At 47.4% G+C, this 72,089-nt stretch overlaps 2 pseudogenes; one reads left to right on the plus strand and one right to left on the minus strand.

Annotated features, from left to right (window-relative positions):
* Window positions 1-4,660: 4,660 nt before the first annotated feature.
* Window positions 4,661-32,282, plus strand: LOC125507026 (uncharacterized; annotated as a pseudogene).
* Window positions 32,283-48,094: 15,812 nt separating this feature from the next.
* LOC147971354 (uncharacterized) lies at window positions 48,095-48,863 on the minus strand (annotated as a pseudogene).
* Window positions 48,864-72,089: the final 23,226 nt, after the last annotated feature.

Raw genomic sequence — 72,089 nt, forward strand, 5'->3', positions numbered from 1 at the left:
GAGAGGATGATGCAGCAAAGTAGCATAAGTATTTCCCTCAGTTTTTGAGAACCAAGGTATCAATCCAGTAGGAGGCTACGCGCGAGTCCCTCGTACCTACACAAAAACAATAGCTCAACGCAACCAACGCGCTTAGGGGTTGTCAATCCCTTCACGGTCACTTACGAAAGTGAGATCTGATAGAGATGATAAATAATATTTTTGGTATTTTTGGTATAAAGATGCAAAGTGAAAAGTAAAAGGCAAAGTAAAAAAGCAAAGCGATAATAAAGTAATGGAGATTGATATGATGAGAAAGAGACCCGAAGGCCATAGGTTTCACTAGTGGCTTCTCTCAAGAGCATAAGTATTCTACGGTGGGTGAACAAATTACTGTTGAGCAATTGACAGAATTGAGCATAGTTATGAGAATATCTAGGTATGATCATGTATATAGGCATCACGTCCAAGACAAGTAGACCAACTCCTGCCTGCATCTACTACTATTACTCCACTCTTCGACCGCTATCCAGCATGCATCTAGAGTATTAAGTTAAAAACAGAGGAATGCCTTAAGCAAGATGACATGATGTAGAGGGATAGTTTCATGGAATATGATAAATACCCCATCTTGTTATCCTCGATGGCAACAATACAATACGTGCCTTGCTGCCCCTTCTGTCACTGGGAAAGGACACCGCAAGATCGAACCCAAAGCTAAGCACTTCTCCCATGGCAAGAACAACCAATCTAGTAGGCCAAACCAAACTGATAATTCGAAGAGACTTGCAAACAAGGTTGTCAGAATCGCGATTTTGAATCGGATCGGAGCTCCGATGGCAGGATCGCAAATCGTAGAATCTTCACTATCAGGATCGTAAAAACGTAGATTCTATGAACTAAAATCATAGAATCGTAGGGGTTAGTTTGGATCGTAAAGTCGTAGAATCGTATAACAGGATCGCGATTCTGACAACCTTGCTTGCAAAGATAACCAATCATACATAAAAGAATTCAGAGAAGATTCAAATATTATTCATAGATAGACTGGATCATAAACCCACAATTCATCGGTCTCAACAAACACACCGCAAAAAGAAGCATCGAATAGATCTTGACAAGAGAGGGGGAGAACATTGTATTGAGATCCAAAAAGAGAGAAGAAGCCATCTAGATACTAACTACGGACCCGTAGGTCGGAAGTAAACTACTCACACTTCATCTGAGGGGCTTGGATGATGATGTAGAAGCCCTCCGTGATCGATGCCCCCCTCCGGCGGAGCTCTGAAACAGGCCCCAAGTTGGGATCTCGTGGATACAGAAAGTTGCGGCGATGGAATTAGGTTTTTGGCTCCCGTTCTGATCGTTTGGGGGTACATGGATATATGTGGGGGGAAGAAGTGCGTCGGTGGAGCTTCGAGGGGCCCACGAGGCAGGGGGCGCCCTAGGGGGGGGGGGCGCCCTCCACCCTCATGACAGCCTCGTGGCTTTCTTAACGAAGGGTCCAAGTCTCCTGGGTCTTATCTGATGAGAAAATCACGTTTCCGAAGGTTTCATTCCGTTTGGACTCCGTTTGATATTCTGTTTCTCCGAAACACTGAAATAGGCAAAAAACAGCAATTCTGGGCTGGGCCTCCGGTTAATAGGTTAGTCCCAAAAATAATATAAAAGTGGATAATAAAGCCCAATAATGTCCAAAACAGTAGATAATATAGCATGGAGCAATCAAAAATTATAGATACATTGGAGATGTATCACAAACCAAAACTCAAATCAAATGATACAATACAAACACAAAGCATAACTTATTTAGAATGACCTAGGTTACATAATGTTCTCACCGGTTCAAATGACATAGGTTACATAAATGATAAGGGTACATGCCATTACAAGTCCAAATGACACTACAACATGATGTGTTTCAACCCCATCTACTTGTCCATCAACAAGACATCTTTGTCATACGGCCCCGGGTTGCAACAAATGACATCATTTCTTTCACGGACCCAAGCCCAACAAGTTGCCCGACTAAGTATCGCCGATGATGGTTGTTAAAAGTCCATCTCATTCACTTCATCTCTTGTTCCACATAATGCAATTTGCCTTGCAAGAGCGCGTCTATGAATTTTTTCTTCCTTCTTCAGATTGCTTATGTTTTTCTCTTTAGCTTGGTATAACTTAACTCTGTCATCATCGCACTTCAACACATAATCCTTTGAAAAATCTCTACAAGCCGCATTCAATGCATCGACGGCTTTGACCCACAAGTCCATCTTTTCCTCAATGACTGCATGTTCACGCTTCGCCGCCGCCTCCACGGAAGTCTCAACAAAGATGATCGATCCCATCCTGCAAGTCAAGGGATTACAATAACGGTCATCCAAGGCAAAAATCCTAACCGTCTCTTGACAAAAACTATAACCCTAGGAGTAGATCGAGCTACAATTCGAGAGGTAACTACTATAACGTTCGTGATATAGGCATTTACTTAAGCATAACCTTAACCCTAACCATAACCTTAACCCTAACCATGTAATTAAACCTAACCCTAACCAAACCCTAAATGATATTTCTTACTACCCAAACAATGCTAATGACACAAAGACATTGTCAAAGCACAAACATTACCCTAAATGCATCATATACATTGATTTCACCACAACAAAACCATGAACTAGTGATTCCAACAAAATGAACAAAATGCATGATTTGAACCAACCAAATGAAGGGGGGATGGGGGAGGTACCTTGAGTGATGCAAATGCCCTCGGTCCACCGGACAAATCTCAAGCAATGGAGGGGGGGGTCTAGTGGGTGATTTAGTGCGGGAGAAGAGGGGAGAGAGCTTGAGCTCGAAAGAGGAGTGGGGGAATGAGTGGGTGGGGGAGCAGCACAGCCCCCTCCCCTCACAACCTTATCTAGGATCCTACCGCCAGACAACCCGACGGTAGGTTGAAAGAGCCTACCGCCAGGGTCAGCGGCGGTAGGTCCCGTCACCACGTGCCCACGACCATTAACGACTAGATAGTGTGAGGGAGCCTACCGCCAGGAGGGCCGGCAGTAGGCTGTACATAGCTACTGCCAGGGCCTCTGGCGGTAGCAAAAGGGTCAAATGTCGAAATCTTTTCATACCGAGGTCAGATCCCGATTTTATACGCCAAAAGGGTCAAAACATGAAATTTTGCCGCTCTGTGTTGCTGCCTTCTTCTCGTCCCACTGTCCCACACGAGGAGAGCATTTATGTGTACACCAACACTGCTATGTAAACCAGCTTTTGCCGGTGCTGGTCTGTTTGTCTGCTGGAAATGGAAGAGCAGTCCGCACAGAGGGGCTTTCTCTCAACTGCTTGCCTATTACGGTTTGTTTGTTTGCTGGAAGCGGAAAGTAGTTCGCATCACATAGAGGAGCTTTCTTTTTTTAAGCCTAAACCATAGAACAATTGTTCTACATTGTTCCACGGTATATTTTCCATTAATAAATTCATTCCCTGTCGCTGATACGCGACGGTGAGTAGCTAGGACAGCTCTCCTCCCCCTGCCCCGAATCACAGGCCGCTCCGATCGCGGCGGCCACCAGATCCTACCATTATGGACACCTGCTCCGCCTCCAACCTCCTGCCCCTCCCTGCCGGTGCTCCACACCACCCGCTGGGGCCTCGATTTGATCCGGCGGCTTCTCGCAGCCCTCCTCCCCGCGGTTAGCGGCCTTGACGACCACGGCGTCAGATCCAGCCTCGACGTCGCGAATCCTGCAGCGCGATGGCTCTTCCAAGACCGGAGCCCGGCTCGGTCCACCGGATCTGTGCGCGTCTCCCTGCGGGGGGCCGGTGCGTCTTAAATCCATGGTTGTTCGCCCTCCCTCCCCGGTCAATATTTCCTCTTTGAGCCAGGCCAGATCAATGGAGGACGGATGGACAGAGGTCCATTCCCAGAAGAAAGGGAGGGCTGGCTCCCACTCAATGGATCAAGGCTAGTGTGCCTCGCTCCCGCGTTCGGACTGGCGCAGATCCTTCAATGCAGCTGCAGGTAGGGACGCCTTCTTAAGCCAGTTCAAGGGAAAATGCTTCCGTTGTCTTAGTAAGCGCCACCGCCGCGTCGACTGCCGGGATCCCCTTCGCTGCATCATTTGCAAGCGCGCTGGGCATTTTAGCAAGGAGTGCCCACAAAACCCAAGAAACGGTGGCCTGGGAGGGGCTTCCCATGCTCGCCTGAAGTTTCCTGCCGCAGCGAAAGCTCCAGTCCAGGACCGCGTCATCTTCCCGCCTCTGCCTCCTCCCTGCGCCCATGGCAAGCCTTGCTCTTTGCGACCCGGCCAGGCGGCCGTGGGAGAGCAACAAGGTGGTTGTGTCCACCCCGTCACTGGAGATTGAGGAGCACATCCTTCGCCAGCACGCGGTCACCCTGACCGCTGCGGACCGCTCGCACTCCACCACCCCTGTAGCTGTGGGCAGGGTCATCTTTGAGCAGCTCTCCACCCCACTGCACCTGCTCCACGTCACCGCCCACTAGCCTGAAGCCTTCCTCATCCACTTCGTACTCCCCGCGCACCGGGACAACGCCGTGCGCCCCGGCATCATCAAGGTCGAGGATTGCAAGTACTTCATTAGGGCTTGGAATGAAGACAACCACGTCGCGCTCCTCAAGTTCAATCACCATGTGCGTGTTGTGGTGGAAGACTTGCCCATGCAGTTCTGGTCGCTGCCGGGCACCGAGGAGGCCCTCGGCGACATCGGCCATGTCGACCGGCTGGACTCGCGCACTCTGGAAAGGGGGCACACCAAGACTTTTGCCTTCTGGCTCTGGGTATGGGATGTTGCTCACATCCCCACCAAGCGCTCTCTCTGGGTGCTCAAGCGGGGCGCGGCTCAGGCTGACGAGATCATTGACCTTGCCCCCGCTGATCGTCGCATCCCTCTGCCGCCCGGGGTTTGGTGCCACGACCTGCTGATCCACGTGGACCTGTTGCAAGACTGTACACCCCTCTCGCCACGCTCCTCCCACTCCGGGTAGAGTGGGCTGCCCTCCTCGGATCAAGATGATGACTGCCCCTTCCCGCGCATCGAGCCTGGCACCTGGATGTCCCACGTCAAAGACGGACAGGGCAGGGCCCGCAACAGGGCGCCGCATGTTCGGGCTATGGGCTGTGGCCCTGTGCTTGGAGGGGGAGGCCGCGACCATGATGAGGACGGCGGAAGCGGCGGCTCCGGACGATCATGGAGGGACCGTCTGCTCGGCCGTGGCTGCCATGCCAAGAACAGTGGCGAGGATGTCATCAAGAAGGCACACCGCCATCGCAGCAGAACGCCACTCGGCCATCGCCACGCGGCTGGTCGACTGATAACCCGCAAGTATAGGGGATCACAACAGTTTTCGATGGTAGAGTATTCAACCCGAATTTATTGATTCGAACAAGCGGAGCCAAAGAATATTCTCAAGTATTAGCAGCTGAGTTGTCAATTGAACCACACCTGGAAACTTAATATCTGCAACAAGGTATTTAGTAGCAAAGTAATATGATAGTAGTGGTAACGGTAGCAAAAGTAATGTTTTTGGAATTTTGTAGTGATTGTAACAATTGCAACGGAAAAGTAAATAAGCGAAGAACAATATATGGAAAGCTCGTAGGCAATGGATCGGTGATAGAGAATTATGCCGATGTGGTTCATCATGTAATAGTCATAACCTAGGGTGACACGGAACTAGATCCAATTCATCAATGTATTGTAGGCATGTATTCCGAATATAGTCATACGTGCTTATGGAAAAGAACTTGCATGACATCTTTTGTCCTACCCTCCCGTGGCAGCGGGGTCCTAGCGGAAACTAAGGGATATTAAGGCCTCCTTTTAATAGAGTACCGGACCAAAGCATTAACACATAGTGAATACATGAACTCCTCAAACTATGGTCATCACTAGAAGTGGTCCCAATTATTGTCACTTCGGGGTTGCCGGATCATAACAGATAGTAGGTGACTATAGACTTGCAAGATAGGATCAAGAACACTCATATATTGATGAAAACATAATAGGTTCAAATATGAAATCATGGCACTCGGGCCCTAGTTACAAGCAATAAGCATAGCAAAGTCATAGCAACATCAATCTCAGAACATAGTGGATACTAGGGATCAAACCCTAACAAAACTAACTCGATTACATGATAAATCTCATCCAACCCATCAGCATCCAGCAAGCCTACGATGGAATTACTCACGCACGGCGGTAAGCATCATGAAATTGGTGATGGAGGATGGTTGATGATGACGATGGCGACGGATTCCCCTCTCCGGAGCCCCGAACGGACTCCAGATCAGCCTCCCGAGAGAGTTTAGGGCTTGGCGGCGGCTCCGTATTGTAAAACGCGATGAATCTTTCTCTCTGATTTTTCTCTCTCCGAACACGAATATATAGAGTTGGAGTTGAGGTCGAAGGAGCTCCAGGGGGCCCACGAGGTAGGGGGGCGTGCCCAGGGGGGCAGGCGCGCCCCCACCCTCGTGGCTAGGGTGTTCCCCCTGGTCTTGATCTTTTGACAGTATTTTTTATTATTTCCAAAAATAATCTCCGTGATGTTTCAGGTCATTCTGAGAACTTTTGTTTCTCCACATAAATAACACCATGGCAATTCTGCTGAAAACAGCGTCAGTCCGGGTTAGTTCCATTCAAATCATGCAAGTTAGAGTCCAAAACAAGGGCAAAAGTGTTTGGAAAAGTAGATACGATGGAATCGTATCAACTCCCCCAAGCTTAAACCTTTGCTTGTCCTCAAGCAATTCAGTTGACAAACTGAAAGTGATAAAGAAAAACTTTTACAAACTCTGTTTGCTCTTGTTGTTGTAAATATGTAAATCCAGCATTCAAGTTTTCAGCAAAGATTATAAGCTAACCATATTCACAATAACGCTTAGGTCTCATGTTTACTCATATCAATGGCATAATCAACTAGCGAGCAATAATAATAAATCTCAGGTGACAACACTATCTCAAAACAATCATAATATGATATAACAAGATGGTATCTCGCTAGCCCTTTCTGAGACCACAAAACATAAATGCAGAGCACCTTTAAAGATCAAGGACTGACTAGACATTGTAATTCATGGTAAAAGAGATCCAGTCAAGTCATACTCGATGTAAACTAATCAGTAATGAATGCAAATGACAGAGGTGCTCTCCAGCGGGTGCTTTTTTTAATAAGGGGAGGATGACTCAGCATAAAAGTAAATAGATAGGCCCTTCAAAGAGGGAAGCAGGGATTTGTAGAGGTTCCAGAGCTCGGTTTTGAAATAGAGATGAATAATATTTTGAGCTGTATACTTTCATTGTCAACATAACAACCAAGAGATGGCGATATGTTCCATGCTACACACATTATAGGCGGTTCCCAAACAGAATGGTAAAGTTTATACTCCCCCTCCACCAACAAGCATCAATCCATGGCTTGCTCGAAACAACGAGTGCCTCCAACTAACAAGAGTCCCACGGGGAGTTTTGTTTGCAATTATTTTGATTTGATTTGCATAAAGCATGGGACTGGGCATCCCGGAGACCAGCCATTTTGTCGTGAGTGAGGAGCGGAGTCCACTCCTCTTAAGAATAACCCGCCTAACATGGAAGATACGGACAACCCTAATTGATACATGAGCTATTCGAGCATACAAAACAGGATACTTATTTGAAGGTTTAGAGTTTGGCACATACAAATTTACTTGGAACGACAAGTAGATACCGTATATAGGAAGGTATAGTGGACTCATATGGAACGAATTTGGGGTTTATGGAATTGGATGTACAAGCAGTATTCCCGCTTAGTACAAGTGAAGGCTACCAAAAGACTGGGAAGCGACCAAGTAGAGAGCGACAACAGCCATGAACATGCATTAAAGTTAATGAACATTGAGTGCAAGCATGAGTAGGATATAATCCACCATGAACATGAATATCGTGAAGGCTATGTTGATTTTGTTTCAACTACATGCGTGAACATGTGCCAAGTCAAGTCACTTAAATCATTCAGAGGAGGATACCCCCTATCATACCACATCACAACCATTGAGGGAGTCCTGGATTAGGGGGTATCCGGACAGCCGAACTATATCCTTTGGCCGGACTGTTGGACTATGAAGATACAAGATTGAAGACTTCGTCCCGTGTCTGGATGGGACTCTCCTTGGCGTGGAAGGCAAGCTTAGCAGTACGGATATGTAGATCTCATTCCTTGTAACCGACTATGTGTAACCCTAGCCCCCTCCGGTGTCTATATAAACCGGAGGGTTTAGTCCGTAGGACCAACAACAACAATCATACCGTAGGCTAGCTTCTAGGGTTTAGCCTCTTCGATCTCGTGGTAGATCAATTCTTGTACTACTCATATTATCAAGATCAATCAAGCAGGACGTAGGGTATTGCCTCCATCAAGAGGGCCCGAACCTGGGTAAACATCGTGTCCCCCGTCTCCTGTTACCATCCGCCTAGACGCACAGTTCGGGACTCCCTACCCGAGATCCGTCGGTTTTGACACCGACTTTGGTGCTTTCATTGAGAGTTCCTCTGTGTCATCATCATTAGGCTGGATGGCTCCTTCAATCATCGATAGCGATGCAGTCCGGGGTGAGACTTTTCTCCTCGGACAGATCTTTGTATCTGGCGGCTCCACACTGCGGGCCAACTCGCTTGGCCATCTGGAGCAGATCGAGAGTTACGCCCCGGGCCACCAGGTTAGGTTTGGAAGCTTAAACTACACGGCCGACATCCGTGGAGACTTGATCTTCGACGGATTCGAGCCCCTGCCGAGTGCGCCGCACGGTCATGATGAGCATGATTTAGCTCTACCATCGGACAGTGTTCAGGAGACCGCACCGGGAACCGCTCCGACCCTCAATTTGGAGCCAATTGCGCCATCCATGGCGGGTGGATAGACCCCACCACGGAGGCCGCATTCTCAGCGGTGATCGAGCCGAGTTCGACCTTACCCTTCACAGGAGCCGTGATGCCGAACTGTCGGATTCTTCCCCGGCCACGGACTCCGAACCGCCTGCGCCCGTGCCTATCGAATCCAACTGGGTGCCAATCATGGAGTTCACCTCCACGGATATCCTTCAGCACTTGCCCTTTGGCGACTTACTGAACTCATTAAGGTCTCTCTCCTTGTCAGAAGAGTCCTGGCCGAACTATGGCCGGCCAGATCGGGATGCGGACGACGAAGAAATTTGCCGCCCACCCACCACCCACTTAGTAGCCACTATCGACGATTTGACCGACATGCTCGCCTTTGACTCTGAAGACATCGACGGTATGGACGACGATGCAGGAGACGAACAGGAGCCACTGCCCATAGGGCACTGGACGCCCACTTCATCATATCATGTATACATGGTGGGCACACCTAAAGAAAACAACGACGAGGAACAGAAGGACGCAGCGAAGGATCGTTCCCTCGAGAAGCAGTCAAAGCGGCGGCGTAAGCGCCGCTCCAAATCCCACCTCGGCAGAAACAACGATCATATAGACCCAGCGATAGAGCAGGGTGAGCCAGCGGACGACAAACACGGCATTGAACCACCGTCCGACCACGGCAACACGGAGAATCAAACCGAACAACCGACTCCGGCGAAGATAATAGTCCAGATGACATCACATCGGACAGGCACCCGGAGCAACAGAATACCCATCAAAGGCTTGTTGCCACTACGAGGAGTCTGAAAAAGCAGAAGCAAAGGCTCAGGGCTGCACAAGACACACTTAGAATTAGATGGAGTGAAGTACTCAACACTGCAGCAAAGTACGGCGGTAGTCGCCACACAAAGAGCTACCCGAAGCGAAAGCTGATACCTGAATTCGATGAGAAGGCCTTAGATCCCCCGCAATCAAAAAACAAAACAGCCATCCGGTCGGATAGACGACCTGGTGGCCAACATAGAGCGGTAAACGACGCCGCACACAAGCCAGTACGCGATCCACGTGAGGGCTCACATCAAAAGGACGGCGAAACCAGATCCATCTACGGGCCAAGCAAGCGCGCTCCAGCAGGCAATGCAACACAACAAAAATCCGAACACAATGGTACACCCAAATACAGGGGTGCCGCACACCCCCTATGTTTCACCGATGAGGTGCTGGACCATGAATTTCCAGAGGGATTCAAACCTGTAAACATAGAGGCATACGACGGAACGACAGACCCTGGGGTCTGGATTGAGGACTACATCCTCCATATCCACATGGCTCGAGGAGATGATCTCCACACCATCAAGTACTTACCCCTCAAGCTCAAAGGGCCAGCTCGGCACTGGCTTAAAAGCCTCCCCGAAAACTCCATTGGAAGCTGGGAAGAGCTCGAAGACGCTTTTTGGGCAAATTTTCAAGGGACCTATGTCCGACCACCGGATGCAGACGATTTAAGCATATAACTCAACAGCCTAGAGAGTCAGCCCGAAAGCTTTGGAACAGGTTTCTCACTAAAAAGAACCAAATAGTCGACTGTCCGGACACCGAAGCCTTAGCAACTTTCAAGCACAATGTTCGAGACGAATGGCTTGCCAGACACCTCGGCCAAGAAAAGCCGAGAACAATAGCAGCATTAACAAGCCTCATGACCCGCTTTTGCGCGGGCAAGGACAGCTGGTTAGCCCGATGCAGCACCAGCGACCCAGGTACATCCGAAGTCAGGGACGGAAACGGGAAGCCACGACGCAGCAAAAACAAGCACCGAAATAAAGAAGACAGCCCAAAGAGCACGGCGGTAAACGCCGGATTCAGAAGCTCTTGGCCAGGTCAGCAAAAGCTGCCCTCCAAAAGCAACAGAGACGAACTGTCCAGCCTGAACAAGATTCTGGACAAACTATGTCAGATCCACAACACCCTCGATAAACCTGCAAATCATACCCATAGAGAATGTTGGGTCTTCAAGCAGTCCGGCAAACTCAACGCCGAACACAAGGGGCATGATACACCAAGCAAAGACAAGGAAGAGCCTCGCAAGAAAAGCAATGGGGAACAGAAGAAATTCCCACCAGAAGTCAAAACAGTAAACGTGTTACACGTGATGAAGGGGAGAAACAAAGCGGCACTCCTAGAGACACATGCCACAGGGCCTATCACCACGGAGTTCTGCCAGTGGTCGTCCAAACCGATCACCTTTGACCATCGGGATTACTCGGCAAGTATCCGGCATGCAGGATGGGCTGCCTTGGTGTTAGACCCGATAATTGACGGATACCACTTCACACAAGTCCTGATGGACGGCGGCAGTAGTTTAAACCTGATATATCAGGACACAGTCAGCAAAATGGGGATAGACCCAACAAAAATCAGCCATAACAATACTACCTTTAAAGGAGTAATGCCAGGCCCAGAAGCCCATTGTACGGGCTCCCTTCTACAAGAGGTTATATTCGGCTTTCCCAATAACTTCCGCAGCGAAAAGTTAACCTTCCACATCGCTCCGTCCCAAAGTGGCTATCAAGCACTGCTCGGACGCGAAGCTTTCGCTCGCTTTAACGCAATACCGCATTACGCTTCTCTCATGCTTAAGATGCCCGGTCCACGTGGCATCATTACAGTAAATGGAAATATTGAGTGCTCCTTGCGCGCGGAAGACCGTGTGGCTGCCTTGGTAGCCGCACACTAGACGGCCTCACCAACTAGAGCATCTGACAGGTCGTTAAGACCACGGACACGGTTAGACGAGTCTGGTGTAGCTATATATAATTGATACAGGTTTGATGGCTATACCCCTACAACAATACAAGGGGCTCAACGCGTGTGAACAAGTGACAATTAGGCTCAACTTTACTCATCTGGAACTATACATGGTTTATTTAGTATAACCTACCTTTTGCATGACAACTTTTCAACTAAGTTCCTCTCTTTTTCAGATGACCATCGTGCTACACCCGTCCAGGATATGGCACAATGGAGACACAGGCGCAAACGCGCAGCAGGGACCCGTTCCAAGGATTCTTTTTAGATTAAGACCCTGCGTAAACCTTTTTTACTGTCTCTTGTTGATACACATCCCCCGGATTCTCAGTACAACTGAGAAGGATTCTGACGTATTGGCATGTGGCCACGTCAGAATATTGCACGTACCTGGACACCAGGGGCTTATTACAAAGGGCACCGTTTAGCCCGGTTTACTTCATAAAGACCGAATACCTTAGGGAGTGTTCGGCATCGCGAGTTTGGCCTTATATGCATCAGCTCCGAATCATGTCTTTGGTCAAATGTTGGGTTTGCCCGGCTCCTGTGTTTTGCTGCCTTACGTTCCGCTCTATCGGCTAGGGCGGCACCAGGAGAACTACTGCGATTGTGCCCTGGTTCATCCGGACGAGCACCTCGGTAGAGAAAGCCGAAAACTGACTGCCATGATATAGCGTGATACTGGTCAACCACTCGATGACCTAGCGGAATCTTCGGGATTCCTTCGCCTTAACGAAGGGCCATTTCCCGACCAGGCATGTACGCGCCCCGAATTCGGATGAGCGCGGAGCCACCAGGGGCTATATAGTAGCCCCACTGTCAAACTCCTCTGGCTAAGTGGAAGTGTTAAAGCATTATAGTCCGATTGCCTAGTTCGCTGCGCTATCACCTCCTTAATGGACCAAGACGTTGGATCAAGTGTGAACATGCGTCTTCTGCGAGCACCCCCGCATTATATGCGTGGGGGCTGAAGCCGACGACTGCCATCTTTCAGGTTATATACATATATACATAAACGGCCACACAGGAGGCATCATAGTACTTTTGGGCAAAAGTATAAAAACAGCCTTGATAAACTCAATAAAACATTGTTTTTCAATGGGAATACATGTCATTAGAACATAATATTCTTCGAGCATTGCGCTTCTATCGAACGAGCGCCCTCAAGATCTTCTCGAAAGTAGTGCTCGGCAGGTACTCGGCTCTTGTCCGAATCTTGGGATGCAATGGCGGTGGCCTCCATCTCCGCCCAGTATGTCTTCACACGGGCAAGGGCCATCCGCGCACCCTCTACGCACGCCGACCTCTTCATCGCGTTGATGTGCGGCACCACACCAAGGAACTGCTACACCAAACTAAAATAACTGTTCGGCTTTGGCCTTTCCGGCCACAGATGATCCACAATAGACCTCATGGCGAGTCCGGACAATCTATTCAGCTCGGCCCATTCGGCCAACCGACCAGTCAATGGAAGCGGACGCTCTGGAACGTTAAATTGTGACCAGAACAGCTTTTCCACTTCGCGATCTTTTTGATCTCGGAAGTATTCGGCCGCATCGGCAGCACTCGCCGCTAAGTCCAGATATGCGTCCGCAGAACTCCACAGCCGGTCCAAAGGGGCGTACCGAGGATCTCCAAACTTCATCCGCAGCATAAAGGGCTTCCCAGCTGCGATATCCCCAGCTTGACGCAGCTCCTCCTTCATCGCTCTCATTGCAGAGCGGGTGTCTTAGGTCACCATCGTGGCCTTCTCCAGGTCTGTCCTGTTCGCTCGATCTTCCTTTTCAAGAATCTCGTAACGGTCAGTGGCGTTCTTCAATTCCACAGCCATCCTGGCTATTTCCTCCTTGCTTTGGCAGTGAGCAGCCTGTTCGGCTTTCAGCTCCTCGATTGCCTTTAGGGCAACCACATCGCTTTTCCTGGCTTGTTCTTTGGCTTGGGCAAGTTCCGCCTGAAGGTTCTCCACGGCTGCAGCTTCATCTGCATTCACACACATGTTATAGATACTGGCATCATGCTCCTCTTCCCATGTGTCACCGAAGGAATCACATACCCTGTGCCTCGTCAAGCCGCTTGTTGACAAGTACGATGTCGGCGTCTGCCACGTCAAGCTGCCGCTTTAGCTCGGCAAACTCATCAGTCCGGCTGGCCACCGGACCCTCCGCCACCTGCATATTAAGGCGGCACGATTATTCCTGGGACTATGATCCTCTGTGCGCTGTCGTCTTCTACAACACCCAGAGTCTCAGAGGCTACTATCTACACAGGGCACATCTAAAAATGTGCGGTACTGTCAAAAATGTACATCATTTCGCGTACCTCAAAACCCGTCAGTAGACTCATAAAGGCTTCATGCAACCCGCTTTCGGCGGACGAAATCCTTTCAATCATCGTACCCGTCAACGTGCGGTGCTCTTCTGAGATAGCCGCTTGCTCTAGCAGATCCCTCAGTACGTCCGACCGTACACCAGACGGTGCCGGACTCTTTCGATTGCCCTCTACAAGAGCCGGATACTGTGGACTTCGGGTGGCCATAGGATTACCTTCTGGCCTTGCCGGATCAGGAGAAACCCTCCGCGACGACACCTCGGGGTTGCCCGCCCCATGAGGCGGTATGGCAGGGGAGGCGTTTCGCTCTCCATCATCTCTGGAAGAAGATCCCCTAAAGACGAGCTCTGCTGAGAAGGGCTAAGATCCAAACTGCAAGATAAATGCTTCGGTTATTTTCCTCAGAAGTAAGGCGAGATATTTTCATTATTAAGTACCCTTTTACTTACAGCTCGGTGGAGGGCAGATCCCCTTGAGGGCATAGTGCGGCCGGGGTTTCCCCCAGGGCAGGACCCTCCGGCGAAGATTTCTTCCCCCGTTTGGAGACCGTGGTCTCCGGGTCCTCAGAGGCGTTCCTCTTCCTTCCCTGGGGATAGGAAGTTTCAGTTCCTCCTCCCCGGTTAACCTCCTTCGCTGAGGCGCTAGCCTCCTTGTCCCCCCCTTTATCTTCTCCTGAGGGCGCTTGATAAGGCGCGATCTCCAGCATCCTAGTTAGCACGGGATTTGGTGATGTCTTAGGGAGGGGGCCGGACACCTGATCAACTTTGCCTTTGCTATCCATTCCTGGTCAAAGAGCGGCTTTTTTAGGGCGACGTTGTGATAAACAAACGGACAGTGTGTTCGGATGCGGGGCTACTTACTTGGGTATCCGGGCGATTGCAACTCAGACCTGCATCCTTAGTGATGTCCAGACACATTATTTGTGGTCCGAAGAACAATTTGTACATCTCCTCGGGCGTCATGCCAACGAAGTGTTGAATAGCTCGCGGTCCTTCCGGGTTGAATTCCCACATGCGAAGGGGCCGGTGTTTGCAAGGCTGGACTCGACGAACTAGCATAACTTGCAATACCATAACCAGACTGAAATCTCTCTCAAAGAGATCTCGGATACGGCTTTGCAGTATTGGCACGTCCTTGGCTGGAACCCAGCTCAGCCCCCTGCTGATCCATGATGTCAGTTGTGGTGGGGGCCTGAGCGAAAGGTGGGGGCAGCTACCCACTTGGCACTTCGGGGAGCTGTGATGTAGAACCACCCCGCTGCCACAATTGGGACACCTCTGGGAAGCTACCCTCAGGCCATGGAGCGTCAGCAATTTTGCTTATTAAAGTGCCTCCGCACGCTGCGTGCTGCCCCTCGATCATCTTCGGCTTCACATCGAAGGTCTTGAGCCACAGGCCGAAGTGAGGGGTAATGCGGAGGAAGGCCTCACGTATGACAATAAATGACGAAATGTGAATAAGGGAATCCGGGGCCAGATCGTGAAAATCTAGCCCATAATAGAACATAAGACCCCTAACAAAGGGATCCAGAGCGAGGCCTAGTCCCCGGAGGAAGTGGGAGACGAACACGATGCTCTTGTTGGGTTCAGGAGTAGGGACGACCTGCCCTCGGGCAGGCAGCCGATGCAAAATTTCGGCGGTTAGATATCTGGCCTCTCTCAACCTCTTGATGTCCTCCTCCGTGACGGAGGAAGGCATCCACCGACCTTGAAGGTTGGATTCAGACATAGTTGAAGGTCCGAAGCACCTGACCTGAGTTTTGGGTGTTAGAACTCTAGGCGGGGGAAGGATTTGATTGAGCATGAGAGGGAAAAAAGAAAAAGCCTTGTCCCCTTTATAAAGATGGTGAATATCAAGCGTCCTCCTCGTGGCCTTTTGGGACTTGCCTAAGATCTAGGAGTCCTACCAATAGGCACGGTTGGGTTACCCACGTCTGTATTGATGAGAATCCCGTAATAAAGGGGACACGATCTCTGCTTCGACAAGATGTGCCAAGGAAACCGCCTCGCGAAACACGAAGAGATTGGTTATGAAAAACGATTTGAATAAAGACCTGGCTGTGGTGTGATGTCACACTACGGGGTACGTCAGCAGATTAGATTTATGGAAATATTATTCTCTCTACGGTGGTATGTGGAACTTGTTTTGCAGAGCCGAACACGATCCTCGTGTTCAAAATCTTCTATGAAGTATTCGGAGGAGGAACCCGCCTTGCAATGCCGAAGACAATCTGCGTGCCGGACTCATCGTCATTGAAGCCTGGTTTAGGGGCTACTGAGGGAGTCCTGGATTAGGGGGTATCCGGACAGCCGGACTATATCCTTTGGCCGGACTATTGGACTATGAAGATACAAGATTGAAGACTTCGTCCCGTGTCCGGATGGGACTCTCCTTGGCGTGGAAGGCAAGCTTGGCAGTACGGATATGTAGATCTCCTTCCTTGTAACCGACTCTATGTAACCCTAGCCCCTTCGGTGTCTATATAAACCGGAGGGTTTAGTCCGTAGGACCAACAACAACAATCATACCGTAGGCTAGCTTCTAGGGTTTAGCCTCTTCGATATCGTGGTAGATCAACTCTTGTACTACTCGTATTATCAGGATCAATCAAGCAGGACGTAGGGTATTACCTCCATCAAGAGGGCCCGAACCTGGGTAAACATCATGTCCCCCGTCTCCTGTTACCATCCGCCTAGACGCACAGTTCGGGACCCCCTACCCGAGATCCGCCGGTGTTGACACCGACAACCATTTTAATAGCATGTTAGCATGCAAGGTAAACCATTATAAGCTCCTAGCTAATTAAGCATGGCGTAAGAAACTATGATCTCTAATTGTCATCGCAAACATGTTTATTCATAATAGGCTGAATCAGGAACGATGAACTAATCATATTTACAAAAAGAAGAGAGGACGAGTTCATACCAGCTTCTCCCATCTCAATCAGTTCATCATCTATCGACATAATTGCCTTTCACTTGCACGACCGAACGACGTGGATAATAATAATAGTGCACGTGCATTGGACTAAGCTGGAATCTGCAAGCATTCAATAAATAGGAGAAGACAAGGCAATATGGACTCCTGGTTAAATCAACAATAATGCATATAGGAGTCACTTCAACAATTTAATTATGGTCTTCTCCTATCGACCCCCAAAGAAAAGAAAAGAAATAAAACTATATACACGGCAAAGCTCCCAACAAGCAAAAATAAGAACACGAAATCTTTTTGGGTTTTCTTTTTAATTACTACTACAAACATGGGAAGTAAACTAATTAAAAGCTATAACTAATTTTTTTGTTTTGTTTTTCTTAAGGTTTATTAAACACACAAGAAAAAAGCAATAAAAAGGAAATAAATTAGCATGGATAATACAGTGAAAAAGTATGAGCACCGACAACTAGCAATGAGTGTGTGAACATGAATGTAATGTCGGTGGGAAATACGTACTCCCCCAAGCTTAGGCTTTTGGCCTAAGTTGGTCTAATGCCACGGATGGCCTGGAGGATATCGAAAGTTGTAGTTGGGGTCGTACTGAGATGCAGCAGTCATTACATCGTGGGCTACAGTTTGGAGGCGAGCTATCTCAGCCCTCCTCTTATACTCTTCTGCCTCCTCTCTGGTTATAAAATATCTCCCTTTTGCCTGAAAATCAAAGAAAGTAGAAGCAGGGAGAGCGATGTGATAGGTGCGTCATCTGTCAAAGATTAGTCGGTACTGGAGGAACTGATCGTTCCTCTCAACAAACTGATGACGAACCATAGCCTCATAATCCAAATAAGCAGGAGGCAACTCAATATCATCCTCACGTATGGTTATACCAAGAAAATTAGCTATGCGGGATGCATAAATTCCACCAAAGAAATCTCCATTAAATCTATTAAGATGCAACCTACGTGAAATAATGGCTCCCAAATTATAAGATTTATCTCCTAACACAACACTCCTAAGAATACTAAGGTCAGGGACACACATGTGACATGCTTCATCTTTACCGTTAATGCATCTACCCATGAAGAGAGCAAAATAATGTATAGCAGGAAAGTGAATGCTCCCTATGGTAGCTTGTGCTATATCTCTAGATTCCCCCACAGTTATACTAGCAAGAAAATCTCTAAATTCAGATTTGTGAGGTTCACTAGCACTACCCCATTGTGAAAGTTTGCAAGCAGTGGTAAAGTCCTCTAAGTCCATAGTGTAAGAATTTTCATAAAGATCAAACAGGATAGTTTGAAAATTGCGTGAAGATGAAAATTCAAACCTCCTCACAAAGGAACTAGTGAGATAGAGGTATCGACGGCACTTTTCTTCCTCAAAGCTCACAAGAACAACATTACGCAAATACGCGTTAAATTCTTCCTTAATTCCCGCTCGATCCATGAAGTCATCTGAAGGCCATTCACAAGACCGCACTGAAGCGTCCCTTGGTGGCTCATCATCAGCATCACGCATTGCAAGCCTGGATCCTTGTTTCCTTGAAGAACCACCTTGGTACATTTTCCTAAACATATTTCTTCCTCTGAAAAATTTCTGAAATTTTTAGTAAGTTCAAATAAAAGTAAACCAAACACAGCAATATTGATAGCAACTACTCCTACAAATGCCTAGAGGTAATATCATGCATCAAAACTACTTTTGACCATATAAATTTGACATGCAAGCTCAAGAACAGGGTCACCTAAGCAGCAAAAATATGCAATGAATAAAGCACTAGAACAAAAACTAATTGGACCATTGGAGGAGTCACATACTTAGGAACAATCCCCCAAAGTAGTTTTGTGAGAGGTGCTTTGAGCAAGGAGATAAAAAATCGCAGCAAAAGGGGCTAGAACTCGTGCTTGAGCTGGATAATGGTGTTTGTGGGAGGAAGAAGGAGTGTGTGGGTGCAGGAATAAGTGGAGGAGGGGCCACCGTGGGCCCACGAGGCAGGGGGCGCGCCCAGGGGGGTAGGGCGCGCCTCCACCCTTGTGGCCAGGTGGATGCCCCCCTGCTGTGTTCTCAGTGCCAAATATTCTCAAATATTTCAGAAAAAATCATATTTAAATTTCAGGGCATTTGGAGAACTTTTATTTTCGGGGTATTTTTATATTGCGCGGATAATTCAGATAACAGAACGAAAATACGATTTTTACTTTATTTAATATAAATAAAAGAAAGTGAAAGGAGGGTACAGGAAGTTGTGCTTTGTAACTTCATCCATCTCATGATCATGAAAAGGAATCCATTAACAAGGTTGATCAAGTCTTGTTAACAAACTCATTCCGAATAATATGGAACCGGAGAAATTTCGAATAACACTATGTTACCTCAACGGGGATATGCACATCCCCAATAATTAGAATATCATATTTCTTCTTGACAGTAGGAAAAGGAAATTCAAAACCAACAAAAATAATCGATGGAACTTTTCCAATAGAATTAATACTATGAACTTGAGGTTGTTTCCTCGGAAAGTGTACCGTATGCTCATTGCCATTAACATGAAAAGTGACATTGCCTTTGGGGCAATCAATAACAGCTCCTGCAGTATTCAGAAAGGGTCTTCCAAGAATAATAGACATACTATCGTCCTCGGGAATATCAAGAATAACAAAGTCCGTTAAAATAGTAACGTTTGCAACTACAATAGGCACATCCTCACAAATACCGACAGGTATAGCAGTTGATTTATCAACCATTTGCAAAGATATTTCAGTCGGTGTCAACTTATTCAAATCAAGTCTACGATATAGAGAGAGAGGCATAACTCTAACGCCGGCTCCAAGATCACATAAAGCAGTTTTAACATAGTTTCTTTTAACGGAGCATGGTATAGTGGGTACTCCTGGATCTCCCAACTTCTTAGGTATTCCACCCTTAAAAGTGTAGTTAGAAAGCATGGTGGAAATTTCAGCTTCCGGTATCTTCCTTTTATTAGTGACAATTTCTTTCATGTACTTAGCATAAGGATTCATTTTGAGCATATCAGTTAATCGCATACGCAAAAAGATAGGTCTAATAATTTCAGCAAAGCGGTCGAAATACTCATCATCCTTTTTCTTGGATGGTTTGGGAGGAAAAGGCATGGGTTTTTGAACCCATGGTTCTCTTTCTTTATCATGTTTCCTAGCAACAAAGTCTCTCTTATCATAACGTTGATTCTTTGATTGTGGGTTATCAAGATCAACAGCAGGTTCAATTTCAATATCATTATCATTGCTAGGTTGAGCATCATGAACATTATCATTAACATTATCGCTAGTTTTAGGTTCATTACAAGATTGTGTTTCAGCATCAGAAATAGAAATATCATTTGGATTCTCAAGTGTTTTAGCAATAGGTTCACCAGAAGCATGCAAAGTCCTATCATTTTTCTTTTTCTTCCTTTTAGAAGGACTAGTTGCATCTATATTATTTCTCTGAGAATCTTGCTCAATTCTCTTAGGGCGGCCTTCAGGATACAAAGGTTCCTGAGTCATTTTACCAGTTCTAGTAGCCACTCTAACAGCATAGTCCTTATTCTTACTATTCAATTCACTGAGCAAATCATTTTGAGCTTTAAGTACTTGTTCTACTTGAGTGGTAACCATAGAAGCATGTTTACTAATAAGTTTAAGTTCACCTTTGACATTAGCCATATAATCACCCAAGTGTTCAAGCATATCAGCATTGCGTTTTAATTCTCTACCAAAATAAGCATTGAAGTCTTCTTGCTTAACCATAAATTTATCAAACTCATCTAAGCATGGGCTAGCAAACTTGGTGAATGGGATTTCAGCTTTATCATATCTATAGAGAGAATTTACCTTTACTACATGTGTCGGGTTATCAAGACCATGGGTTTCTTCAATAGGTGATGGATTAAAACCATATATTTCTTCAACAGGCGGTAAATTAAGACCATGTATTTCTTCAATAGGAGGTAAATTCTTAACATCTTTAGCTTTAATACCTTTTTCTTTCATAGATTTCTTTGCCTCTTGCATATCTTCAGGACTGAGAAATAGGACACCCCTTTTCTTCGGAGTTGGTTTAGGAATAGGCTCAGGAGCTGGCTCAGGAAGTGTCCAATTCTTTTCATTTGTCAACATATTATTCAATAGAATTTCAGCTTCATCCGGTGTTCTTTCCCTGAAAATAGAACCAGCACAACTATCCAGGTAATCTCTGGAAGCATCAGTTAGTCCATTATAAAAGATATCAAGTATTTCATTTTTCTTAAGAGGATGGTCAGGCAAATCATTAAGTAATTGGAGAAGCCTCCCCCAAGCTTGTGGGAGACTCTCTTCTTCAATTTGCACAAAACTATATATATCCCTTAAGGCAGCTTGTTTCTTATGAGCATGGAAATATTTAGCAGAGAAGTAATAAATCATATCCTGGGGACTACGCACACAACCGGGATCAAGAGAATTAAACCATATCTTAGCATCACCCTTTAATGAGAACGGAAATATTTTAAGGATATAAAAGTAGCGAGTTCTCTCATCAGTAGTGAACAGGGTGGCTATATCATTTAATTTAGTAAGATGTGCCACAACAGTTTCAGATTCATAGCCATAAAAAGGATCAGATTCAACCAAAGTAATTATATCAGGATCAATAGAGAATTCATAATCCTTATCAGTAACAAAGATGGGTGAAGTAGCATAAGCAGGATCATATTTCATTCTAGCATTCAGAGTTTTTTGTTTAAGCTTAGATAATAATTTCTTAAGATCACTTCTATCATTGCAAGCAAGAAAGTCTCCTTTAGTTTCTTCATCCATAACATAGCCCTCAGGCACAACAGGTAATTCATATTTATTAGGAGAGCCTTCATAATCACTTTCATCAGTATTATCAGTTTTAATAATTTCATTCTCTCTAGCCCTAGCGAGTTGTTCATCAAGAAATTCACCGAGTGGCATAGTAGTATCAGGCATAGAAGTAGTTTCATCATAAGTATCATGCATATCAGAAGTGGCATCATCAATAATATGCAACATATCAGAATTAATAGCAGAAGCAGGTTTAGGTGTCGCAAGCTTACTCAAAACAGAAGGTGAATCAAGTGCAGAGCTAGATGGCAGTTCCTTACCTCCCCTCCTAGTTGAGGGATAAATCTTGGTTCTTGGATCTTTCAAGTTCTTCATAATGATAAGCAGATATAAATCCCAAGTGACTCAAAGAATAGAGCTATGCTCCCCGGCAACGGTGCCAGAAAATAGTCTTGATTACCCACAAGTATAGGGGATCACAATAGTTTTCGAGGGTAGAGTACTCAACCCAAATTTATTGATTCGACACAAGGGGAGCCAAAGAATATTCTCAAGTATTAGCAGCTGAGTTGTCAATTCAACCACACCTGGAAACTTAATATCTGCAGCAAGGTATTTAGTAGCAAAGTAATATGATAGTAGTGGTAACTGTAGCAAAAGGTAACGGTAGCAAAAGTAATGTTTTTGGTATTTTGTAGTGATTGTAACAATAGCAACGGGAAAGTAAATAAGCGAAGAACAATATATGGAAAGCTCGTAGGCAATGGATCGGTGATAGAGAATTATGCCAGATGTGGTTCATCATGTAACAGTCATAACCTAGGGTGACACAGAACTAGCTCCAATTCATCAATGTAATGTAGGCATGTATTCCGAATATAGTCATACGTGCTTATGGAAAAGAACATGCATGACATCTTTTGTCCTACACTCCCGTGGTAGCGGGGTCCTAGCGGAAACTAAGGGATATTAAGGCCTCCTTTTAATAGAGTACCGGACCAAAGCATTAACTCATAGTGAATATATGAACTCCTCAAACTACAGTCATCACCGGAAGTGGTCCCAATTATTGTCACTTCAGGGTTGCCGGATCATAACACATAGTAGGTGACTATAGACTTGCTATATAGGATAAAAACACTCATATATTGATGAAAACATAATAGGTTCAGATCTGAAATCATGGCACTCGGGCCCTCGTGACAAGCATTAAGCATAGCAAAGTCATAGCAACATGAATCTCAGAACATATTGGATACTAGGGATCAAACCCTAACAAAACTAACTCGATTACATGATAAATCTCATCCAACCCATCACCGTTGAGCAAGCCTACGAAGGAATTACTCACGCACGGCGGTGAGCATCATGAAATTGGTGATGGAGGATGGTTGATGATGACGATGGCGATGGATTCCCCTCTCCGGAGCCCCGACGGACTCCAGATCAGCCCTCCCGAGAGAGTTTAGGGCTTGGCGGCGGCTTCGTATCATAAAGCGTGATGAATCTTTCTCCCTGAATTTTTTCTCTCCGAACATGAATATATAGAGTTGGACTTGAGGTCGGAGGAGCTCCAGGGGGCCCACGAGGTAGGGGGGCGTTCCCCCGCCCTCGTGGCTAGGGTGTGGGCCCCTGGTCTTGATCTTTTGCCAGCATTTTTATTATTTCCAAAAATAATCTCCGTGAAGTTTCAGGTCATTCCGAGATCTTTTGTTTCTGCACATAAATAACACAATGGCAATTCTTCTGAAAACAGCATCAGTCCGGGTTAGTTCCATTCAAATCATGCAAGTTAGAGTCCAAAACAAGGGCAAAAGTGTTTGGAAAAGTAGATACGACGGAGACGTATCAACTCCCCCAAGCTTAAACCTTTGCTTGTCCTCAAGCAATTCAGTTGACAAACTGAAAGTGATAAACAAAAACTTTTACAAACTCTGTTTGCTCTTGTTGTTGTAAATATGTAAAGCCAGCATTCAAGTTTTTAGCAAAGATTATAAGCTAACCATATTCACAATAACGCTTAGGTCTCATGTTTACTCATATCAATGGCATAATCAACTAGCGAGCAATAATAATAAATCTCAGGTGACAACACTTTCTCAAAACAATCATAATATGATATAACAAGATGATATCTCGCTAGCCCTTTCTGAGACCGCAGAATATAACTGCAGAGAACCTTTAAAGATCAAGGACTGACTAGACATTGTAATTCATGGTAAAAGAGATCCGGTCAAGTCATACACGATGTAAACTAATCAGTAATGAATGCAAATGACAGAGGTGCTCTCCAGCGGGTGCTTTTTTAATAAGGGGAGGATGACTCAGCATAAAAGTAAATAGATAGGCCCTTCGCAGAGGGAAGCAGGGATTTATAGAGGTGCCAGAGCTCGGTTTTGAAATAGAGATGAATAATATATTGAGCTGTATACATTCATTGTCAACATAACAACCAAGAGATGGCGATATCTTCCATGCTACACACATTATAGGTGGTTCCCAAACAGAATGGTAAAGTTTATACCCCCCCTCCACCAACAAGCATCAATCCATGGCTTGCTCGAAACAACGAGTGCCTCCAACTAACAAGAGTCCCAGGGGGAGTTTGTTTGCAATTATTTTGATTTGATTTGCATAAAGCATGGGACTGGGCATCCCGGAGACCAGCCATTTTCTCGTGAGTGAGGAGCGGAGTCCACTCCTCTTGAGAATAACCCGCCTAACATGGAAGATACGGACAGCCCTAGTTGATACATGAGCTATTCGAGCATACAAAACATGATACTTATTTGAAGGTTTAGAGTTTGGCACATACAAATTTACTTGGAACGACAAGTAGATACCGTATATAGGAAGGTATAGTGGACTCATATGGAACAACTTTGGGGTTTATAGAATTGGATGCACAAGCAGTATTCCCGCTTAGTACACGTGAAGGCTAGCAAAAGACTAGGAAGCGACCAACTAGAGAGCGACAACAGCCATGAACATGCATTAAAGTTAATGAACATTGAGTGCAAGCATGAGTAGGATATAATCCACCATGAACATAAATATCGTGAAGGCTATGTTGATTTTGTTTCAACTACATGCGTGAACCTATGCCAAGTCAAGTCACTTAAATCATTCAGAGGAGGATACCACCCTATCATACCACATCACAACCATTTTAATAGCATGTTGGCACACAAGGTAAACCACTATAAGCTCCTAGCTAATTAAGCATGGCATAAGAAACTATGATCTCTAATTGTCATCGCAAACATGTTTATTCATAATAGGCTGAATCAGGAACGACGAACTAATCATATTTACAAAAACAAGAGAGGTCGAGTTCATACCAGCTTCTCCCATCTCAATCAGTTCATCATATATCGTCATAATTGCCTTTCACTTGCACGACCGAACGATGTGGATAATAATAATAGTGCACATGCATTGGACTAAGATGGAATCTGCAAGCATTCAATAAACATGAGAAGACAAAGCAATATGGACACCTGGTTAAATCAACAATAATACATATAGGAGTCACTTCAACAATTTAATTATGGTCTTCTCCTATCGACCCCAAAGAAAAGAAAAGAAATAAAACTATATACACGGGAAAGCTCCCAACAAGCAAAAAGAAGAACAAGAAATCTTTTTCGGTTTTCTTTTTAATTACTACTACAAACATGGGAAGTAAACTAATTAAAAACTACAACTAAATTTTTTTGTTTTGTTTTTCTTAAGGTTTATTAAACACACAAGAAAAAAGCAATAAAAGCAAATAAATTAGCATGGATAATACAGTGAAAAAGTATGAGCACCGACAACTAGCAATGAGTGTGTGAACATGAATGTAATGTCGGTGGGAAATACGTACTCCCCCAAGCTTAGGCTTTTGGCCTAAGTTGGTCTAATGCCACGGATGGCCTGGAGGATATCCAAAGTTGTAGTTGGGGTTGTACTGAGATGCAGCAGTCATTACATCGTGGGTTGTAGCTTGGAGGCGAGCTATCTCAGCCCTCCTCTTATAATCTTCCGCCTCCTCTCTGGTTATAAAATATCTCCCTTTTGCCTGAAAATCAAAGAAAGTAGAAGCAGGGAGAGCGACGTGATAGGTGCGTCGTCTGTCAAAGATTAGTCGGTACTGGAGGAACTGATCGTTCCTCTCAACAAACTGATGACAAACCATAGCCTCATAATCCAAATAAGCAGGAGGCAACTCAATATCATCCTCACGTATGGTTATACCAACAAAATTAGCTATGCGGGTTGCATAAATTCCACCAAAGAAATCTCCATTAAATCTATTAAGATGCAACCTACGTGAAATAATGGCTCCCAAATTATAAGATTTATCTCCTAACACAGCACTCCTAAGAATACTAAGGTCAGGGACACACATGTGACATGCTTCATCTTTACCGTTAATGCATCTACCGATGAAGAGAGCAAAATAATGTATAGCAGGAAAGTGAATGCTCCCTATGGTAGCTTGTGCTATATCTCTAGATTCCCCCACAGTTATACTAGCAAGAAAATCTCTAAATTCAGATTTGCGAGGTTCAGTAGCACTACCCCATTGTGGAAGTTTGCAAGTAGTGGTAAAGTCCTCTAAGTCCATAGTGTAAGAATTTTCATAAAGATCAAACAGGACAGTTGCGTGAAGATGAAAATTCAAACCTCCTCACAAAGGAACTAGTGAGATAGAGGTACCGACGGCACTTTTCTTCCTCAAAGCTCACAAGAACAACATTACGCAAATACGCGTTAAATTCTTCCTTAATTCCCGCTCGATCCATGAAGTCCTCTGAAGGCCATTCACAAGACCGCACTGGAGCGTCCCTTGGTGGCTCATCATCAGCATCACGCATTGCAAGCCTGGATCCTTGTTTCCTTGAAGAACCACCTTGGTATATTTTCCTAAACATATTTCTTCCTCTGAAAAATTTCTGAAATTTTTAGTAACTTCAAATAAAAGTAAACCAAACTCAACAATATTGATAGCAACTACTCCTACAAATGCCTAGAGGCAATATCATGCATCAAAACTACTTTTGACCATATAAATTTGACATGCAAGCTCAAGAACAGGGTCACCTAAGCAGCAAAAATATGCAATGAATAAAGCACTAGAAAGAAAACTAATTGGACCATTGGAGGAGTCACATACCAAGGAACAATCCCCCAGAGCAGTTTTGTGAGAGGTGCTTTGAGCAAGGAGATCGAAAATCGCAGCAAAAGGGGCTAGAACTCGTGCTTGAGCTGGATAATGCTGTTTGTGGGAGAAGAAGGAGTGTGTGGGTGCAGGAATAAGTGGAGGAGGGCCACCGTGGGCCTACGAGGCAGGGGGCGTGCCCAGGGGGGTAGGGCGCGCCCTCCACCCTCGTGGCCAGGTGGATGCCCCCCTGCTGTGTTCTCAGTGCCAAATATTCTCAAATATTTCAGAAAAAATCATATTTAAATTTTAGGTCATTTGGAGAACTTTTATTTTCAGGGTATTTTTATATTGCGCGGATAATTCACATAACTGACAGAAAATACTATTTTTACTTTATTTAATATAAATAACAGAAAGTGAAAGGAGGGTACAGAAGGTTGTGCTTTTTAACTTCGTCCATCTCATGATCATCAAAAGGAATCCATTAACAAGGTTGATCAAGTCTTGTTAACAAACTCATTCCGAATAATATGGAACCGGAGAAACTTCGAATAACACTATGTTACCTCAACGGGGATATGCACATCCCCAATAATTAGAATATCATATTTCTTCTTGATAGTAGGAAGAGGAAATTCAAAACCTCCAAAAATAATCGATGGAACTTTTCCAATAGAATTAATACTATGAACTTGAGGTTGTTTCCTCGGAAAGTGTACCGTATGCTCATTGCCATTAGCATGAAAAGTGACATTGCCTTTGGTGCAATCAATAACAGCTCCTGCAGTATTCAAAAAGGGTCATCCAAGAATAATAGACATACTATCGGCCTCGGGAATATCAAGAATAACAAAGTCCGTTAAAATAGTAATGTTTGCAACTACAACAGGCACATCCTGCCAAATACCGACAGGTATAGCAGTTGATTTATCAGCCATTTGCAAAGATATTTCAGTCGGTGTTAACTGATTCAAATCAAGTCTATGATATAAAGAGAGAGGCATAACACTAATGCCGGCTCCAAGATCACATAAAGCAGTTTTAACATAGTTTCTTTTAATGGAGCATGGTATAGTGGGTACTCCTGGATCTCCTAACTTCTTAGGTATTCCACCCTTAAAAGTGTAATTAGCAAGCATGGTGGAAATTTCAGCTTCCGGTATCTTTCTTTTATTAGTAACAATTTCTTTCTTGTACTTAGCATAAGGATTCATTTTGAGCATATCAGTTAATCGCATACGCAAAAAGATAGGTCTAATCATTTCAGCAAATCGCTCAAAATCCTCATCATCCTTTTTCTTGGATGGTTTGGGAGGAAAAGGCATGGGTTTTTGAACCCATGGTTCTCTTTCTTTATCATGTTTCCTAGCAATAAAGTCTCTCTTATCATAACGTTGATTCTTTGATTGTGGGTTATCAAGAGCAACAGCAGGTTCAATTTCAATATCATTATCGTTGCTAGGTTGAGCATCATGAACATTATCATTAACATTATCGCTAGTTTTAGGTTCATTACAAGATTGTGTTTCAACATCAGAAATAGAAATATCATTTGGATTCTCAAGTGTTTTAGCAATAGGTTCACTAGAAGCATGCAAAGTCCTATCATTTTTCTTTTTCTTCCTTTTAGAAGGACTAGGTGCATCTATATTATTTCTCTGAGAATCTTGCTCAATTCTCTTAGGGCGGCCTTTAGGATACAAAGGTTCCTGAGTCATTTTACCAGTTCTAGTAGCCACTCTAACAGCATAGTCCTTATTCTTACTATTCAATTCACTGAGCAAATCATTTTGAGCTTTAAGTACTTGTTCTACTTGAGTGGTAACCATAGAAGCATGTTTACTAATAAGTTTAAGTTCACCTTTGACATTATCCATATAATCACCCAAGTGTTCAAGCATATCAGCACTGCGTTTTAATTCTCTACCAAAATAAGCATTGAAGTCTTCTTGCTTAACCATAAATTTATCAAACTCATCTAAGCATGGGCTAGCAAACTTGGTGAATGGGATTTCAGCTTTATCATATCTATAGAGAGAATTTACCTTTACTACATGTGTCGGGTTATCAAGACCATGGGTTTCTTCAATAGGTGATGGATTAAAACCATATATTTCTTCAACAGGCGGTAAATTAAGACCATGTATTTCTTCAATAGGAGGTAAATTCTTAACATCTTTAGCTTTAATACCTTTTTCTTTCATAGATTTCTTTGCCTCTTGCATATCTTCAGGACTGAGAAATAGGACACCCCTTTTCTTCGGAGTTGGTTTAGGAATAGGCTCAGGAGCTGGCTCAGGAAGTGTCCAATTCTTTTCATTTGTCAACATATTATTCAATAGAATTTCAGCTTCATCCGGTGTTCTTTCCCTGAAAACAGAACCAACACAACTATCCAGGTAATCTCTGGAAGCATCAGTTAGTCCATTATAGAAGATATCAAGTAATTCATTTTCTTAAGAGGATGATCAGGCAAAGCATTAAGTAATTGGAGAAGCCTCCCCCAAGATTGTGGGAGACTCTCTTCTTCAATTTGCACAAAATTATATATATCCCTTAAGGCAGCTTGTTTCTTATGAGCAGGGAAATATTTAGCAGAGAAGTAATAAATCATATCCTGGGGACTATGCACACAACCATGATCAAGAGAATTAAACCATATCTTAGCATCACCCTTTAATGAGAACGGAAATATTTTAAGGATATAAAAGTAGTGAGTTCTCTCATCATTAGTGAACAGGGTAGCTATATCATTTAATTTAGTAAGATGTGCCACAACAGTTTTAGATTCATAGCCGTAAAAAGGATCAGATTCAACAAAGTAATTATATCAAGATCAATAGAGAATTCATAATCCTTATCAGTAACAAAGATGGGTGAAGTAGCATAAGCAGGATCATATTTCATTCTAGCATTTAGCGTTTTTTGTTTAAGCTTAGCTAATAATTTCTTAAGATCACTTCTATCATTGCAAGCAAGAACGTCTCTTTTAGTTCCTTCAACCATAACATAGCCCTCAGGCACAACAGGTAATTCATATTTATTAGGAGAACCTTCATAATCACTTTCATCAGTATTATCAGTTTCAATAATTTCATTCTCTCTAGCCCTAGCAAGTTGTTCATCAAGAAATTCACCGAGTGGCATAGTAGTATCAGGCATAGAAGTAGATTCATCAGAAGCATCATGCATAGCAGAAGTGGCATCATCAATAATATGTGACATATCAGAATTAATAGCAGAAGCAGGTTTAGGTGCCGCAAGCTTACTCAAAACAGAAGGTGAATCAAGTGTAGGGCTAGATGGCAGTTCCTTACCTCCCCTCGTAGTTGGGGGATAAATCTTGGTTCTTGGATCTTTCAAGTTCTTCATAATGATAAGCAGATATAAATCCCAAGTGACTCAAAGAATAGAGCTATGCTCCCCGGCAACGGCACCAGAAAATAGTCTTGATTACCCACAAGTATAGGGGATCGCAATAGTTTTTGAGGGTAGAGTATTCAACCCAAATTTATTGATTCGACACAAGGGGAGCCAAAGAATATTCTCAAGTATTAGCAGCTGAGTTGTCAATTCAACCACACCTGGAAACTTAATATCTGCAGCAAGGTATTTAGTAGCAAAGTAATATGATAGTACTGGTAACGGTAGCAAAAGTAATGTTTTTGGTATTTTGTAGTGATTGTAACAATAGCAACGGAAAAGTAAATAAGCGAAGAACAATATATGGAAAGCTCGTAGGCAATGGATCGGTGATAGAGAATTATGCCGAATGTGGTTCATCATGTAACATTCATAACCTAGGGTGACACAGAACTAGCTCCAATTCATCAATGTAATGTAGGCATGTATTCCGAATATAGTCATACATGCTTATGGAAAAGAACTTGCATGACATCTTTTGTCCTACCCTCCCGTGGCAGCGGGGTCCTGGCGGAAACTAAGGGATATTAAGGCCTCCTTTTAATAGAGTACCGGACCAAAGCATTAACACATAGTGAAGACATGAACTCCTCAAACTACGGTCATCACCGGAAGTGGTCCCGATTATTGTCACTTCAGGGTTGCCGGATCATAACACATAGTAGGTGACTATAGACTTGCTATATAGGATAAAAAACACTCATATACTGATGAAAACATAATAGGTTCAGATCTGAAATCATGGCACTCGGGCCCTAGTGACAAGCATTAAGCATAGCAAAGTCATAGCAACATGAATCTCAGAACATAGTGGATACTAGGGATCAAACCCTAACAAAACTAACTCGATTACACGATAAATCTCATCCAACCCATCACCGTCCAGCAAGCCTACGATGGAATTACTCACGCACGGCGGTGAGCATCATGAAACTGGTGATGGAGGATGGTTGATGATGACGATGGCGACGGATTCCCCTCTTCGGAGACCCGAACGGACTCCAGATCAGCCCTCCCGATAGAGTTTACGGCTTGGCGGCGGCTCCGTGTCGTAAAACATGATGAATATTTCTCCCTGATTTTTTCTCTCCGAACACGAATATTTAGAGTTGGAGTTGAGGTCGGAGGAGCTCCAGGGGGGCCACGAGGTAGGGGGGCGCGCCCAGGGGGGCAGGCGCGCCCCCACCCTCATGGCTAGGGTGTGGGCCGCCTTGTCTTGATCATTTGCCAGTACTTTTTATTATTTCCAAAAATAATCTCTGTGAAGTTTCAGGTCATTCCGAGAACTTTTATTTCTGCACATAAATAACACCATGGCAATTCTGCTGAAAACAGCGTCAGTCCGGGTTAGTTCCATTCAAATCATGCAAGTTAGAGTCCAAAACAAGGGCAAAAGTGTTTGGAAAAGTAGATACGACTGAGACGTATCATCGACGCGGCCGCCCCGAAGCTGAGAAGGACTCCGGTGCGCCAGTTCTGCGCGCCACCCCGCCTCTCCCGCTTCCCTCCGTGGCCCCCTCGATGATGGAGGTGGACCCGGTGGACCAGTTCTTCTCCTTCTCTGACGATGGCCGCGCCCTCTCCCCGCCCCTGTGCATGGACTGCATGGAGCTGGAATTGGAGAACGCTATGCATGAAGCCCTGGATGCTCCCCTTGCATTCGAAAATGGTGGCCGCTCCCCACCCCGTCCTTCTGACGAGCCTGCCGAGCTGGAGAGCCCGGAGATGCTGTCGTGTCTGCTGCCCTGCATCAGCTCCCCTGCAGCAGCCACGGTGGGCTTCTAGATGGACACGATCACCCAGAGGGTGGGCGCGATGCAAATCGGCAACAGGTAGGCGTAGGCGGCCGATCTGTTCGTCGATGTGCCACCTCCGGTCCTCCCAAGCCAGCCGCCCCGCCCTCGCCATTCTGCTCCGCCCAAGTCCAGGGCCACCTCCGCCCCTCCCGCCGTAGTGCTCGTTAGGTGGTCGCGGGCATCTCCACCCCGGTGGCCCAAAGGGCTGTGCTGCGCCTGGTTCAAGAGTTGGGAGAGCTTGGCCCAAAAGACAAGATGACCCCAAAGGCGGCAGCGCAGATCATGAAGTGGTTCCAGGAACCCCTCTCTGACGGTGACATCGCTGCAAATGCAAAGCTCACAGGACTCGACCAGGGCACCCTCAAGATTGCTGCGGGCATGGCGGGGATTGCTAAAGCTGAGGAGATCATGCAAGGTTGATCATGTCAGTAGAATTAGCAGTAGCTAGGCTCCGCCAGCGGCTGGTCTTCCACCAGTTTGATTTAGTTTTAGTATCCATGTCTAGTTCTCCGGTGATGTGGCTGGTTCGTCCTAGTGGTGGCCATCGTCGCCCCTGGGTGTGTTGTATGGTGTTTTCATGCACTTCTAGTAGAATCTTCAGTTGGCGGAGTAACATTGGTTTCATCGATGAATGGCAGCAATTTGATTTTTATGTCCTAGAACATTAGAGGTTTAAACTGCCCGGCAAAGCGCATGGTCATTAGCGACGTGGCCTCTGCACATAGAGTAGCGGTGCTCTGCTTACAAGAAACCAAGATAGAAACTTGGACGATGATGGTAGCTAGGAAGATAGGAGGTAGTAGAATGCAGGGGTGTGTGGTGCCGTCGACGATCGGGACTAGAGGTGGAGCGGCGATCTTCTGGGATAAAGATTTAGTCGATGTAGTTTCTCACTACTTAGGTAGTTTCTCCATCACCGCTAGGGTGCAGGAACTGCACTCCGGGATGCACTTTTGGGTGACCAAAGTTTATGCTCTGACAGACGACGCGCAAAAAGTAAATTTCTTAGCTGAGATCGCGGCTGCCGCTCCACCTGCTGATGAGCCCTGGATGATAAATGACGATTTCAACATGATTTACCAAGCAAGAGACAAGAACAACTCAAATATAAACAGGAGGATGATTGAAAAATTCCGTAGAGCCATCGACCTGGCCGGGCTCAAGGAGATCAAGTGCAAAAATCAGCGTTTCACGTGGAGCAATGGAAGGGAAAACCCGACTCTCTGCAACATAGACAAAATCTCCTGCAACGCACAATGGGAAGAACTGCACCCTGAGCATCTATTGGTTGCAACCTCAAGTTCCTTCTCAGACCACTGTCCACTTGTGCTCGCTGCTACGGATATGCCATGCAGAAGGGCTCGGTTCAGATTTGAAAACTTCTGGTCCAAGTTTCCACACTTTACAGAAACTATTGTTTGTGCTTGGCAAAGGCCGGTGCCGCATGACTGCCCTTTTGTCAGAATAAAAAAGAAGCTTGAGCGAACAGCGGCTGATCTGAACATTTGGAGCAAGGCCATATTCAATAAAGCAAAAATGCAACTTCATATTGCAAATGAAGTCATCCATTTGCTCGACGTGGTGTAAGAAAGCAGAAGACTCTCAGCAGCAGAATTCCATCTGAGAAAACAGCTCAAATTTAAGGTTCTTGGGTTGGCAGTCATCGACAGGGCAAGGAGGAAGAAGACTTCCAGGATCACCTGGCTGTGCGCAGGGGACGCAAAAACCAAGCTTTTCCACGCAAAAATGAGAGAAAGAAGGAGAACAAATTTCATCCATTCTCTCAAAGAGGGCAGCTTGGAGGTTTTCGATCATGCGGGGAAGGAGAGGATCATACATGCATGATCATTTCACCAGATTCCTGGGCAAGAAAGAGGATTGGCAAACCATTCTGAATTGGGATAGGCTGAACATCCCCATGATCGACCCGCAGGACCTCGACTCGCCTTTCCCCTTGGCAGAGGTTTGGGCAGCTATCATCTCCTCCCCGGCCGACAAAGCACCTGGGCCTGACGGTTTCACAGGCCAGTTCTACTGTTCGTGCTGGCATATCATTCAGGATGATATCATGGCGGTGTTTTACAAGTTCCATCAACTAGCTCGATGATAAATCAACACTGCCCTGATCGCACTGCTGCCAAAGAAGAATGGGGCCTCCGAGGTCAACCACTACCGACCGATGAGCTTGATACACTCAGTTTCAAAGCTCACTTCTAAAGTTCTCTCGGCAAGATGGTTAGGGCTCTCAATGCAGTCATTTTGCCGGCGCGGACTACATTTCAGAAAGGAAAATGCATCCATGATAGCTACCAATATGTGCAGAGCCTGTGTTAAGATGTTGCAAAAATGAAGAAGAAGGCGTTGTTCTACAAGCTTGACGTAGCAAAAGCGTTCGATTCAGTGTCCTGGGAATATCTTCTCAAGCTCATGCAGAGGATGGGTTTCCCGCCGAGATGGAGAGACTGGATTGCGATGATCCTTTTGTCTGCCTCCTCCTCTTGCGTGCTGAATGGAACGCTGGGGCCGTCCATCTCTCATGGCTGTGGATTCAGGCACGGCGACCAGCTTTCCCCCTGCTTTTCATCATGGCAATCGACCCTCTGCATCGCCTCCTTGAGGCTGCTGCAACTGAAGAAATGATCACTGCACTGCCGGGTCATGGCATTAGCATGAGGATCAGCTTATATGTTGATGATGTAGTCATTTTCGCGAACCATGAGAAGGAAGAAGTGGATACGCTGCTCTTTCTGCTAAACAGATTCGGGGAGGCCACAGGCCTAAAACTGAACCATGCGAAATCTTCAGTCATACCAATAAACTGTGGTGAAATTCAGTTAGCAGAGTTGCTGCAAAGCTTTGGGGGCCAACAGTCTTCCTTCCCGACAGCATATCTAGGCCTGCCAATCTCTCCAAGGAAGCTGAGACTGGTGCGTTTCCAATTTATCATAGATCAGGTCCGCTCGAGGCTTGCTGCATGGAAGGGCAGACTGATGAACATGGCTGTTAGGCGGGTGCTGGTACATGCTGTGTTGACAGCCCTGCCAGTTTTTTCTATGACAGTCCTCAAAGTGCCAAAGAAAATACTCAAGGAGGTGGACAAAACTTGGCAGCAATTCCTTTGGGCAAATGATGAAAACATAACTGGCGCCAAATGCAAACTGGCCTGGGACAAAGTATGCCTTCCCGTGGCCAGGGGGATCGGCTTACTGGATCTTAAACGGTTCAATACGGCTCTTTGGATGAGATAGCTGTGGCTGGCTTGGCAGCAACCGCGATGACCATGGATGAACTTCCCAGCCCCATGTGACAAAGAGGACCGTGAGCTGTTTGCATCTGCTACCTTGGTGCAACTAGGCAACGGAAAAACTGCATGTTTGTGGACAAGTAATTGGATCGGGTCTATGGCAATGTACCATGAATTCCCAAACCCGTTTCAGCACTCAAAAAGTAAGAACATGACAGTAGAGGACGCTTTGACAGATGACAAATGGTTCGTGATCTACAGCATGGAAACACAGAAGAAATTGTTCTCGAATTGTTGCAAATGTGGAGGAAAATTTAGAGTGCATGCACTGTTCTTTCCAGTGAAGAGGACAAGATCAACTGGGTGGCCAGAGGAGGAAGTTCTTACTCGACCAGCATTGCATACAACCTACAAATTAATGGAGAACCTGTTGGGGAATGTAGTAATAGTTCAAAATTTTCCTACGTGTCACCAAGATCAATCAAGGAGATGCTAGCAATGGGGAGAGGGAGAGAGAGCATCTTCATACCCTTGAAGATCGCTAAGCGGAAGCGTTACAAGAACACGGTTGATGGAGTCATACTCGCGGCGATTCAAATCGCGGAAGATCCGATCTAGCGCCGAACGGACGGTGCCTCCGCGTTCAACACATGTATAGCCCGGGGACGTCTCCTCCTTCTTGATCCAGCAAGGGGAGAGGAGAAGTTGAGGGAGAACTCCAGCAGCACAATGGCGTGGTGATGGAGGAGCTCGTGATTCTCCGGCAGGGCTTCGTGTCGGGTGGTTGGTGTGACATATGCCAATGGATGGCTTATCATTGTGAGAGCCAATAAAACATCGCCGGTGCCTGGAAACGGGATAAGGCGAAGACATGCACGCCGGCGAATCTTACCCAGCTTCAGGGCTCTCCGTGGAGATAACACCCCTAATGCTGCTCTGCGGGGTCTCCGCATGATAACTAGCTCGGTGGGTTGCTACAGAATGCTCCTTGAGCTGTTCGGTGAAAGGGTGAGGGAGGGCCAGGCTAGCCCGCTCCTCTTCTCCTTGTGGCGTCTAAAATCTATCCAAAGAGTGATCTCCCTTGCATGGGAACCCTGGGGGGTTTATATAGGCCTACCCCCAGGGGTACAATGGTAATCCGGCTGGGCATGGGCCCCAGCCGTCTGTGTCTACGCCCGCCGGCTTCTCCGCCGACTGGTGGGGCCCGCCGACTAGTAGGCCTGCCTGCTGCCGACCCTTTGGCCGACAGGTCGGCCCCACCGCTCGGGGGTCTTGTCGGGGGCTGGTCACTATTACCTTACCCCTAATGACGATGGCTTTGTCATGGTAAGCATGTCTACAGTGCCGCCGCGAGGCGGCTCATCACTATAGCCTTACCTTCTCTTGTCTCCTTAATGAGGCACCTCCTTGGAGGGAGAGAGCTAGCCGGCTGTTGGAAGCCGGCCATACCCTTGGCCGACTGTGGGAAGCCTGGCCGCCTTCGGGATCTCCCTGATCGAGGGGGCGCGCCACCCATGGGTCCACACCCCGTCTTGTCGCCGTTATGTGGGTGCAGATTCTGAGGGCAAGATCTTAGCCGCCTGCTGAGGGGCCGGCTCCTGGGAGTCGGCCCTTTTATGGCCGGCTTCTGGAAGTCGGCCTTCTCGTGGTCCTATTTCTCAAGGATTTCAGGGCTGGGCTGCCTTTGCGCAGCCGGCTTGAGAGGTAGCCGGCTGGGGGAAGACGACCCCATGTCTTGGAAGCTTGGAGGCTTGTTCGGCCTGTAATTTTTCTGAAGTGCTAGGGGAAGCCGGCTAGGCTACCCGTGGTAATTTACTCCGATAGTAGTCCTCGAAGCTGGTTGGGCTCCGAGGCAGAAAAAAGTCGAGGAGCCCAATCAGCTTCCTATCTTGAGGAGCCGGGAACCAGAAGCCGGTTTCGACTAGGCGCGCCGTCTCTTAGAGATCTCGAAGTTTGAAGGCGGGTGCCAGTCGGCGCGCGAGTCCGGCTATGAACTGACCGCTCGTCGTCTGCGCGCCATGTGGCATCCTCCGGCTGGAGGGGCCTGCCAGCCCACGCGCATGACGGGATGCCGCCGCCGTCTGGGGCCCGCCACTACAGGGCCTCAGCCCACGCGTGGATCTTCTACAGCCTGGATGGACCGCGCGTGCCCCAGTGGCGGTTTCCCCACGCCGTAATGGCGCAATAATCACGGGGCGTGCGGGGAGTGGGTGCAGTTAATCCCACACCCCCCCACGTCCTACTTCCTTGGCTTCGCCGCATGAGGCTATAAGTAGGGGTAGAGGAGGGGAGCGCCAAAACGCTCGTGCGCTCTCCCTCGCTCTTCCCCGCCTTCTTCTTCCTCCTCTCGTCACGACAGCTACCTGCCGCCGCTCGGCCTTCCTGCCAATCTTCTTGGCTCGCCGCCGCTTCGTCGCAGCTGGGTCGTGCGTCCTCCTTTCGTCGTACCTTTCTCGCCGCCGCACCGTCCCCATGGCATTGTCGAGCTCCTAGGACGGCTCCAACGTTCATGACGACCACGTCGACTTCCTCCGTCGGACGCGGCGGTTGCCAGGCGCGGATCTCGTACGGGTCCGCCTCGCGCCGAAGAGGGAGATCTCGCCAGCGCCAGAAGAGGATGAGCGGGTGATCTTCCGCTCGCACTGCCTGCGCGGCTCCGGCCTGCCGGTGAGTAGGTTCCTCCGCTCGTTCCTTGAATTTTATCATCTCCAGCCGCATCACCTCACTCCCAACGCGGTGATGCTGCTGTCGGTGTTCGTCGCCCTGTGCGAGGGTTTTCTTGGCGTCCTCCCCACTCTTGAACTATGGGGAGAGTTCTTTCAGTGCAAGCTCGGCACTGTCATCGCGGGCGTGCCCGTCGATGTGGTTCCTTCATCGCCATGCGGAGGGCGAGCGACAACAACCCATTTCCGCTCATCCCGCTGATCTAGTCGGTGAAGCTCTGGCAGAAGTCCTACTTCTACGTGAAGAATATTGCTCCGCAAGGCGACTTCGTCAACCTACCGGCTTACATAGCCGGCCCACCAGCTGGGAGGCAGCCTTCATGGTCCTTCCGGTCCAGGTCGCTGTCTTCGGGTGGGTCCGCCTCCGTTGCCCGGCTCCGGGTGATGATCCAGTCGGAGGGTCTGTCCGGGGCCGACCTGGTGGCCACCTTCATGGAGCGCCGGGTGCTCCCGCTCCAAGGCCGACCTCATATGATCTGCTAGATGAGCGGCCGCTTCGACCCGTGCCGGCTAAGCACCAAGGAGATGCCTCACGCCGAGGTGTCTTACATGGTGAACTACATTTCCAACTGCAAGCTCACCGAGGAGTGGCAGTATGGCAAGGTGCCGTACTCTCGCGCCAATCCTCCGCCGGTGGTAAGTTTCTCTTCCTCTTTGCTCGTTGCCGAGTTCATGGTGGCCGACTCCTGACCAGCCGACCTTTCTTTGGCAGAACCACATGCTTCCGCCAGCAGCTAGGGCCACAGGGGTGGAACGCCAGTTCCTCCCCGACCGTACGATGGACGATGTAGACGACCCAGACCTGGGGGCGGCCGCCATGGAGGATGACGTCGCGGGGGAAGGCGGTGACGCAGGCGGGTCTGGGCTCGGGGACGGCTCCGAGGACTGGCCAGATGACGACGAGGCCGAAGTCATCGCGCGCCGCCGACCGGCGCCCGAGCACTATGGTGCGGGCCCATTCGTCAAGCCGACTGCCCAGGGCGGCGCGCAGAAGCGCCGGGCTGCGTCGACCCACTTCGGCAGTCGGCCAAAGAAGCCCAAGAGTACCGCGGCGGCGACCAAGCTGGACGAGGCGGCCGCGAAGGCAGCCCGCTTCCGCAAGGTGGTGAAGCAGTCGCAGGCGGTCTCAGCGTAAGTGTCGCTGTTCTTATGCCTTTCTTTTTTCTTCTTCTCCGGTTGATGTTTTTCCAAACCCTTTTTCTTAATTTATCAAACAGGGCCCCTCTTTCCCTTGGGCGAGTCTCGGCCGCCTCCATAGTCGGAGCCGTAGGAGGGTCTTCAAACTCGCGCCGGGTAGATCCCCGCGCCGACCTCCTAGAAGCGACGGAGCGGAATGCGCGGGAAGCGCGAGAGGAGCGGGAGGCGGAGGAGCGGAGGGCGGCTCGGGAGGCGGAGCAGAAGTCGGCGGAGGCGCGAGCCGTCGCAGCCGCCAAGGCCCAGGTGGAGGCCGCAGACGCGGAGAGGGAGGCAGAGGCCCTACAGAACCAGCCTCCACAATTTGTCATTCCCCTCCGTGCTACGGCTCCTGACACCCCTGTGCCCCCGTTGGAGGAAGCCAGCCGCGGCCAGCCGGAGATGGAGAGGGAGACGGCGCCATCACCGCCGACTGTAGCGGGCCGAGGAGGCCGGCCTGAAGTGCCGCCAGCGCGGCCGGCTGGGGGCGAGCCAACCGTGGGAGGGTTTCTTGTGATCTCGTCATCGCTTCGCCGGCGCGCGGGGAAGGCGACTTCAGCGCCGGACGCGCAGAAGACCGTGGACGCCGGCTCGTCTGCCCAGGACCTAGAAGCGGCCAGCGACAGCTCGTCCGGGTGGACGCCGGGCGGCGGGACAGCCGTGCTGAATGTGGCGGCGCAGGACGTCCGGAGCCGGCTTCAGGCCCAAGGCGCCGCGCTGAAGCAGTACACCCAGGAGTTTCTCATGACGCGGTCGGTTATTCGGGTGAGTCCTCCTGCTCCTTTGATTGCTTTTTAATTTCTTCCGTGGGGGCGCGTCAGCGCACCCACTGGGTGTAGTCCCCGAGTTCCGAGCCGGCTACTGAGCAGGCAGCTTGGAACTTATTGGAAAGCTTGATTACCATCTTGTTCTTACTCACGTCCCTTGTCTTCTCTGCAGGAGTACCACAACCTCCGCGTGGCCGCCTTCAACTCCCAGGCCCAGGAGTTGAATCAGAAAGCCACTGATCTGACCGAGAGCCGGAGTAAGCGCTCCGTTTTTCTTTTAAGTGGGGGCGCCTCAGCGCACCCACTGGGTGTAGTCCCCGAGATTCGGGCCGACTAGCGAGTAGTCGGGTCAGATCTTTTCCTGACGACTTCTTTCTTTATATTGCAGGGGCCAATGCTGACTTGAGGAGCCAACTGAGTGGAGCCCAGACCGCCCTTTGTGCCAAGGAGGCCGAGTGCACCGCCCTGGCTCAAGAGCGTGACCGCCTGGCCAAGAGGTTGGCCGACTAGGAGGAGAGCCACAGGGCGTCCTTAAGGAGGCGCAGGACAGCGAGGCCGCCCTCAAAGCTGAGTATGACACCGAGGCGGCAAACTGGGCTGAGATGAGGCAGGCGCTGAGCCAAGGCTACAGCCCGGTGGAAGACTTGATTGACGGTAGGCCGCCTTCTTCTTTGCTTCCTTGCCTGCCTTCTACTATCTGATTCATTTTTTGATTTTGTGTTGCTGCTTTCCTCTTTGCGCAGATTACTTCCCTGGCTACTCAGCCGCCGCTACCCAAGCCATCGAGGCCTACCGCGACACGGGACGGCAGGCGGGGGCTGAGATTGCGCCGAATGCCAGCCGATCACTTGAGGAGCAGCTTCTGGGGCTTCAAGCTCGCCTGCAGTCAGCCCATCGCATGCTCTGCCGTCTTCAGCGCGCCGGAGCGCAAGTGCTGGCCACCCTCTGGCCTGGCGAGGTGATTCCGCGCACCCCAAGTCGGACCACTGACTGACTGGAGGTTGCAGTCGGCCGCTTCGAGGCTTGGAAGGCGTCAGCGGCCCGCTCCGGCGCTGGGCGGGCTCTGGAGTTCGTCCGGGCTTGGTATCCTGGGCTGAACTTGGACCAGCTGAGCACCTGGCGGTAGGAGGCTGACGAGGAGCTAGAGGCAGTGCGGCCGGCTATCATCCAGCGCGCCTCAACGATCGCCGAGTATACTGATACCAGCGCCTTTGCTCCTGAGGTGGATGACGCCGGCGTCGCTCAGCCGGAGGAGTGGTTCGGGCTGAACCCGGCCGATGGTGAGGACTCGGCGGGGGAGATTGCCTCCAGTGATGAGGGCGAAGAGGAAGAGGGAGAGGATGATGAAGACGCTGCGCCGGATGGTGAAGTGACCAGCCCGCCTTAGCCCGATCGTGCTTCTAGCAACGATGCCGAGACTCGCCAGCCGGTCACTCCTCCAGCCGGCACCGCCGACTCCGCCAACCTGCCCCACTCGCCTGTTGCTCCCCTGGCTTGATCCGCCGCCCTAGCTTTCCTGCTTGTTACTTCTTTGAACAATCTTTAAATTTGCGCAGTTCCACCCATTGGGGGTGTATTCAGACTATGTTGAATGCTGGCCTTTCGAAGGTCTTTTGTGTAAATATTATGCATGTGTTTGGCTTCCGTTTATGTTTGCTTTTTATCCTTTGGCTTTTATCCTTTGCCGCCTTCCCTTGGCCGCCGCCTTCCCAGCCAGACAACTGCTCTGCAGTCTGTGGCCGGAGAAGGACTTGGTCATTTTTGGGAAGGCAAGTACTTGAGCTTTCTTAGATTGCAGCAAGGTGAGCGGGAAGCCGGCCAGCCGACTGCTCTAGTAGTCAGCTGGCGGGGTGGGAGGTCGGCTCGTTTTATATAAGTTCGTTAGTCCTTAGCCGTTTTTTCGCATGGGCATCCTTTCCTGCCCTTGGCTCTTGCCAGTCGGACAGTCATTTCTTCGAGCTACGACTTTTGGCAAGAGGGGGCTTGGGTGCCGGCACACTACTTGTCTGGCTGCAGGTGGAACTTCAGATATAACTTGAGGCGGCGAGTCCCCGGGCCGACTGGTCGAACCCGGTGCCGGACGAAGAAAGCAAGTGTAGCAACATAATCGTATGCGTGATACTCATCTTTCATAGATAAAAGAGGGTAGTCCCATAGTATTCCTCGGGGCACCCCTTGTCTCGTACTTAGTACAAAAGGTAGCATGCTACGTACTGCTTTTTAACTGTAAAATCTTCGGAGGAGATTGGCGTTCCACGGTCGGTCCGACTCCTTGCCGGAATCGTCTCTCTTGCATGCCTTCGGCTTCTGCGCGTCGATTAGGTAGTGGGGGTCGTTGCCTAAAGCTCTGCTGATGATGAAGGGGCCCTCCCAAGGGGCTGAGAGCTTGTGCTGGCCGGCTGTTCGATGGATCAGCTAGAGCACAAGGTCGCCCTCTTGGAAAGATCTTGGCTTGACCTTCCGGCTGTGGTAGCGGCGCAGACCCTGCTGATAGATGGCGGACCGACTGAGAGCTAACAGCCGGCCCTATTCCAGCAGGTCGACGCCGTCTTCTCGTGCTTCCTTGGCTTCCGCCTCCGTGTACAATGTGACCCAAGGCGAGTCGAACTCGATGTCAGTTGGGATGACGGCCTCGGCACCATGTACAAGGAAAAAAGGGGTGAAGTCGGTCGATCTGTTTGGGGTAGTGCGCAAACTCCAGAGGACGGCCGGCAGCTCATCGAGCCAGCAGCCGGCCGAACGCTCCTGTGGCACGACCAGTCAGGGCTTGATGCCGGAGAGGATGAGGCCATTTGCTCGCTCGACCTGGCCGTTTTACTGCGGGTGGGCAACGGACGCTAGGTCCAGCCGGATGCCGCGTGTTGCGCAAAAACGTGCCAGTGCTCCCTTTGCAAAATTTGTGCCGTTGTCGGTGATGATGCTATGCGGTAGGCCATATCAGGTTATAATATATGCGATGAATGTGACGGCAGTCGGCCCATTCAGCTTTTTGATCGGCTTCGCCTCAATCCATTTGGTAAATTTGTCCACAGCGGTGAGTAGATGTGTCATGCCGCCGCGTGCCGTCTTGAACAGGCCCACCATGTCCAGCCCCCAGATGGCAAAGGGCCAGGTGAGGGGGATGTTCTTGAGTGCAGAAGCCGACAGGTGTTGCTTGGAGCTGAAAACTTGGCACCCTTTGCAGTTTTTGACTAGTTCCTTGGCGTCTTCCAAGGCAGTCGGCCAGAAAAATCCATGGCGAAAAGCCTTGGCGACGAGTGATCTTGAGGCTGCGTGGTGGCTGCATTCGCCTTGGTGGATGTCCCTGAGGATTGCTGTGCCCTTCTCTGGTTCGACGCAGCGCTGGAAGACTCCAGTGACGCTGCGCCTAACAAGCTCTCTGTTGTCAATTATGTAGGCTCCGGCTCGGCTTTGAACTTGTCTTGCCGAGATCTCGTCGGTTGGCAGCTCTCTGTTTACTAAGAAGTTGAGGATGGGCCGGGCCCAGGATGGAGCTGTGACTTCTTCTATTGTCAGGACTGCCACTGTGATATGGGCGGGTGGGCTGGGTAGTGAAGAGTTGGGGTCGGAGTCGGCCATCGCCTGTTGTGTTGATGTAGTCCCCGGGCCGGCTGCAGTAGTCCCGGGGCCGAGTTCCGAATTCCTCGGGCCGGGTGCGACTATGGCAGTCCCCGGGCCGCCTGTGGGAGTCCCTGCGCCGCCTGCTTGGTTTCCCAAGCCGGATCAGACTGCGTTGGGGTCAGGCGGCACAAAGATGGAATCAGATTCGGGAGACGGCTTGATAGACGGCTTGAGGAGTCGGTGGAGAGAAACACCAGCTGGTATGGCTCGCCGGGTGGATCCTACTCGTGCCAGGGCATCCGCTTGCATGTTGTCGGCACGTGGTACATGAAGGAACTCACATCCTTCAAAATATCCACTGATTTGCTGGACGAGGAAACGATAGCTCGCCATGTTTGCGTCTTTGGCGTCCCAGTCACCGGATGACCGTTGGACCACCAAATCCGAGTCGCCATAGCACAAGATCCGGCGGATGCCGAGTTCTTTGGCTAGCCGGAGCCCATGTATGAGCGCCTCGTACTCGGCCACATTGTTGGAGGTTGCAAAATGAATTTGCAATGTATACTTGAGCTTGTCGCCCTTGGGAGAGGTGAGGACGATGCCGGCTCCCAAGCCGGTGTGAATCTTGGACCCATCGAAGTTCATCCACCAGTGAGTGGAGTCAGGAGCCGGTGGCAGGTATTGGGTTTTGGCCCAATTGACGAGGAAGTCGGCCAGTGCCTGGGACTTAATGGCGGTGCGGGACTGGTAGAAGATCGCGTAGGGGGCCATCTCAATGGCCCATTTAGCCACTCGGCCGGATGCATCCCGGCTGCCTATGATCTCGGCAAGCGGGGCAGTACATACGACCGTAATGGGGTGCTCTTGAAAATAGGGCTTGAGCTTCTTGGCAGTGAAGTACACACCATATCACATCTTCTGGTAGTGTGGGTAGTTCTGCTTCGAGGTGGATAAGACTTCGCTTAAATAATACACCGGCCTCTGAACCGGCTGAGCCCGGCCTTCTTCTGGGCGTTGGACTACGATGACAGTGCTGACCACCCGGCTAGTAGCGGCAATGTAAAGGAGCATGGGCTCCTTTTCAGCCGGTGCCGCCAAGACAGGAGGCGTGGTCAGCATCTTCTTTAGCTCGTGGAAGGCTTGGTCCGCCTGGTCGTTCCACTCGAAATGAGTGGACTTCTTCATGAGTCGGTAGAGGGGGAGGGCCTTCTCTCCGAGCCGGCTGATGAAGCGGTTGAGGGAAGCCAAGCATCCGGTGAACTTCTGGACATCCTGCAGATTGGTGGGAATCTCCATTCTCTCTATGGCCTTGATCTTTATTGGGTTGCACTCGATGCCGCGTTCGGAGACCAGGAAGCCTAGGAGCTGGCCGGCTGGTACTCCGAACACGCATTTCTCGGGGTTAAGCTTGATTTGGAATCGGCGCAAGTTTTCAAATGTTTCTTTGAGACCTTCCAGCAAGGTGCCGCGCTTCTCCGTCTTCACCACAACATCGTCTACGTAGACGTGAGCATTTTTGCCGAGCTGCTTGAGGAGGCATTTCTGCATGCAATGCTGAAAAGTGGCACCGGCATTTCTCAAGCCGAATGTCATAGTCAGGTAGCAGAAGGCTCCGAATGGCGTGATGAAGGCGGTTTTCAGGCGGTCAGCTGGATCCAGCTTTATCTGGTGGTAGCCTGAGTAAGCATTCAAGGAGCTCAACAGCTCGCATCCGGCTATGGAGTTTATTACTTGATCAATCCTTGGCAAGGCAAAGGGATCTTTGGGGCAAGCCTTGTTGAGGCTAGTGTAGTCTATACACATGCGCCACTTGTTGTTTTTCTTCAGCACGAGGACCGGGTTGGCGAGCCATTCTGGGAAGAAAACTTCCATAATGAAGCTGGCTGCCAGAAGTCAGCCTATCTCTTCTCCCACAATCTTTCTCTTCTCCTCTGATAGTCGGCGGAGAGGCTGTTTGACTAGTTTTGCACCTTCTCGGACATGTAGCTTGTGCTCGGCGAATTCCTTCGGCACACCCGGCATGTCCTTGGGGGACCATGCGAAAATGTCCCGATTCTCACGGAGGAAATCGGCGAGCTCGCCTTCCTATTTGCTGTCCATGTTTGCCCCGATGGTGGCAAACCTTTCTGGGTGATCTGGGTCCAGAGGTACCCTCTTTGTTTCTTTGGCCGGCTGAAAGGAACCTTGGGCACCACACTCCTTGGGGTCGGGGGACAGGGCTGGCTGCTTGCCGGTCATGGCCTCGACTCGGTCCAGTATCTTCTTCTCTTCAGCAATTACAAGGCACTCGGCCAGCCGGCTGCTGGCAGCCGCACACTCGAAGGATTTCTTGTAGTCTCCGACTATGGTGATGATGCCCTTGGAACTTGGTATCTTCATCTTGAGGTAGGCGTAATGGGGTACAGCCAGGAACTTGGCCAGGGCAGGTCGGCCAAGCAACGCGTGGTAAGGGCTCTCTAGATCCACCACTTCAAACCACACCGCCTCTCGGTGGAAATGATCCTTGTCCCCGAAGAGGACATCTATCTTGATCTTGCTGATTGGGGAGCAGGACAAGCCAGGTACAATGCCATGGAACATAGTCCGACTGGGCATGAGCTGGTTTGTCTTGATGCTCAGCTTCTCCATGGTGTCGCGGTATAGGATATTGATGCTGCTCCCACTATCTATCAGCACACGGGAGAAATGGGTGGCTTGCCTTTCCCTAGTGAGGGTGGCGTCCAGAACCAATGCGTAGGAGCCGGGAGACGGCATCACCTCTGGGTGATCTGTTCGGCTCCAGCTAATAGGCCTTTCTGACCAGTGCATGAATTCTGGGTTGTTGGAGGCGACTGCGTTGACTTCTTGGTGTTGTCGGCGCCGGCTACACTGATCTTCTGGCTGGCTGGTGAAGATGACGTAGGCGGCATTCTCGTCGGGGTACTCGTCTTGAACTGCCCCAACCGCTGGTCGAGCGGCCGGCTGCGGAGGAGCCGGAGGCGGCTGACCAGCAGGCAGAGGCGGCGCCATCCCCTCACCCTTGGAGATCCGAGTGAGCCAATGGCATTTTCTGGTCATGTGGTTTGAAGGCTTTGCGCCACTATGAAACTTGCAGGGGGCATCAAGTGCTTGCTCGTAGGAAAAAACCGGCTACCAAGCTGGCCTGCCGCCCTTCTGCTTCTTGGGTGTGGGCCGTCCTTCGGGTTGTTCGTCTTCGACTGTGGCCACCTGCCGACTGGTGGAAGGCGGCAGGGGAGCCTTGCGCTTGTGGTCGTTCTGGTGCGGGCGTCGGCTGGATTCTCCAGCCGGCGTCTTGGGACTCGGAGCGAGCACCTTCCCGGAGGTGTCTACTCGGAGCTCGGTCTTCATCGAGGAATCGGCCGTGGCGTATTTATCAGCTATGACCAGTAGCTCGTCGAGCGTAGTCGGCTCGTCGCAGAGGAGTCGGTGCTTGAGGAGGGTGCCTTCTCGGCACCCGGCGGTGAAGTACTCTATAGCTTGGACCTCGTGCACTCCATCGCGGGAATTGCGGAGCTCGGCCCACCGCGTGAGGTCGTCACGAGTCGATTCGTTGGGCCCTTGGACGCACAAGGAGAGCTGTCGGGGCTTAGGAGCCCACTTGTAGGTGCTGGTGAAGTTGCGTATGAAGGCTTTAGTGAAGTCTAGCCAGCTATTGACACTGTAAGGCTTGAGGCTGTTAAGCCAGGTGCGCGCCGTGCCTTGGAGCATGAGGGGCACATATTTTACGGCAACACGCGTGTTGCCATTTGCGATGCTAACCGCGGTGGAGTAGTCGATCAACCAATCTTCCGGCTTCACGGAGCCGTTGTACTTGGGCGTGTCTCTTGGGACCGAGAACCCTTTGGGGAAGGGCTCGTCGCGGATGCGGGGACCGAAGCAAGACGGGCTGACATCATCTTCTTCTTCCAGGGCCAAGGATCGCGCAAGGCGGTGGATCCGGTGGCGGGCATCATTCTCGCCGACTCCTTCGCGGCGACCCAGCCGGCCGCTGAGAGTCGGGTGCGTGACAGGCGGCAGGGTAGGGTATCTCTCCCCACGAGGCGGAGGAGGAGGGTTGCCCTGCCACTCCACGTCCCGAGGGCGGCCCTCGGCGTCACGCTCGATGGAGATTCGAGTCCGGCTGCGGCTGGCAGTCGACTCCTTTTCTTTTCTCGCGCGGGTGTTGCCCGCGGTTGGTGTTCGGGACGTCGCGCCGTGCTCTCGACGCGAGGGAGGACTCTCGGCATGGACGCCGGCTTCATGCCGCTCTGTGGCCGCGTCGATAAGTTGCTGGATGCGTCTGGTCATGTAAGGGAGCTCATCAGGCCCCGGCCCATTCAACTCGTCTGCGGCCGCCTGGGCGGCGCGCAAGTTCTCGAGCGGCGTGGCATAGACTGGGCGGTCTGCTCCCAGCATGTCGGCAATAGCCGCGCCGTGTTTCTTGACGATACCGACGCGGCTCGGCCCGTCGGGAGGCGGCGTTCCGAAGACGGCTCGGTCGACCTCGCGCGCGGTGAGCCTCGGTGAGGCGTCTCATGGTGGCGAGCCTCTGGCCCTCTGCAACGAGGGCGAGGCGGCGCGCCTCCAATGTCTTGGCGTCCGCGTCGGCCGGGACGGGGACGGACAAGTCGTGCAGCGCCGCCTGCAGAGCATTGCGGGCGTTTTCGCCTGAGGAGGCGCCGTGGCTGATAACCAGTACCTCAGTAATAGCACTGCCACTGCTGTCGGCTTGAGGAAGAGGGTCGTTGATGACCACCACGTTGGTGGGGAAGGCGTCAAGGGATGCCGTGTCTGGGTCGACAAGCATCGGGTCGGTGGAGCCAACTGACTCCAAGTCCGCGGCAAGCTCGCCGCAGACGTGGAGTTGATCGAGGAGGCTGACGAGGTGGCTCTCGGGGCAGTCTGTGCCCGCGTCGGATGCGGGCTCGTCAGAGATGCGAGCCTCGCCAAGAAGATCGGCGAGGCAGCTCGCCGCGCAGGCGTCGGCGACGTCTTGCAGCGCGTCAGGGCAAGCGCCATCGGGCGAGCCAGGCTGGCTACGCACGTTGGGAAGGAAGAGGGTTCCCGTCCACAGCAGGTCTCCGGACAATGGTGCACCTGGCCCCACGGTGGGCGCCAAATGTCAGGTGGTTGGTGCGACATATGCCAATGGATGGCTTATCATTGTGGGAGCCAATGAAACATCGCCGGTGTCTGGAAACGGGATAAGGCAAAGACATGCACGCCGACGAATCTTACCCAGCTTCAGGGCTCTCCGTGGAGATAACACCCCTAATGCTGCTCTGCGGGGTCTGCGCATCATCACTAGCTCGGTGGGTTGCTACAGAATGCTCCTTGAGCTGTTCGGTGAAAGGATGAGGGAGAGCCAGGCGAGACCTCTCCTCTTCTCCTTGTGGCATCTAAAATCTATCCAAAGAGTGATCTCCCCTGCATGGGAACCCTGGGGGTTTAAATAGGCCTACCCCCCAGGGGTACAATGGTAATCCGGCTGGGCGTGGGCCCCAGCCGTTTGTGTCTACGCCCGCCGGCTTCTCCGCCGACTGGTGGGTCCCGCCGACTGGTAGGCCCGCCGGCTGCCGACCCTTTGGCCGACAGGCCGGCCCCACCGCTCGGGGGTCTTGTCGGGGGCTGGTTACTGTTACCTTGCCCCTGGTGACGATGGCTTTGTCGTGGTAAGCATGGCTATAGTGCCGCCGCGAGGCGGCTCATCACTGTAGCCTTACCTTGTCTTGTCTCCTTAATGAAGCACCTCCTTGGAGGGAGAGAGTTGGCCAGCTGTTGGAAGCCGGCCATACCCTTGGCCGACTGTGGGAAGCCTGGCTGCCTTCGGGATCTCCCTGACCAAGGGGGCCCGCCACCCACGGGTCGTACTGACCCCTCGCCGTGGGTGACGTCATGATCATCGTGGCAACAGTGCCGTGCCGGACGGGGATGGCCGCCCTGTACGGTGCACTGTGGCCATGCGTGCGCCGGGATTCGGGGTGGCAGGCTTTATTGTAGCCACGCCCCGTCTTGTCACCGTTATGTGGGTGCAGATTCTGAGGGCAAGATCTTAGCCGCCTGCTGAGGGGCCGGCTCCTGGGAGTCGGCCCTTTTATGGCCGGCTTCTGGAAGTCGGCCTTCTCGTGGTCTTGTTTCTCAAGGATTTCAGGGCTGGGCTGCCTTTGCGCAGCCGGCTTGAGAGGTAGCCGGCAGGGGAAGACGGCCCCATGTCTTGGAAGCTTGGAGGCTTGTTCGGCCTGTAATTTTTCTAAAGTGCCAGGGGAAGCCGGCTAGGCTACCCGTGGTCATTTACTCCGACACTTCGCCAAGCACTACGGAAGAGGAGGAGGAGTTGGAGAGGGGGAGGGCTGTGCCAGGGGAAGGGTACGGCTGCCCTCTCTCTCCCTCACTATATATATAGGGGGAAGGGGGAGGAGGAGGCGCCCTAGGGTTTCCCTAGGGGAGAGGCGGCGGCCATAGGGGAAACCCTATATGTGTTTGGGCACCCCCACCCCTGGGAAACTTGCCCCCCAAGCCGGGAGGGGCGGCTTCCCTAGGGGAGGCGCCCTCACCTCTCCAGGTTACGTGAGATGGGAGGGGCGCACAGCCCCTTAGTGGGCTGGTGTGCCCCCTCCCCTTGGCCCATAAGGCCCCCAACGCTTGCCGGGGCCTCCCAAACACCTTTCATCCAATATATCGATCTTCACCTCCGGTACTCCCAGAACAATTCCAGACTCCAATACCCTTCATCCAATATGTCGATCTTCACCTCCGGACCATTCCGGAGTTCCTCATCATGTTCGGGATCTCATCTAGGACTCCAAACAACCTTCGGTAACCACATACTATTTCTCATAACAACTCTAGCGTCACCGAACCTTAAGTGTGTAGACCCTACGGGTTCGGGAACCATGCAGACATGACCCGAGACACCTCTCTGGCCAATAACCAATAGTGGGATCTGGATACCCATATTGTCTCCCACATGTTCCACGATGATCTCATCAGATGAACCATGATGTCGGGGATTCAATCAATCCCGTATACAATTCCCTTTGTCCATCGGTATGTTACTTGCCCGAGATTCGATCGTCGGTATCCCCATACCTCGTTCAATCTCATTATCGGCAAGTCTCTTTACTCATTCCATAACGCATGATCCCGTGGCTAACTCCTTAGTCACATTGAGCTCATTATGATGATGCATTACCGAGTGGGGCCAGAGATACCTCTCCGTCATACGGAGTGACAAATCCCAGTCTCGATTCGTGCCAACCCAACAGACACTTTCGGAGATACCTGTAGTACACCTTTATAGCCACCCAGTTGCGTTGTGACGTTTGATACACCCAAAGCACTCCTACGGTATCTGGGAGTTGCACAATCTCATGGTCTAAGGAAATGATACTTGACATTAGAAAAGCTCTAGCAAATGAACTACATGATCTTGTGCTATGCTTAGCATTGGGTCTTGTCCATCACATCATTCTCCTAATGATGTGATCCCGTTATCAACGACATCCAATGTCCATGGTCAGGAAACCATAAACATCTATTGATCAACGAGCTAGTCAACTAGAGGCCTACTAGGGACATGTTGTGGTTTATGTATTCACAAATGTATTATGGTTTCCGATTAATACAATTATAGCATGAGCAATAGACAATTATCATGAACAAGGAAATATAATAACCATTTTATTATTGCCTCTAGGGCATATTTCCAACAGCACCATCTTCGGGAATCAAAGCAGCAGTCTGGACGGCATGGGCACCAGGCACCGTGAAGATTTTCGCCTGGCTTCTCCACCATGACAGGCTATGGTGCAACGACTGTCTACGACGGTGGGGATGGCCTAATGGGTACTTTTGTGTCTGCTGCAACAGAAATCTGGAGAGCTCAACACATCTTTTCTGGGACTGCCCATTTGCTTTCCTGATCTGGCAGACAATGTCTTCAAGATCTTGCTATGCAGCAATGAAAGAGAAGTGGGAAACGAATCACACTTCCCTCATGCACTGGGAATGGCTAACTGCCCTAACACCGCCAAGTTTCAGAAAGGGGTTCAGGTCGATGATGCTGTTGATCACCTGGGAGCTATGGAAAGAGAGAAATACGTGCATCTACAGAGGAAAAAATGCCACAAACGGAAGATGTACAGCGAGCCATCAAGGGCACGCTGGAACTATGGCGACTTGGAGGAGCGCGATGCCTAGAGCTCCCATTCGAGGAAGATGTAGTGAGATAGCAGTCCATAGGCTTCTTTTTCTTTTTTGTTCGCTGCTCTTGGCCTTTGTAAACCATGATCACTTGATCACCCATGTTTTTCCCGCTGCTTTCTCCTAAATCAATGAAGCCGGTAACCCCGGATATTTTAAAAAAATGTACAAATTATTTACAAGCAGAATAACATCATGTCACTAACCAATGACAGTTTTTTCTAACATATTAAGAATTGTAACTTAAATCGGAGCATATATCCACTGATCAAGAACTTCGAGATTCTTTGCCTTTGTTTTGTGCCTGACTAGAAGTAGATCTTGTTTGATTTTAAACTCCAGGTTCTACTACTTGATACTTCATTTCTAAACATGAATCCATTCCTTTGCATCCGGATGTTCCAAAAACCCAATATTATACTCCCTGCGTCCCATAATGTAATGTCTTACATTATGGGACGGAGGGAGTAATATCCATAGCCACTTCCTTTAGTAGATTCTGGTGAAGTAGCAGCACTTCATCGTAAAAGGATATACCTCTCTGCTTTGCCGGGCCAATAGAAGACCAACAGTGATGTGCAAATAAATAGCCTCAGAAGAGGTGAAGAACAGATTCCACACAGTTTTCATCGCAAATTGCTCAACTGTAAGAGGGGATGATGAAAGATTTCCTTTTAAGCAGCTCTCTTGTACCGACTTGATAACCCCCAAGTGCAGGGAATCATCATAGCAATTCCTAATGGTGGAAGTGATAAGTATGGAGTGTCGAACCCACAAGGAGCTAACGGTAAGATCAATATTCTCTCAAGTCCTATTTGCCACTGATACGACTCTACGTACACTGAACGTTTGCTTCCAACTAGAAATGAGAAATAAAACTACGTTGTGGGTATGAAGAGGATAACTTTGCATGGTATCGGAGAGCTAAAACATAAAAGTAGGTGATGTTATCATGAAGATAGAATATATTACTAAATATTATAAATAGCGAGTGTGGAATAATGATGGATCAGTGTGCGGAATTGTCCTAGGCAATTGTTAACAAGACCGATAGTCGTCATTGCAATTTCATATGAGGGAGAGACATAAGATAACATACTTTCTCTTCTTGGATCATATGCACTTATGATTGGAACTCTAGCAAGCATCCGCAACTACTAAAGATCATTAAGGTAAAACCCAACCATAGCATTAAAGCATCAAGTCCCCTTTATCCCATATGCAACAACCCCCTTACTCGGGTTTATGCTTCTGTCACTCAAGCAACCCACTATAAGCGAATCATGAACGTATTGCAACACCCTACAGCGGGAATCCCTCACGCTTGCGCGACACGGAGGGCATAATAGGACAACACCAAAATAAAACATACAACTCATACCAATCTAAATCATCAATCAACCCAAAGACAAAGGATATCTACTTAAAACATCATAGGATGGCAACCCATCATTGGATCATAATATGTGGCATAAAGCACCATATTCAAATTGGGATTATAGCGCGGTGCGGGAGAGTGGACCGCGTAAAAGAGATGAGGATGGTGATGTTCATGAAGACGATCACTGCAGCGATGATTCCCCTCCCGATGGCACTCCGGTGCCACCGAGAGAGAGGAGGAGAGGTTCTACCCCTTGTGCTTCCTCCTCCATGGCCTCCCCCCTGGATGGGGAGAGGTTTTCCCTATGGTCCTTGGCCTTCATGGTGATGATGGCCCCTCCGGGATCCTCCTCCATAGCCTCCGGTGATGATGGCCCCCTCCGGCAGGGTGCCAGAGAGGGCCTAGATTGATTTCTCATGGCTACAGAGGCTTGCGGCGACGGAACTTCTGATCTAGGTTATTTTCTGGAGGTTTGGGCATTTATAGGAGAGGTTGGAGTCAAGAACAAATCAGGGGGACCCATGGGAAGTCCACGAGGCACATGGGCGTGCCTAGGGGGTGGGGGCACCCCCCACCCTCGTGGGGCCCACGAGACTCCCCTCTGGTAGATTTTTGTTCCAGTATTTTTTATATTTTCTAGAAAAATTATTCATTGATTTTCATCGCATTCCGAGAAATTTTATTTCCGCACAAAAACAACACCACGGTTGTTCTGCTGAAAACAGTGCCAGTCCGGGTTAGTTCTAATCAAATCATACCAAAATCATATAAAACTATTGTAAACTTGGCATGAATACTTCATAAATTATAGATACGTTGGAGACGTATCAGCATCCCCAAGCTTAATTCCTGCTCGTCCTCGAGTAGGTAAATGATAAAAGAAATAATTTATGAAGTGTGAATGCTAGCAAGTGCATAAGTTTGATCAATGATAGTTCCAATAACTTTTTCTAGCATCATTATATGTCATAACAGTAGCTCAACTCATAAAACTTCTCATGATCAAGTAACAAGCTATTCACATGTTAAAGTATAGATCATAAACTTTCTTGAAAACTAACAAACCATGTTCTTAGTCATCAAACAATTGCAATTCATCTTATTTTTGGGAAGGGTCTATGTAAGAGCTTTGGTTCAGCAAACTCCACATACTCAACCATCATTTAATCTTTCACAATTGCTAACACTCATGTGATATTTATGGGTTCAAAGTTTTAATCGGACACAGAGAAATATATGGGCTTATAGTTTCGCCACCCAACCTTTTACCTCAAGGGTAATGTCCACAATAATAATTTATTAAAACCTGCATCCAAGTGGATATATATATATATATCTGGATCGCTCCAACACAAAGTGCTTGCCAAAGGAAAAAGTGTAAAAAGGAAATGTGATGATCACCACGACTCTTGTATAAGGGTAGAAGGTAAAAGTAAAAGATAGGCCCTCCGCAGAGGGAAGCAGAGGTTGTCATGCGCTTTTATGGTTGGATGCACAAAATCTTAATGCAAAAGAACGTCACTTTATATTGCCACTTGTGATATGGACCTTTATTATGCAGTCCGTCGCTTTTATTTCTTCCACATCACAAGATCATATAAAGCTTATTTTCTCCACACTAATAAATCATACATATTTAGAGAGCAATTTTTATTGCTTGCAACAATAACAACTTACTTGAAGGATCTTACTCAATCCATAGGTAGATATGGTGGACTCTCATGGCAAAACTAGGTTTAAGGATATTTGGAAGCACAAGTAGTATCTCTACTTGGTGCAAAGAATTTGGCTAGCATGAGAGGGAAATGCAAGCTCAACATGTTGGATGATCCAAGACAATATAACGTTTCAGATATAGGAAAACATAACCCATTAAGTTGTCTTCCTTGTCCAACATTAACCTTTTAGCATGTCATATTTTAATGAGTGCTCACAATTGCAAAAGATGTCCAAGATAGTATATTTATATGTGAAATCTCTCTTCCTTCAATATCCTTTCATGAATTGTTCAAGTGACCAATTTTGCGTTTGCTAACATCCAATAAGTTTACTACCTATACTTATTATGTGTGAAGTCATTACTCCCCATGTTGTAAGCATATGAAACGTATATAAATTCAGATTTATGATATTCAATTCATTCAACCATTTACTCATAGGATATATGTGAAGCACGTGAGTAAATGACAAACTACTCCAAAAAGATATAAGTGAAGAATACTGAGTAGTCAAATAATTAAATAGCCATGGGAGGATTATTTTTCATTCAAGATTTCAGATCCAATGATTTTATTCAAACAGCAAGTAAAATTGAAAATACGCTCCAAGCAAAACACATATCATGTGACGAATAAAAATATAGCTCCGAGTAAGGTATACCGATAGTTTTGAAGATGAAAGAGGGGATGCCTTCCGGGGCATCCCCAAGCTTAGGCGCTTGAGTCTTCCTTTAATATTACCTTGGGGTGCCTGGGCATCCCCAAGCTTAGGGTCTTTCCACTCCTTATTCTCCTCATATCGATATCTCACCCAAAGCTTGAAAACTTCAATCACACAAAACTTAACGGAACTTCGTGAGATAGGTTAGTATGATAAAGAATAAATCATTCACTTTGGTTATGTCAAAGACAAAGTTCATAATTGTTCTCACACAATGCCTACTGTACCAAATCATTTCTACAATTTATATTGAGAAATATAAGCCATAGAAACTAGAAAACAAGCAGACTATGCAATGAAAACAGAATCTGTCAGAAACAGAATAGTCTGTAATGATCTGAACACCAACCATACTTATGCTACTCCAAAAATTCTGAAATTAATTGGTGGACGTGAGGAATTTTTCTATTAATCTTATGAAAAAATAATCAACTCAATCGCACTCTTTTGTAAAAAATGACAGCTAATCTCGTGAGCGCAAAGTTTCTGTTTTGTACAGCAAGATCACATTAACTTTCACCCAAGTCTTCCCAAAGGTCTTACTTGGCACTTTATTGAAACAAAATCTATAATACATGATTAATACAGTATCTTAATCATGAGAACACACAACAACAGTAAGGTTAAATATTGGGTTGTCTCCCAACAAGCGCTTTTCTTTAATGCCTTTTAGCTAGGCATGATGATTTCAATGATGCTCACATAAAAGATAAGAATTGAAACATAAAGAGAGCATCATGAAGAATATGACTAGCACATCTAAACCTAACCCACTTCCTATGCCTAGGGATTTTGTGAGCACACAATTTATGGGAACAGGAATCAACTAGCATAGGAAGGCAAAACAAGTATAACTTCAAAACTTTAAGCACATAGAGAGGAAACTTGATATTATTGCAACTCCTACAAGCATGTATTCCTCCCTCATAATAATTTTCAGTATCATCATGAATGAGTTCAACAATATAACCATCACATAAAGCACTATTTTATATGATCTACGAGCATAGAAATTTTACTACACTCCACATAAGCAAAATTCTCCTCGTTCGGAATAGTGGGAGCAAACTTCTTCAAAATCCACTTTAGATGATAGTATTATTCATACTCCAAAATATATAAGTGAAGTTCATGGAGCATTCTACAATTAATATAGACTAACCAATATCCAAGCTCAAAATATATAAGTGAAGCACACGAAGCATTCTGTAAAACCATACTCAAAAGATTTAAGTGAAGCACAAAGAGCAATTCTATAAGATCATACTTAAAAGATATAAGTGAAGCACATGAAGTATTCTATAAATCAATAAAGGTCTATCTCATACTAGAATGGTTCTTAAAGGAAAAACAAAAACACAAAGGACACAAATTATGTGAACAACACAAAAACTAAGGTATACCGATAATTGTTTAAGAAGAAAGATGGGATGCCAACCGGGGCATCCCCAAGCTTAGATGCTTGAGTATCCTTAGAATATTTACTTGGGGTGCCTTGGGTATCCCAAAGCTTCAGCTCTTGCCTCTCTTTATTCTTCTCACATCGGCAACTCCTCGTTCTTCGAACACTTCATCCACACAAAACTTTAACAAAAACTTTGTGAGATCGGTTAGTATAATAAAGCAAATCACTACCTTTAGGTACTGTTGAAAACTCATTCCAATTTCATATTAGAACTATATATACTGTATTCCAACTTAACCATGGTTCATACCCTCCGATACTACCCATAGATTCATCAAAATAAGCGATCAACACATAGAAAAAAGAATCTGTCAAAAACAGGACAGTCCGTAGTAATCTGGAAGTTTAGTAAACTTCTGTAACTCCAAAAAATTCTAAAAAAATATGACAATTTAAAAAATTTGTACAGAAGTAACATGAAAAAAAGTTTCAGACCCATTTGACTTTCCAGTAAAAAATTTAAAATCACGCGCTACAGCCAAAGTTTCTGTTTTTGTACTGCACAAAGTAAACAAGCAATCTAATCGTCATAAAACCAAGGCTTGGAACATTATTTTTATAATACAATGGGTATATACAAGGGGATAACTATTTTCCGAGAAGCTTCCCTGAATTTTTTTACATTGTTTCCATGAGCATGAACACAAGTGCTCAAGGTCGACCCTCATTTCTTCAACGCATAATCTTCCAATCACTTCTCTTATTGAAAAACATTTTAGGCATGAGAGGCAAGTGATTTTTTTGTATTTTCATTCTTTAATTTTTTGTATGTTTCACCCACAAGTAAATAGAAACAAAAAAGGAAAAACAAAATCTACTTAGTGAAGAAAGCAAACAAGCACACACACGAGAATATCAACCCCACGCTATTGCTCCTCGGCAATGGCGCCAGAAAAGAGCTTGATAATCCCCAAGTGCAGGGAAACATCGTAGCAATTCCCAATGGTGGAAGTGATAAGTATGGAGCGTCAAACCCACAAGGAGCTAAAGGTAAGATCAATATTCTCTCAAGTCCTATCTGCCACTGATACGACTCTACTTACACCGAACGTTTGCTTCCAACTAGAAACGAGAAATAAAACTATGTTGTGGGTATGAAGAGGATAACTTTGCATGGTATCAGAGAGCTAAAACATAAAAGTAGGTGATGTTATCATGAAGTTAGAATATATTACTAAATATTATAAATAGCGGGTGTGGAATAATGATGGGTAGGCGTGCGGAATTGTCCTAGGCAATTGCTAACAAGACTGATAGTCGTCATTGCAATTTCATATGAGGGAGTGGCATAAGCTAACATACTTTCTCTTCTTGGATCATATGCACTTATGATTGGAACTCTAGCAAGCATCCGCAACTACTAAAGATCATTAAGGTAAAACCCAGCCATAGCATTAAAGCATCAAGTCCCCTTTATCCCATACGCAACAACCCCCTTACTCGGGTTTATGCTTCTGTCACTCAAGCAACCCACTATAAGCGAATCATGAACTTATTGCAACACCCTACAGCGGGAATCCCTCACGCTTGCGCAACACGGAGGGCACAGTAGGACAGCACCAAAATAAAACATACAACTCATACCAATCTAGATCATCAATCAACCCAAAGACAAAGGATATCTACTCAAAACATCATAGGATGGCAACACATCATTGGATCATAATATGTTGCATAAAGCACCATATTCAAGTAGGGATTACAGCGGGGTGCGGGAGAGTGGACCACTTAAAAGAGATGAGGATGGTGATGATGATGGTGATGTTGATGAAAACGATCACTGCGGCGATGATTCCCCTCCCGATGGCACTCCGGTGCCATCGAGAGAGAGGAGGAGAGGTTCTCCCCCTTGTGCTTCCTCCTCCATGGCCTCCCCCTGGATGGGGAGAGGTTTTCCCTGTGGTCCTTGGCCTTCATGGTGATGATGGCCCCTCCGGGATCCTCCTCCATAGCCTCCGGTGATGATGGCCCCCTTCGGCAGGGTGCCAGAGAGGGCCTAGATTGATTTCTCATGGCTACAGAGGCTTGCGGCGGCGGAACTTCTGATCTAGGTTATTTTCTGGAGGTTTGGGCATTTATAGGAGAGGTTGGCGTCGAGAGAAGTCAGGAGGCCCCACGGGAAGTCCACGAGGCACAGGGGCGTGCCCAGGGGGGTGGGGGCGCCCCCCACCCTTGTGGGGCCCATGGGACTCCCCTCTGGTAGATTTTTGTTCTAGTATTTTTTATATTTCCCAGAGAAATTCTCCGTTGATTTTCATCGCATTCCGAGAACTTTTATTTCTGCACAAAAACAACACCACGGTAGTTCTGCTGAAAACGGCGTCAGGCCGGGTTAGTTCTAATCAAATCATACCAAAATCATATAAAACTATTGTAAACTTGGCATGAATACTTCATAAATTATAGATACGTTGGAGACATATCACGACTCTATCATATAGAGTGAGCTAGAAGAAAATGTTGTGCCTAATTCGGCATGCACTTTTCCATAGCCATTTGAAGATGCAGTTTGAGCCAGAGTTTCCCATGATGAATTTGTAGACTTGTTTAGAGGAGAATTGTGTTTTGCTCCAGGTATTGGACCAGGAGTCTTTTTCTTCAAAAAGTGTGAGCTGAGCTAAGGTTTGGCTGGGGAGTTGAATTGGAGCTTTCTCTCCTGCTTCTGCCTTCTTTGTGTTAGAATAAACGTATAGGAGATGTATAGGGTTAGGAGTTTGTTTAAATTATGTACCTCATTCTATCTCTTCTTCTCCCCGATCTCTCTGTAACGACCTTCCTGGTCGATCTCTCGATCTATTTCCCTATAACTTGTATGCCAAGGCTTTCGCCCAATATATACATGCGGCCCGAGACAAAGGGTTCAACGCTTCCCATATCGTTTTACATGGTAAGAGAGCCTCTTCCTCATTAGATCGAAAGAGATTGCATATAGCTACCTCCGTGACCAAGATCATGTCCACCACCGCCGCTGCCATGACGCCAAGCACTATGGGTGCGCTCAGCACCACCTCATCTTCCACCTTTGCCTCATCTTCCACCTCCATCAACACCACCTCCCTCGGATCACCACCACAAGAGAAGCTTACGAGGGGCAACTTCCTCCTCTCGAAGGCCATCGTGCTCCCTCAGATCAGAGGCGCACAGATGGAGCACAACCTCGACGTGAAAAATAACAAAGGCATTGATAAAGGCCGATAAATCCTCGGATACCTGACGTGTAAACTCTTCGGATTCACTTCGGCAATCCTCAAGATCAAAGATGAGAAGATTTGTTGAACCATTTTTCAAGACCAACGACCGAAGATGAAGAACAGTTCGGAAGAATCGAGGAGCGTCCCCAACTTGAAGACCGGTTCAGGGGGCTACTAACGGTGTCCTGGACTAGGGGGTACTCACCACATTGTCTCCCGACCAGCTAGATCAGGTCGAGGACCCCCATGGCAGTTCACTCATGGGCCACTTAGGGCAGCCCATGCCGCATACAAGGGAAATCCCACAAGACTTGGCACACAAGACGAGGACTCTCCTAAACCCTAGGCCTCTGGTGTGTTATATAAACCGAGGCCAGGCTAGTCAATAGAGAACATCTAATATTCAACAATCTCGTGGTAGATGCATGTACTCTGTACTACACCCCATATGAATACAATCAAAAGCAGGATGTAGGGTTTTACCTCCATCAAGAGGGCTCGAACTTGGGTAAAATCCCGTGTCCATGTTACCGTCGCTCCAAGACGCCTAGCTTAGGACCCCTACTATGAGATATGCCAGATATAGAACCGACAAAGGGTTCTCACATTTTTCTTATGTGCCTTCTCTAATTTCATTATCATTTTTATTTCTATCAGGATTGTGTTAGCCCTTGTCTCTAGCTTTCCAACAAACTTGGTTTCATTGAATTCGGAGTTCGTTTGAAGAAGTAGTGTCAGTTTTTGTGTCCTTAAAAACACTGCAGCGGTACTACCGCTCATGGGAGCGGTACTGCCGCTTGGAGGGGATGTAATTTTTTACTATCGCTCTTGGGAGTGGTACTACCGCAGCTACTTCTGTGGCTACTTCCGCTATGGACCAAAAAATCGTCTCAAGTCCAGCGGTGGTAGGCACGGATGTATTTTTTTAGTACCGCTCGCAAGTAGTAGTACCGCTACCCTTTGAGGTAGTACCGCTACCCCTAGCTGTAGTACCGTGAGTACGAGCGGTAGTACCGCTCTGTGCGGGCTGTGAGCATAACGGTTGGATTTTCCCCACCTATAAAAGCGGGTCTTCCTCCCCAATGAACCTTATCATTTGAGCTCGTGTTCTTCCCCCATTGTTGACCTTCTTCGAGCTTGCTATCTCTCAATTCCTCCATGGATTCTTGCTAGTTTTTGTGGGAAAAGATAGAGGAGGTCTAGTGTTGGGGAATGCAGTAATTTCAAAAAAAATTCCTACGCACACGCAAGATCTATCATGGTGATGGATAGCAATGAGAGGGGAAGAGTGTTGTCCACGCACCCTCGTAGACCGTAAGCGGAAGCGTTATGACAACGCGGTTGTTGTAGTCGCACGTCTTCACGATCCGACCGATCCTAGTACGACACCTCCACGATCTACACACGTTCGGCTCGGTGATGTCCCACAAACTCTCGATCCAGGTGAGTTTCAAGGGAGAGCTTTGTCAGCACGACGGCGTGATGACAGTGATGATGAAGCTACCGGCCCAGGGCTTCGCCTAAGCAGTACGACGATATAACCGAGGTGGATTATGGTGGAGGGGGGCACCGCACACAGCTAAGGGATCAATGATCAACTTGTGTGTCTATGGGGTGCCCCTGCCCCCATATATAAAGTAGCAAGGGGGGAGGCCGGACGGCCCTTGGGGGCGCGCCAAGGAGGGAAAGAGTCCTCCTCCTAGTAGTAGTAGGTCTCCCCTTTCCTAGTCCTACTAGGAGGAAGAAGGGGGAAGGAAGGAGAGGGAGAGAAGGTAAGGAAAGGGGGGCGCTTCCCCCCCTTCCCTAGTCCAATTCGAACTAGAGGGGGAGGGGTGCACGGCCCTGCCTTGGCCGGCCCTCTCTCTCCACAAAGGCCCATGTTGGCCCATTAGTCCCCCCGGGGGTTCCGACAACCCCCAGCACTACGATAATTATCTGGTGATCCCCGAAACTCATCCGGTGACTGAATATAGTCATCCAATATATCAATATTTATGTCTCGACCATATCGAGACTCCTCGTCATGTCCGTGATCACATCCGGGACTCCGAACTATCTTTGGTAGATCAAAACACATAAACTCATAATACCGATCGTCACCGAATGTTAAGCGTGCGGACCCTACGGGTTCGAGAACTATGTAGACATGACCTAGACACGTCCCCAGTCAATAACCAATAGAGGAACCTGGATGTTCATATTGGCTCCCACATATTCTATGAAGATCTTTATCGGTCAAACTGCATAACAATATACGTTGTTCCCTTTGCCATCGGTATGTTACTTGCCCGAGATTCGATCGTCGGTATCTCAATACCTAGTTCAATCTCGTTACTGGCAAGTCTCTTTACTCGTTCCGTAATGCATCATCCCGTAACTAACTCATTAGTCACATTGCTTGCAAGGCTTATAGTGATGTGCATTACCGAGAGGGCCCAGAGATACCTCTCCGATACTCGGAGTGACAAATCCTAATCTCGATATATGCCAACTCAACAAACACCATCGGAGACACCTGTAGAGCATCTTTATAGTCAGCCAGTTATGTTGTGACGTTTGATAGCACACTAAGTGTTTCTCCGGTATTCGGGAGTTTCATGATCTCATAGTCATAGGAACATGTATAAGTTATGTAGAAAGCAATAGCAACAAACTAAACGATCATTGTGCTAAGCTAACGGATGGGTCAAGTCAATCACATCATTCTCTAATGATGTGATCTCGTTAATCAAATGACAACTTATGTCTATGGTTAGGAAACATAACCATCATTCATTCAACGATCTAGACAAGTAGAGGCTTACTAGTGACACTCTATTTGTCTATGTATTCACACATGTACTAAGTTTCCGGTTAATACAATTCTAGAATAAATAATAAACATTTATCATGATATAAGGAAATATAAATAACAACTTTATTATTGCCTCTAGGGCATATTTCCCTCAGTCTCCCACTTGCACTAGAGTCAATAATCTAGATTACACTATAATGATTCTAACACCCATGGACTCTTGGTGCTGATCATGTTTTGCTCGTGAGAGAGGCTTAGTCAATGGGTCTGCAACATTCAGATCTGTATGTATCTTGCAAATCTCTATGTCTCCCTCCTTGACTTGATCATGGATGGAATCGAAGCGTCTCTTGATGTGCTTGGTTCTTTTGTGAAATCTGGATTCTTTTGCCAAGGCAATTGCACCAGTGTTGTCAGAAAAGATTTTCATTGGACCCGATGCACTAGGTATGACACCTAGATCGGATATGAACTCCTTCATCCAGACTCCTTCATTTGCTGCTTCCGAAGCAGCTATGTACTTCGCTTCACATGTAGATCCCACCATGATGCTCTATTTGGAACTGCACCAACTGACAGCTCCACCATTTAATAAAAACACGTATCCGATTTGTGACTTAGAGTCATCCAGATCAGTGTCAAAGCTTGCATCGACGTAACCGTTTACGACGAGCTCTTTGTCACCTCCATATACGAGAAACATATCCTTAGTACTTTTCAGGTATTTTAGGATGTTCTTGACCGCTGTCCAGTGATCCACTCGTGGATTACATTGGTACCTCCCTACTAAACTAATAGCAAGGCACACATCAGGTCTGGTACACAACATTGCATACATGATAGAACCTATGGCTGAAGCATAGGGAATGACTTTCATTTTCTCTCTATCTTCTGCAGTGGTCGGGTATTGAGTCTAACTCAACTTCACACCTTGTAACACACGCAAGAACCCTTTCTTTGCCTGGTCCATTTTGAACTTCTTCAAAACTTTATCAGGGTATCTGCTTTGTGGAAGTCCAATTAAGCGTCTTGATCTATCTCTATAGATCTTGATGCCTAATATATTAGCAGCTTCACCGAGGTCTTTCATTGAAAAATTCTTATTCAAGTATCCTTTCATGCTATTCAGAAATTCAGTATCATTTCTGATCAACAATATGTCATCTACATATAATATCAGAAATGCTACAGAGCTCCCACTCGCTTTCTTGTAAGTACAGGCTTCTCCAAAAGTCTGTATAAAACCATATGCTTTGATTACACTATCAAAGCATATATTCCAACTCTGAGAGGCTTGCACCAGTCCATAAATGGATCGCTGGAGCTTGCACACTTTGTTAGTACCTTTTGGATCGACAAAACCTTCTGGTTGCATCATATATAACTCTTCTTTAAGATATCCATTAAGGAATGCAGTTTTGACATCCATTTGCCAAATTTCATAATCATAAAATGTGGCAATTGCTAACATGATTCGTACAGATTTAAGCATCGCTACGGGTGAGAAGGCCTCATCGTAGTCAACTCCTTGAACTTGTCGAAAACCTTTTGCAACAAGACAAGCTTTGTAGAAAGTAACATTACCATCGGCGTGAGTCTTCTTCTTGAAAATCCATTTATTCTCTATGGCCTGCCGATCATCGGGCAAGTCAACCAAAGTTCACACTTTGTTCTCATACATGGATCCCATCTCAGATTTCATGGCCTAAAGCCATTTTGCAGAATCTAGGCTCATCATCGCTTCCTCATAGTCCGTAGGTTCGTCATGGTCAAGTAACATGACCTCCAGAACAGGATTACCATACCACTCTGGTGCGGATCTCACTCTGGTTGACCTACGAGGTTCGGTAGTAATTTGATCAGAATTTTCATGATCATCATCATTAGCTTCCTCACCTACTGGTGTAGGAATCACTAGAACTGATTTCAGTGATGAACTACTTTCCAATAAGGGAGCAGGTACAATTACCTCATCAAGTTCTACTTTCCTCCCACTCACTTCTTTTGAAAGAAACTCCTTCTCTAGAAAGGATCCATTCTTAGCAACGAATATCTTGCCTTCGGATCTGTGATAGAAGGTGTACCCAACAGTCTCCTTTGGGTATCCTATGAAGACACATTTCTCCGATTTGGGTTCGAGCTTATCAGGTTGAAGCTTTTTCACATAAGCATCGCAGCCCCAAACTTTAAGAAACGAAAACTTGGGTTTCTTGCCAAACCACAGTTCATAAGGTGTCGTCTCAACAGATTTAGATGGTTCCCTATTTAACGTGAATGCAGCTGTCTCTAAAGCATAACCCCAAAACGATAGCGGTAAATCAGTAAGAGACAACATAGATCGCACCATATCTAGTAAAGTACGATTACGACATTCAGACACACCATTACGCTGTGGTGTTCCGGGTAAAAATATACCACTCATATCAAGACTTAGTAAAAATATACCACTCATTAAGGGTACATAACCATAAAAGATATTACTCATATAAATATAACAACCATTATTCTCTGATTTAAATGAATAACCATCTCGCATCAAACAAGATCCAAATATAATGTTCATGCTCAACGCTGGCACCAAATAACAATTATTTAGGTCTAAAGCTAATTCCGAAGGTAGATGTAGAGGTAGCGTGCCGACGGCGATCACATCGACTTTGGAACCATTTCCCACGCGCATCGTCACCTCGTCCTTAGCCAATCTTCTCTTAATTCATAGCCCCTGTTTTGAGTTGCAAATGTTAGCAACTGAACCAGTATCAAATACCCACGCACTATTGCGAGCATTAGTAAGGTACACATCAATAACATGTATATCAAATATACCTTTCACTATGCCATCCTTCTTCTCCGCCAAATACATGGGGCAGTTCCACTTCCAGTGACCAGTCCCTTTGCAGTAGAAGCACTGTCTCAGGCCTAGGTCCAGACTTGGGTTTCTTCACTTGAGCAGCAACTGGCTTGCTATTCTTCTTGAAGTTCCCCTTCTTCCCTTTACCCTTTTTCTTGAAACTGGTGGCCTTGTTGACCATCAACACTTGATGCTCCTCTTGATTTCTACCTCTATAGCCTTTAGCATTGCGAAGAGCTCAGGAATCGTCTTATCCATCCATTGCATATTATAGTTCATCACGAAGCTCTTGTAGCTTGGTGGCAGTGATTGAAGAACTCTGTCAATGACACTATCATTAGGAAGATTAACTCCCAGCTGAGTCAAGTGGTTGTGGTACCCAGACATTCTGATTATATGTTCACTGACAGAACAATTCTCCTCCATTTTGCAGCTATAGAACTTATTGGAGACTTCATATCTCTCAATCCGGGCATTTGCTTGAAATATTAACTTCAACTCCTGGAACATCTCATATGCTCCATTACGTTAAAACGTCGTTGAAGTCCCGGTTCTAAGCCGTAAAGCATGGCACACTGAACTATTGAGTAGTCATCAGCTTTGCTCTACCAGGTGTTCACAACATCTGGCGTTGCTCCTGCAGTGGGTTTGTCACCTAGAGGTGCTTCCAGGACGTAATTCTTTTGTGCAGCAATGAGGATAATCCTCAAGTTACGGACCCAGTCCGTGTAGTTTCTACCATCATATTTCAACTTAGCTTTCTCTAGGAAACGCATTAAAATTCAACGGAACAACAACACGGGCCATCTATCTACAATAACATAGACATCTAAAATACTATCAGGTACTAAGTTCATGATAAATTAAAGTTCAATTAATCATATTACTTAAGAACTCCCACTTAGATAGACATCCCTCTAATCATCTAAGTGATCACATGATCCATATCAACTAAACCATGTCCGATCATCACGTGAGATGGAGTAGTTTTCAGTGGTGAACATCGCTATGTTGATCATATCTACTATATGATTCACGCTCGACCTTTCGGTCTCAGTGTTTCGAGGCCATATTTGCATATGCTAGGCTCGTCAAGTTTAACCCGAGTATTCCGCGTGTGCAAAACTGGCTTGCACCCATTGTATGTGAACGTAGATCTTATCACACCCGATCATCATGTGGTGTCTCGGCACGACGAACTGTAGCAACAGTGCATACTCAGGGAGAACACTTATACCTTGAAATTTAGTGAGAGATCATCTTATAATGCTACCGTCGAACTAAGCAAAATAAGATGCATAAAGGATAAACATCACATGCAATCAATATAAGTGATATGATATGGCCATCATCATCCTGTGCCTTTGATCTCCATCTCCAAAGCACCGTCATGATCACCACCGTCACCGGCTTGACACCTTGATCTCCGTCGAAGCATCATTGTCGTCTCACCAACTATTGCTTCTATGACTATCGCTTAGTGATAAAGTAAAGCAATTACATGGCGATTGCATTTCATACAAAGGCAACCATATGGTTCTTGCCAGTTGCCGATAACTGTGTTACAAAACGTGATCATCCCATACAATAAAATTTAGCATCATGTCTTGACCATATCACATCACAACATGCCCTGCAAAAACAAGTTAGACATCCTCCACTTTGTTGTTGCAAGTTTTACGTGGCTGCTACGGGCTGAGCAAAAACCGTTCTTACCTATGCATCAAAAACCACAACGTGGTATAGTGATTGCTTTTTGATCTTCAGAAAGAACCCTATTCATTGAATCCAATTCAACTAAAGTTGGAGAAAGTGACACCCACCAGCCACCTGTGTGCAAAGCACATCGGTAGAACCAGTCTCGCGCAAGCGTACGCCTAAGGTCGGACTGGGCCACTTCATCCAACAACACCACTAAATCAAGAATCAACTAGTGACGGCAAGCAATATTTATATACCCACGCCCACAACTCCTTTCTGTTCTACTCGTGCATATAACATCTACGCATAGACCTGGCTCAGATGCCACTGTTGGGGAACACAGTAATTTCAAAAAAAAATCCTACGCACACGCAAGATCTATCATGGTGATGCATAGCAATGAGAGGGGAAGAGTATTGTCCACGTACCCTCATAGGCTGTAAGCGGAAGCGTTATGACAATGCGGTTGATGTAGTCGTACGTCTTCATGATCCGACTGATCCTAGTACCAAAAGTACGGCACCTTCGTGATCTGCACACGTTCGGCTCGGTGACGTCCCATGAACTCTCGATCCAGCTGAGTGTTGAGGGAGAGCTTCGTCAGCACGACGGCGTGATGACGGTGATGATGAAGCTACTGGCGCAGGGCTTCGCCTAAGCACTACGACGATATGACCGAGGTGGATTATGGTGGAGGGGGGCACCGCACACGACTAAGGGATCAATGATCAACTTGTGTGTCTATGGGGTACCCCCTGCCCCCGTATATAAAGGAGCAAGGGGGAGACCGGTCGGCCCTTGGGGGCGCGCCAAGGAGGGCAGGAGTCCTCCTCCTAGCAGGACTAGGTCTCCCCATTCCTAGTCCTACTAGGAGGAGGAAGGGGGAGGAAGGAGAGGGAGAGAAGAGAAGGAAATGGGGGCGCCGCCCCCCCCCCTCTTCCCTAGTCCAATTCGAACTAGAGGGGGAGGGGCGCGCGGCCCTGCCTTGGCCGGCCCTCTCTCTCCACAAAGGCCCATGTTGGCCCATTAGTCCCCCCCGGGGGTTCCGATAACCCCCGAGCACTCCGGTAATTATCTGGTGATCCACGGAACTCATCCGGTGTCCGAATATAGTCATCTAATATATCAATCTTTATGTCTCGACCATTTCGAGACTCCTCGTCATATCCGTGATCACATCGGGACTCCGAACTATCTTCAGTACATCAAAACACATAAACTCATAATACCGATCATCACCGAATGTTAAGCGTGCAGACCCTACGGGTTCGAGAACTATGTAGACATGACCTAGACACGTCCCTAGTCAATAACCAATAGCGGAACCTGGATGTTCATATTGGCTCCCACATATTCTATGAAGATCTTTATCGGTCAAACCGCATAACGATATATGTTGTTCCCTTTGTCATCGGTATGTTACTTGCCCGAGATTCGATCGTCGGTATCTCAATACCTAGTTCAATCTCATTACCGACAAGTCTCTTTACTCGTTTCATAATGCATCATCCTGTAACTAACTCATTAGTCACATTGCTTGCAGGGCTTATAGTGATGTGCATTACCGAGAGGGCCCAGAGATACCTCTCCGATACTCGGAGTGACAAATCCTAATCTCGATCTATGCCAACTCAACAAACACCATCGGAGACACCTGTAGAGCATCTTTATAGTCAGTCAGTTACGTTGTGACGTTTGATAGCACACTAAGTGTTCCTCCAGTATTCGGGAGTTTCATGATCTCATAGTCATAGGAACATGTATAAGTTATGGAGAAAGCAATAGCAACAAACTAAACGATCATTGTGCTAAGCTAACGGATGGGTCAAGTCAATCACATCATTCTCTAATGATGTGATCTCGTTAATCAAATGACAACTTATGTCTATGGTTTGGAAACATAACCATCATCGATTCAACGATCTAGACAAGTAGAGGCATAATAGTGATACTCTGTTTGTCTATGTATTCACACATGTACTAAGTTTCCGGTTAATACAATTATAGCATGAATAATAAACATTTATCATGATATAAGGAAATATAAATAACAACTTTATTATTACCTCTAGGGTATATTTCTTTCATCTAGATCCACATTTCCACCAATCACTTTCTACTCTGTGTGAGGGGAACCCCTTGGATCTAGATCTCGGAGTTCTTGGTGTTCTACTTCTTGTTCTTCCTCTCATTTTCCTCCCTAGCATTAGTTGCTTTGGTGGGATTTGGGAGAGAAGGACTTGGGCACTCCGTGTGCCCTTGCCATTGCATTTGGTGCATCGGTTTGAGTTCTCCACGGTGATACGTGGAAGTTACAAGTTGAGAAGCTTATTACTCTTGGGTGCTTGGTACCCTTGAGCTTGTTCCTCATGGGTGCTTGGGCTCCCTAGACGGTTGGTGGTGTTCGAAGCATAATCATTGTAGTGTAAAGCTCCAGGCAAGCATCGGGGTCTCGAATTAGGTTGTGGAGATCGCCCGAGCAATTTGACGGGTACCGGTGACCGCCCCCAAGGGTTGCCAAAGTGTACGGGTTCGGTGACCGCCCCCAAGGGTTGCCATTTGTATGGGTTCGGTAACCGTCCACAAGGGTCCCTTAGTGGAATCACGGCATCTTGCATTGTGCGAGGGCGTGAGGAGATTACGGTGGCCCTAGTGGCTTCTTGGGGAGCATTGTGCCTCCACACCGCTCCAAACGGAGATTAGCATCCACAAGGGTGTGAACTTTGGGATACATCGTCGTCTCCGCATGCCTCCGTTATCTCTTACCAAGCCCTTTACTTATGCACTTTTGTAGTGACCCGACCCGAAATGGATCGAAGTCTCTATGCTTAAGTGTCATCCCTGGATCGGTATGCTGACACACACAGTACTCGAGGAATTATAACAGAGTTCAATCACGCTTTATTACATCGAGGTTCTCAAAAGAGTATTTATTACAATAATATGGCCAAAGGCCAACTAAATAAAAATAATTGCGGAAGCTTCAAAGGTAAATGAGTCCATCCAACTCCACGGCAAACTGAGTGCAGAACAACGACCTATCGCACCTTTAATCTTCGTCGGAAAAGTCTCCAAGATGAGACGTTGCAGCCGTGTAGGTCAGCACATGGAATATGCTGGCAATTTCACACCATAGAATAATAATAAATGAAAAGACTATTTCTATATGCAAATTTAGCTGGTGGAGGCTCTAAGTTTAATTTTGCATAAAGCTAATTTTATCCTACAACAAAGGAATAAACTTTTTTTACTACTAAATTAAAATGCCAATATTGAGAAGGTTCCTCCAACTCAATCCCAAAATTCCAAGTTATTAGTAATCCAATAATTTCATTAAATGGAGTGATGAGATCAACCAATAATTCACTTCTAGATACTGATATTGTCCATAACCGGGGACACGGCTAATCATGATTAGTTTGTACACTCTACAGAGGTTTGCGCACTTTTCCCCACAACACTCGACCACCTCCATGATCGGAAGATCGAGACATAGCCTTTCAGAAGCATTTCCCCTTAACCCTGGGTAGACCGGTACACCTACTTTCCCCTACATCAGCTAGTCTACCACGGAAAGAGGTTACACAACTTACTCAACTATGCGAGAGCCCATAATGGCTTGTGGCTGCACACGGAAGTTTCTAGGCATGAAATATCTTATGATCCCTTTGAGCCTGGGTGGCGGACCTAGGGTAATCACACGGGTACTCCGGGATTCCCCTTGGGCAAGCACTGGTTACTCCAGGTGCCTCAAACAATCCACCCAGATGTGTATTAAAGTTGCCACCTTAAGTTGTCCCAAATTATTATCTCTCGCAACTTGCATGAATCACACATACCAATCCCCGTCTACGAGCTTGGCTAAGCAATATATGATATAACGAATATTCCCGGGGTGATCAAAGGTCTTAGGTTCCTACCACATGAACTACAAAGCATAACCACATGTTCCCAATCCTACTCATGCAATCTTTGAGGGTGAAACTAATGCATAGTAAAAACTGGGTATTGAAAAGTATGATCAAAGTGTGAACTTGCCTTGCTGACGATCGTTGAACTCTAAAGATTCGTAGTAGCAAGCCTCGCACTCCGGATGATCTAGCGTAAGCAAGCGATAACATACATAAGCATACAAGCAAAGAATCAAAAAGAAAACAAAGAGAGGACTTCGGAAAACTTCAAAAACAACCCAATAAAGTTTCTGTACGGAACATAATTTTTATAGCAACAAAAATAAATGATTTTGGTTTTAACAGAAAGTACACGTTACAAGCTTCAATTTGCAAAAAGAATCACTTGAAACGGAGTTACGAAACTCGAGATACGGCCTAACGAAGTTTGAATTCAGATCTGTTTGAATTCAAATTTTAAAATTTTCAAAAATATTTTTCGTTTGGTTCTCTGGATAGAGGATATTTTTATGAACTAGTAGGAAAAATAATCAACTAAATTGGTTTTTAGGGAAACTTCCAACTCTCTCTTTTGGTCCTTGAGTTGCTCAAAG

The sequence above is a fragment of the Triticum urartu genome, chromosome 5A, assembly GCF_056163025.1.
Source record: "Triticum urartu cultivar PI428250 chromosome 5A, HENAU_Tu73, whole genome shotgun sequence".
Taxonomy (NCBI): Eukaryota; Viridiplantae; Streptophyta; class Magnoliopsida; order Poales; family Poaceae; genus Triticum; species Triticum urartu.